At 42.3% G+C, this 70,000-nt stretch overlaps 2 protein-coding genes across 4 annotated transcripts; both read right to left on the bottom strand.

The window, feature by feature from the left end:
* Nucleotides 1-21,895: 21,895 nt before the first annotated feature.
* On the bottom strand, nt 21,896-51,570 carry mgab (MAX dimerization protein MGA b). 3 transcript variants are annotated; one of them, XM_084082443.1, is made up of 21 exons: nt 51,489-51,570; nt 43,216-44,451; nt 41,518-42,073; nt 39,328-39,412; nt 39,106-39,204; nt 38,507-38,632; nt 37,591-37,704; nt 36,913-37,387; nt 36,295-36,538; nt 35,871-36,096; nt 34,652-34,830; nt 34,062-34,335; nt 33,563-33,795; nt 32,141-32,419; nt 30,367-30,922; nt 29,010-29,710; nt 28,477-28,617; nt 26,693-26,839; nt 25,908-26,019; nt 25,137-25,673; nt 21,896-25,024 (listed from the first exon to the last, which is right to left on the bottom strand). In XM_084082443.1, exons 2-21 carry the CDS (start codon nt 44,346-44,348, stop codon nt 23,187-23,189), a joined length of 8,055 nt encoding a protein of 2,684 aa, XP_083938569.1. In that variant the 5' UTR covers nt 44,349-44,451; nt 51,489-51,570; the 3' UTR covers nt 21,896-23,186. The 3 variants fall into 3 exon arrangements, with proteins under 3 accessions (XP_083938569.1, XP_083938568.1, XP_083938567.1); XM_084082442.1 differs by having other exon boundaries at nt 51,434-51,523; XM_084082441.1 differs by lacking the exon at nt 51,489-51,570 and adding an exon at nt 50,428-50,633.
* Nucleotides 51,571-64,834: 13,264 nt separating this feature from the next.
* ora6 (olfactory receptor class A related 6) lies at nt 64,835-65,773 on the bottom strand (the record flags this gene model as incomplete). The annotated part of the gene is made up of 1 exon (XM_084082064.1): nt 64,835-65,773. The coding sequence occupies one exon, from the start codon at nt 65,771-65,773 to the stop codon at nt 64,835-64,837; it is 939 nt and encodes a 312-aa protein (XP_083938190.1).
* Nucleotides 65,774-70,000: the final 4,227 nt, after the last annotated feature.

Genomic DNA, 70,000 nt, shown 5'->3' with positions numbered 1-70,000 from the left:
GACGGGGCAAGTGTAGTAAGCTTTCAGAATGTGCAGTATACATGTTGTTCTGAGTTTTGCAAAGCGTATCATCATGGCAATGGCCTGAATCATGCTCTTACAGTTCTTGTTATAACTTTTGGAACTGTTTCAAAGCAGAACATAGACCAATAACCAAGAAGCAAATCTACAAATGGAGCCTTTTGAACCTACATTATCAGATTGAGGATTTATGTAACCTCTAGCCTGAATACCTGTTTAATGGGACATACCACTAGATAGAAAGCCTGTGCACAAGATCCCCTCCTTGTCCTTACACTTTAGTTCAGTTTCAAACAGCAGGGATCTTTGTCAGGTCATGTCAAAGTTCACCTTTATGTTAACAATCCACATCAATGTCATAATAACACCTGGTATGTTCTGTCCCAAAAAGGCTGAGAACCACTGGATTAATACATCTCACTGAGCCTAGTATTCACTGGTGGCTCGCTTTACAGCTGCACTATGTAACTTTCCTCTTCTACCCCGGATTTGAACCAGGTTTGGTTCAAATCTCAATGGTACATTTTTACCATTGAGCTAATAGAGCATGCCTGCTTGCTCAGGGGATGAATTGAATCTTGACCATCAGGTCAAAATCCGTGTCAGATCCTGTGTCTAGGTGAGACATGACCTTTGACACAATCTAAATGTCTCAATAGAAGAGCAGGGAGACAAAATATAACCACCCCAATTGTATTAACATACTCTACTATACAGATTGGACAACATTACATTTTATTCATTAAAAGAAAGTCACATAGTGCCGCTTTAACACAATGACCTCAGAATTGTGACATCCTCATTTCAAATCTAGATTTGTGTTACTTACGTGAAGAAATATCTAACTGATGTCTAAATGTCTGTCTGAGATGTGTTCTTACCCTGGTGGAAGTATGGATGTAGATGCTCTTGTCTGCTCCACAGCTGATCATTTTGACCTGGTTGTCAGTGGCTGAAGAATGAGAAAAATACAGCAAATATTATATTTAACAATATTGTACTGTGTCAGCTGTAACTGTTTTCTGTATTGTGTTTCACACTTTCACAAGTGTTATACGAATAAGGTTTTACATATTTAATATTATTATTATAACTTGTATTATTGTCTTATTATTATTAATGTTATTATCAACCACTTATGCCCTTTATACTTATAGCCGATCTTCAAGCTCACAATGTGTTGAAATGCAACGCATTGTGAACTTGTAGATCTGCAATTTTCACTATTTTGGAAAATAATTGGGGAGAAAAACACATATTCCGAAGAAATTGAAAAGAAAAAGAAAGAAATTGCCCCCCAAAAATGGACGCCAGGGCTAATGTGGTTGAGAAGCGACAGCTCTGTGAGTGTTCTTTCATAGTGTCTTGTGTGTCTCACCAGCAAAGCGGATGGCTGTTATAGATGAAGAGTGTTCATCCAGTGTCTGTAACAGAGCGTAGTCATTCTCAGCATCCAGGACGTGGACCAGCCTGTCCCTGCCAGCCGTGGCCAGCAGCTTCACACCTGAGGAGACCAGAGGACACGTCATTCTACATATACCGACTCAGAAAAGCGCTATATAAATTGTTTTTATTATTATATTATTATTATTACCATCTCCATGTTCATATACACACACACAATATTTAGAACCAATAACCAACATAGGATTATGAAACAATGGTCCTCTGGTACAAACTTGTAAAAGCAGATGCAACACATTGTGAGCTTGTAGATCTGCTATTTTCTTATTACCGGTATCTTTCATTCAACGTAATCGAGGCAAAAGTTTGAAATAATCATGATATTGATTTGAAGTCATATCGCCCAGCCCTAGAGCACGCACACGCGCACGCACACGCGCACGCACGCACGCACGCACGCACGCACGCACGCACGCACACACACACACACACACACACACACACACACACACACACACACACACACCTGTTTCTGGTTTACTGTACTCCAGGCACAGTATTTCCGCATCATGGGCGTGTACTCTGAGAACCTCCTCCATGGTGCGGAGGTCATGAATCCTATAAAACACACACATACCACCATTAAATTCACATGTTTCTTCGTATATGATGTATAGTACCACCACCACCACCTCTTATCTCATATTTGACACAAATACGAGTTACTGTATATGTTGTCCTTTTAACTACTACTACTACTACTACCACTAATAATAATAATAATAATGTAAGAAACCATATTTATACAGAGCTTTTGTTTCGCTGTAAAGAAAATAAATCAACAATTTATCCTACCTCAGGATACCGTTGCGGTCCCCAGACGCCAGGTGTTTGCCGTCTGGGCTCACACAGATGGTCCTGATACCCGCCCTGTTCTCGGACGTCTGTCCATCCACCGCCTTCTCTGTGCTCACGCGCGCGGGGCTGCTGGAGCCCTGCAGGGCGGCGGCGGCAGAGTGTCCGTCCTTGTGGATGATGTTCAGAAGGTCCTGGAGAGCAGCAACGACAATTCAGAGAAGGGCATGAGGTTCACGCAAGCAATTTGTTTTGGCGTGAGAGCAGAGATGCTCAATATAAAATCCTAACAATAACCAGGGGACTACCAACGACATACATGGATATCAGGACTCGCATACATGGAATATGGGCGACACCAAGATCTTTATTAGCATTTTTATTGTATTTGTGGAAGAAATTATTTTTTTATTTGTATTTTTTATGTTGGGCGCATGGCCCAAAGCACTATCCAATAAATACATTAGCCTACTGCTAAGTTCTATCTAACCCCCCAAAGAGCTCAAAGGCGAAAAGCCCCCAAGAGCAACAATCTCACACGTCTTATACTTCTCCACACAGAGAGAGAGAGAGAGAGAGGAGGATCGGGGAATGGAAATTCCACTGCTATTCATGTGTTGATATGCATCCCTAGATGGTAATATTCTACACCATGTCCAAGCTTCGTCTCTCTCTCAGCTAGGGGGTCCCTGGCCTGAAAAACGTTGAAGACCCCTGTTCTACACATCTATTACAGTAATTATTACACCAGTAGACAGGCCTGCAAATAGGAAGTAATGGATGGCTGTCCGTGTACAACCACAATAGCAGCAGGGAAGTCTGTGAAGGCCCTATGCAAGTGGAGGGACAGTAGTTTGTACATTAAAGGTCTCATATAGCGCCGGTTCTCAACCTGGTGGGCCACGAGGGTTTTGCAAGTGGGCCCCCAAATAATTAGCAAAACACTAAGATTATAATGATAATTTAACATTTAATATTAAGTGATGCCAATAAATAAGATGTTAATTCCACTGATCAAAGGTGGAACACAATCGATTGATTGATCGTCAATCGTGCTCTGAAAATGCACGTGGGCCACCCATCTGACCACTTGGCTGCCGTGGGCTGGGCCGTGAATACTTTCAAGATTGCTCTCAGTTGCTCTGCTTGCGTGACGCAGATGACAATTACACAGCTAGAGGAGAGCATCAATGTGACCACACACACACACACACACACACACACACACACACACACACACACACACACAGACACACACAATGACGTAGTCAACCTTCAGCTGTGTGTTTGTGCAATGAGTGTACCCTAATGCTACAGTCCACTGTACCGTTACGAACAGTACCCTTTATATTATTATATTAGCATTATAATACAGCTGGTAGCTCATTCATCAAAAGTCTATCTGCTTTCAGAGGAGAAATGAGCTGTGTTCGGGGAAAAACACACACACACACACACGCATGCACGCACACACACACACACACGCACGCACGCACGCACGCACACACACACGCACGCACACACACACACACACGTACACTAATACACATAGGACACCAAACTCACGTCACTGATGATGCTGCTGTGTGTGTGAATGTGACTTTGCCCCTGACCCTCCATGGTCCAAAGCCTGATGGTGTTGTCAGCCGAGCAGCTGAAGAACAGTCCACCATCTGACTCCCCGGGAACCTCTGGGCACATCTGAGGAACGTTGAAGGAGAGAGAAATGTTGAAATGTTGAAAGACGTAGGGAACACACAAGAATCGTTCAGTTTAATACAGCGGCTATTTTGTTCTTACTTATTACCAGAATAATGCCCGCCAATAACACCAATAACAACATGACTGAAATAGGGACGCCAGGTTGATAGTGGTTACGGTATCAGAAGACTGGGGGAAGAGCAGAATGAGAAAGAAAACGTTTATGAGATGAAAGTACTCGTGTGTGTGTTTATACCTGCAGGTCCCAGACACTGGCACTGTGGAAGAGGGCAGAGTGCACCGTCGCCGCCTTGTGGACATCTCGCACGTCCCACACATACAGGCTGTGGTCGCTGTACACACAGCTCAGCCAATGGCTGGCCGGGTCATAGGTCACCGCAACCGTGTCTGGGTAACGGGCGGCCGTCTGGCCAGAAGACAGGTGGCTGATGGGACATGGGATAGAGCCGTTAGTGTTTGAAGAATGATTGTGGAGGGACAGCACAGTTCAGAGAATCCAATCCGTTTCTACATTTTGACATTGTATTCTTTTCATTGCACCTTGTTTATTTTGTGTGTATGTCTGTTTGTTTTTGGAAATAGGGAAGCACTCCAAGTCATTGAACTGAAAATGTATATCTTTATCCTGTGCTTCACAATGACACAAAACAGAAAAAGCTCTCTCCTCACCTGGCTGGATTGGTGGTGGCCGTAAAGCTGGTGCCCAGGGTGTCTCGGAGTGGCAGCATGCCGCCGGGGGTCTTGGCCGCTACATCGGTACCTAGGGTGTGTGGGGGTGGCAGCGTGCAGACAAAGCGCAGCTCGGCAGTGCTGAAGACACGCACGGTCCCGTCAGCACAGCCACAGAACACCAGCTCCTCACAGACAGCCAGGGACTGGGCCACGCTGGTCTACATGCACAGTGAAATAATCAGTGTTAAGATGAAGTCATACTGGGTAACATGCATTTTATTAAGTCTTTTTGGCATAGCTCTGTTGTCATTACTGCGTGTCTGTACGGACGTACCTTAAATATCGTCGCTGTCGGGCAGAAACCTCTTATCTCCACATTTTAACTTTTCGTGTTTTTTCATAAATGAATGCCCTACTTGATCATTCTACAGCGTCACACGTAAGTATCAAAAGTAGCAGATCTGCTAGCTTGAAACGTTTTGAGCTTTAAAACTAACAGTTACTGAATACTAACAGTTTTGGACATATGAGGTTTCCACCCGACAGAGACGCTATGGTATTATTAACATTTATATACATAAATAAATACATTTATGGTACATTTACAGTGCGTCCCGTGTTCAAGTGGTTAAATCAGTCAATCATAATAGCCTACTAATGAAAATGAAGGAAAGAAATTATAATAAAAACTAGTAGGTGGGTCCAAACCCTGCCCTGTTCTTTAACTGCTTTATAAGCCAGCATATGGTCCTGTCAGTAATGATATATAGGTTACAGTCAGAATCTAGAGGTGCCCTCATTGCAACCCTCCCAAACACATCTTGTTCTGTGCCGCTAATCCCAGTTTGATCCAGACACAAACGGCAGCACCAGGACACACACACGCACATCGCACACGCACACACACACACACACACACACACACACACACACACACACACACACACACGCACACACACGCACACACACAAGCCTCTAGTTAGAACTCAGCATCCATGATGAATGTAAAAATAAATTGTAAAAACATCCACAATAGGTAACAAAAAATAATGCTATGAATTCATTATTCTACTCATTAAACAAACACCATCGTCTGGGTTCGTTGCTTTGTCCCTATTGGTTGAAGAACGATTGTGGAGGGACAGCACAGTTCAGAGAATGTCTGTCAGTCAGTCAGTGACTCACCCGTAGGTCCACCCACTTGTCCAGTGTCCTCCTGCAGTTGAACACGCACAGCAGCCCGGAGGAAGTGATGCAGAAGGTGGAGTCAGCCGTGGAGCCCCGCCCACAGGCCACATCACAGAAGAAGTTGTTCTTCAGCTCGCCCAGCAGCCCTGCATGGCCCATTAGAGGCACTGGAGTACTGCTCTGCACACACACAACACACCAGAAGGGTTGCCAACCGTCCCTTGAAATACACAATCGTCCCTTATTTGGAAACTAAAAAGACGTGTCCCTTATTGAATTGACGAGGGACACACACTTTTTTCCTTATTTTGGGGAATCAGTCAATGACACACATCTTACAAGTTGAAACAGCTCATATACATTACATATACTTTAATACAGGTTGACAACCTGATATGAGGTTGTTAACCACTTAAACTCTAGACTTGGTAAACTATCAAAACTACTTCGACTGCTTTTTGTTTTTCTGTCAACATCAGATCTCTTCGGCAAAAATGGTCAATCTACAAGTCATGTGTGTGTGTGTGTGTGTGTGTGTGTGTGTGTGTGTGTGTGTGTGTGTGTGGGTGGGTGAATGTAATGCACAATTATTGTAAAGTGCCTTGGATAAAGGCGCTATATAAATGCACCATTTACCACGCGTTGTGTGCTTGTAGCTCAGCTATTTTTGGCTAACGCCCGTTAGTTTTCAACAGAAGATCATGTTCAAATGTCATCTACAAGTAAATCCGTATGTAAGGCAGAGTTTTAGTAGAATCACCTTGACGGTCTTGCAGTGGTCCAGGTACCAGAACTTGACGTGTCTGTTCCCCGCTGTCACCAGGTAGGAGCTATCTTGAGAGAATGCCACAGCCGTCACCTTACTGGACACCTTGTTGGCAGCCACGACCACATCTCTCTGCAACATGGACAAGAAGAAAGCTGGTGTTTACAGAATATTTTATGTTGCGTGAGATCAAATACATTTTTGGTAGGATGAACGCAAAAGAATATTCTTGAAAATTAAACAACCATTATTATATCACCTGCGCCCGAATGGCATCACTATCATGTTTGTGCAACATTTCATGTCATCATGTTAATCTCTATTCTTACATAGAGTATGTGAGTATCTCTCTATTTGAAATTGTGAAAAGGTGTTCTAAACCCAGCCTTAGTCTGCTCTTTTTTCCCTCTACACCTATAGCCTCTTTGCCAAAAATAGCCGATCTACAAGCTCTCAACGCCTCGCAGCGCGAGGCGTTGAGAGCTTGTAGATCTGCTATTTTCGGCTAATGTTCCCCTCAGAAAAGGAATTCTAGGGTTCAACTGGTTAATGTAAAAAAAACTAAATCCTATCACATAAAGATTTGTCGGACCCCCTATAGTAGCTCTGAGGACCCCCTAGGGGTCCCGGACCCCCTGTTGAAGACCCCTGATCCAATGTCTTATAACCCAACCATTCCTCCACAGGCATTAGCCCTGGAAAGCAAAGGATTCCCATTGGCTGATGTACCTTCCACGCCCACACGTAGACCATCATGTCATGCTGGTTCCCAACGCTGACGATGGACTTGCCGTCGGGGGAGAAGCACACGCAGGAGATGCCGTACTTGTGTCTCTGGAGCTCCGCCACCTGCCTGCACTCCGCCACGTCCCACACGCGCACCGCCGGAAGATGGCCGCTCTGGAGGCACACAGAATGGAAGACCAGGGTGAATGGGACGGTCAAAGGGAGAGAATTGAAGGAGACAGGTTTCTATTTTTGCTTTTAGTCAGAGAGGACAGAGTAGAGAGACAGAGGGTGTTGAGCGTATGGGTAGAGAGGAAAGGACATGCTGGAATCGAACCGGGGACAGTGGGATTATGCGGTTGATGCAATATCCGGTCATCTAATGTTACCAGCTAACTTCTAACTTTTTGTGTTTTTTTGGTCGAGCAGTTTTGGACATAATGAGGTTTCCAATCGACAGAGACGATATGTTATTATGTATGTAATTAATCTTATAAACCAAACACTATTTTTGCTGTCTCTTATTCTTTATTTTAAAATGCCTTTAAATGAGAAAAGAAAAAACAATGTATTTGTTGTAAATGGGTTCAACTTAGTATGCCATGTTATATTAATAACATTTTCTGTGCTAATGTCATGTAACGATCAGTAACCTGTCACTGCACATCCTCTGCGTTCATTTAAATTTAATTCAAAATTTAAATCAAAATTTAAATCCGAATTTAAATCCGAATTTAAATCAAAATTTAAATCAAAATTTAAATCAAAATTTAAATCAAAATTTAAATCCAAATTTAAATCTGAAAGTGTGCAAATGGACCCGAAAGGTTCCATTTCTACATTCTTTGTACACTCCTTTTCACAGTGTACGCGCGTGTGGCCTTGTTCTCGTATGAACACTGCACTCTCTGGCCTTTGCTTGCAGTTTATAGTGCTTGACCTGCTCACATCATTCCCCTTCAGGGATCAAAAGGTCAACCGAGAAGCTATTTGTGCAAAAAAAAAAAAACTAATAATGATGGCATGACCTTGCAACAGTCAAGGCACATCTGGCCGACGGGACAGCCAGCCTGAAGGGGGCCGAACATGAATGACCTTCAACTAAAGACTGGAAAACATAAGAGTGACATAACACATAGTGTGGTGTGGATGTAGATAAGAATCCTTTTCATTCGTGACAGACAGACAGACAGACAGACAGACAGACAGACAGACAGACAGACAGACAGACAGACAGACAGACAGAGAAAGAAAGAAAGAAAGAAAGAAAGAAAGAAAGAGAAAGATAGATGAAAAAGGGTACAAGCATGCATGTCATCAACCCATCCATCATGATGTGTGTTAGCTGTTGGTGTTTTATCTGATGAATCATCGTAGATCATTGATCACTGATGATGACATATTGTTATCTGATCATCCACTCATAGGGGTCAGGAACTCTTACATATCAATAGATGATTAATCAATGCCTCCAAACCAACAGAAAGAGCCTGTGAATAAAACGTGGTCGTCCCAGAGCTTTGATCACATCGTAGACGACAATAGGTAACACAAGTGGAACAAAACTACCTCTGATGAGAAGTGAGACTGATGAGACATTGTATTACTATTTGGTTTGGACTGATGGCCTACAATCTTACATCTGATGGTTTTCAAGTGTATATGCAGGTACTTTCAACCTGACTGGGATCTCTATTTTTGGCATGTCAGGTGAAACGTTTAAAAGAATTTCAGAATAATAAAAAAAAAAAGAAATTCAACAAGCTTGTAGATCAGCTATTTTCCGCAAAGAGATTTGGTGCAGAGGGGGGGGGGGAGCGCACCAAGTACAGTGCCAACTCAGGTACATTTTTTTACTAAGTACAGAAGGTCTAAGTGGTTAAGGGTTTAAGGTCAGTGTAGACCATTGATTTTCAAAGTGGGGTCCGGGGACCCCCAGGGGTCCTTGGAGGGGTTCCAAGGGGTCCCCAGCTAAATTTGTTACCATGTCTATTTAAAAATAGCAGACATACAAGCTCACAGCGCAGCACTTTGTGCCGCGCTGCGAGCTTGTACATCTGCTATTTTTGACAATGTTGAATTTTTGAACACAAAATCTTCTCTTCTGGGGGTCCCTGGCACAAAAAAATGGGGGTCCTCGGCATGAAAAAGTTTGAGAACCTCTGGTGTAGGCTACAGTTTTGTGCTATGCAGCATTGGCTTACTCTTACATCATAGCAGCATGCCACGGTCTACGAGGTATTTGGCGTTTGGAACTTTGGTCCTTGCTGTCATGGTAACCAGCTCGCTATCATCCACTTAGAGTGAGAAGTCTTTAATCGGCTCCGATTGGCTGGGGAGGATTAGACTATAGCTTGCCGCATTGAGTAACATGACTGCATAGCAAGACTGCAAACCCTTCAAGCGAGGTGACAACATATGTTTACATGGTGGAAGCTCTAATTCAAGGACTAAATCACTAACCCTTACACAGCAGATGTAATATATCTGTTGCTGTGTTTTTTCATGAATTAATGCCCTACTTCATACTACACCAAAAGAAGCAGATCCACAAGCTTGTTTTGAGCTTGTAGATCTGCTACCTTACTTATGTTTCCACCCGACAGAGACGATATAATAAGTTATATGTAATATACCTTGCCATCCTACGGGCGTGTCGGCGGTGCTTAGAAGGAAAACAAGTGCTTCCCTTAACTTGTTCTGCTGCGGATACACTGGATCACCATAGAAACAAATAACGCACCTGAGACTGATATAAGCTGATCTAAGGAGGAGGTTATAGTCTGTTTTATCACGGAAACCAGCCAATCAGAGTCAAGGATTGGGACTATCCGTTTTAGAAAATGCATTCTGCTACACTGCCACCGAAATGTGGAATGACCCACCAAAAGACGTACAGTAAAGGTTCTCAACTCCCCACCCAAACTCAAAACTAACATAAAACAATTCCTGTCCTCAAAATACAAGTGACCATAGTTTAACTAATTGAACACTTGATAGCAGAATCCTCTGACCCCTGCCCCCAGCCCCACCCCTACACCCAGATAAACACTGCTGCTTGTTAACCTTAAAGTAAAAATCACTTAAATTCTATTATACTTTGTTGACTGTGGTCCCCCTGGGCTCTATCCTTGGCCCCTTCATATCCCCTGGATACAGAACTGGAGACAGTTTAAATAACACTTAACTCACTAAAGAAAAGTTAGGGATTGCAACTTTAACAAAGTCATAACAATATGGCTTATTTTTACCCCCCCCCCACACACACACACACACACACACACACACAAAATATATATACTGGGATCTGGGTCAGATCCCAGCTAGATCAGACAGCATGACGAGAGAACAAAAGGAACGAGAGACTGGTATCTAGAACTTACCTCCCCTGTGACCAAGTATTTGCCATCTGGAGAGAAGGACAGAGCTGTGATGGACTTCCTATGATGGACAGAGAGGGAGATAAATAATGAGAAAATAATATATTATTTTCTCAGATCTGAACCCTCAGATCTGCAAACAGTTTCCTCCTCCAGGTCCCCAGTACCAAGCTCCACGCCATGGGGGAGCGGGCCTTCTGCTCGGCTGCACCGTGCCTGTGGAACAGCCTTCCAAGCGATTTAAGGGCACCACAGACCCTGGACTCTTTTAAAACGGGCCTAAAAACCTATTTATTTAGGAAGGCCTTTTCGTGTTAAATTGTAGTGTCGCTACTGTCAGCAATATTCTTTCATGCTTGACATTTGTTAACCTTGCTTTTAACCTTCTATGATTGATGATATGTTTAACTATGTAGCACTCTGAGATTCCCTGTGAATGAAAAGTGCAATACAAAGAAAATACGATTTTTATCAAATATCCAACATCTGGGATATGTTTTGGCTGGACCTTTCCACTATCTATGATGATCAATAAGGACTGTAATGTTTATACCTCATCTTACGATGGTGTCACAATGCTTTTCTTAAAATCTTATATTATTTTTATCGTTATTGCTATATTTCTAACTGCGTAACAGTAAATGATGCACGTCTTGTTTCATGATAAGATGAATTCCAAATACTGCTCACACATGATCTGATACAGGGGTATTCCTTATATTCAAAATGTTACTTTTATACTTATATTAATTGCTTTTTTTATTTACATTTAATACTTTCTTTTCTCTTGTCTGCTGTATGTAATTTTTCTTCTGTGTCTTTGAGCAATAATGCACCAAATCTAATTCCTTGTATGTGAAAAATACTGAAATGCTGCCCTCTCATGAATGAGGGTGAATTACAAGTTCAGGGAAACAATACTGTTCATATCAGATCGTTTCTGTCGGGTGGAAACCTGTCCAAAACTGTTACTTTTCAGGATTTAAATTCAAAAATAGCAAAATAGCAGATCTACAAGCTCAAAACGCATGGCTTTGCACTGGGTTTCGAGCTCGCAGTGAAACTTTTGAAAAACACAAAAAGTTCAAATATGGAGATAAGGGGTTTCTGCCCGACAGCAACGATATCCCATTAATATTACAGAGTTTGTTGTGTAGAGATGACTCACGTTGAAGAGTTGATGATATGACGCTGTGTGCTCGTCTCTGGGCTCAGCAGGACCACCACACAACTAAACAAGGAAACATAGACAAACAAACAGAATCCATCAGTTATGAGGCTTGGAATTACATGATACTTCATTACAATATTACACTGCAATGCTTTGATCTGTATTAAATATTTGAAAATATTTTCAAAGCTTGGTATTGAGGTCACGGCTGTGGCTGATGGAAAACGTCATTGCCAAGACAAAATGTGCTTTTGTGTTGATGTGACAGATGAGCCATGTGACGACAAAAAACACATACACTTGTTTGTGGTCACACGAATCACACAAATCAATAGATGTATGAACTGGAACATTCAATTTAAAGTGATGAATGTAACTGTTTGGTTTCATCACACTTGTGGTATCGCACATGCACCGGCACTGTACGGTGTTTAGAAACACAACACAACACAACACAACACAGTGCAACAAAAATACACAACACAATACAATACAGTCCAACATAACAACATAAAAAAACACAATACAGAACCCAACAACATGAGTTGGTAAAATCACACATTCACTCACTCACTCACTCACATTCCATTCTTATTCATTCAGTCATTCTCATTCATAGATAAATTGACTGACTGACTAATTCATTCAAATGATTCAGTCATCTGTTTTTGGTCTACGCATTCATTCCCCTATCATAGTGGTTATTCATGTCATTTCCTGCTATCAGTTGTTGCTCATATTTTATGTTATATTATCCAGCTGTGCACGCACACGCGCGCACACACACACACACACACACACACACACACACACACACACACACACACACACACACACACACACACACACACACACACACACACACACACACACACACACACACACACACACACACACACACAGTAATGTGCATATTCACTGTTTCAATTTCACTGTTGATAGTCTGAACATACTCTATATCCATTCATATATTGACTGGCAATAGATGTACATTCACTCACGCCCCGTGCACACCAATGATGCAACCAAACCGTTGCAATACGTTGCAAACAGAAATTGCAGCGGTCTGAACTGCCCGTTTGCAGGTCGGTGCAGTTTGGGCGATTCTGTTGCAAGTTGCAACTCGTTGCATCGCAAATCAGGTGGACAGGGGTTTACTTTCACCTCTCCCGTGTTTCATCCTGCTATGACACCTGAATTTCCCCCCAGAGATCAATAAACGTTTATTTTATTGATCATCACACACACACACACACACGCACGCACGCACGCACGCACGCACGCACGCACGCACGCACGCACGCACGCACGCACACACAAACACACACACTACCGAACAAATACAAGCCGTAGCCATGTCATAAACCACTTTAATTGTGTTGTTGTTCAGGTTCACACGTTGACCTGCTTAGTGTTATGTAATACAGAAATACAAAGGAGGCTCACTGTTAAGCTGAAACTTCCTGTTTGTTATGAACCCTGTGTTATGTAGCCTATAAACACGTGGCGCGGCATCTCAACAACCACAAGACTCTGAGAAACACCAGCCCAGTGTGTCGCTGAAACAACCACGGAACATTGTGTTCTAAGGATGGCACCAAATGAAAATTTCATGTGACGATTCGATTACTGTGGCCAAAATAACTGCGACATTATCGCGATAATCAAAAATATGCTTAAAACTCTTACAATGTCACTTTTGTTAACCACTTTGAACCCCAGCATTGCTATTCTGGGGGGTAACGTTCACCAAAAATAGCCGATCTACAAGCTTGTATATGCAGCTTGACAAAAGCGAATTGATCCCAGTGTATGACCGAATACAATTGCCTATTTCAATAGATGCTAGTTATGCAGAGATGTACTGTACAGTAATGTTGGTTACTTGCTCAGTATGCTGTTTACTTGTCCACAGCTGCTGTGTTATTTAACTAGTATCTTGTTAAGACAGATGCTAGGATTGATGTTTACCTGCTATCCTAGTAACACTGTAGTAGCACTGAATTGTTTTCTTGGCTGCTTACCCTGTCATTGGTTGACGATTCATGCTATTTACTCTGATCTTGCACTTTATAAATCGCTCTGTATATGAAGTTTAAATTTAGCAGTTGTTTTCTTCTGTGCCCTCCACACTAGTTTAAAATAAAATGCAATAAAATGGGACATTGACAGAGCAGCAACTGGTTATGTAGAGTTGTGCATATGAACACACTATAAAACATCACATGATGCTCACCTACACCTACAGACAGATATCACTCACACAGACATGCACACACAGATATCACAGACATAGATCACACACATGTGCACACACCCCCCCCCCCCCCCCCCCCCCCCCCCCCCCACACACACACACACACACACACAGATATCACACATGTACCACACATGTACAGTATGACAGTCTGCTGTCATAGATTTGCAAATGTATGTGCCAAGAGTGTGTGTGATAAAGAGGTGACAGCCAGGCATGGACTGATAAATCAAAGCTCAAAGGATTTGGAGATAAAGGTTTCAGTGGGTGTCATTTATCAAGAGGAAACGGTATATACAGTAGATGGGTTTTTAGCGGTGCCAACCGCTCCATACATGACTTTGTCCGTGTGTCCGTTTGAGCCTGGGATGAATGAGCACGGGATTTTAAACAGCTATAACTCCAGTTTGCAGCATGCCACCAACTCCACATTTGGTATGTGGACTTAGACCACCAATAGGCACGAGCATGCATTGATGAAGTTATCAAAGAGGGGTCCAGGGACCCCCAGCGCCCGTATGAGCACGGGATGAGCACGGGATTTTAAACAGCTATAACTCCAGTTTGCAGCATGCCACCAAGTCCACATTTGGTATGTGGACTTAGACCACCAATAGGGACCAGCATGAATTGCTGAAGCCCCGCCCCCTCTGTCTTCCCATTGGCTGGCCTTCAAACAGCCATAACTCAAGTTAATGCTACGGAGTACACATTTTGTACATGCACTAAAACCAGCAATAGGGGCGAACTGTAATTACTTAAGCCCCGCCCCCTCTGTCTGCCCATTGGCTGGGATTTAAACAGCCATCATTCCAGTTTGCAGCATGCTACCAAGTACAAATTTGGTAAGTGGACTCCAATAGGGACGAACTGAAATGAGTTAAGCCCCGCCCCAAAGGCACCGCTTCCTTCACACAGGGTGTGATTTTTGTTTCATGCACCACATTGACACATTCTCTCTCTCTCTCTCTTACCCTGCAGGATATGCCACCAGGCCAGAGCAGGGGTCACAGGTCAGGGTACTGTTCCCTGCAGTAGTAAGACCCAGGACCTTCTCCAATGTCACCTGTGGGGAGACAGACACACAATAATGGCACCGCCATGTTTTATTTAGAGCACCGATTCTCAATCTTTTTCATGTCAAGGACCCCGAAAATGATAGGTATTTGGCTGCGGACCCCCATCTGAAAATGTTTTGTGCCAGGGACCCCCAGAAGAGAAGATTTTTGTAAACAACTTCAAAATAATTCAAAATTATCCAATACTTTCAAGATCTTTTTAAAAAATAATTCAAAAACAGCAGATGTAAAAGCTCGCATCACGGCACGAAGTGACGCGCTGTGAGCTTGCATCTGCCATTTCTTTAATAGCCAACGTATAAGATATGGATAAAGTGGTTAAAATGATCATGATGTTGTATTAACACATTTTGCTGGGGACCCCCTGGAACCCACTCATTGTTCCCTGGGGGTCCCTGTATAAAATATGGATAAAGTGGTTGAAATGATCGTGATGCTGTATTAACACATTTTGCTGGGGACCCTCTGGACCCCCCCAATGACCCTTTGAGAACCACTGTAATAACTCTATAATGTGTTGATTATCAAGTGTCACACCAGCCATGTTGAGAAACCAATTTTCTAAGAGATTAACGATTAAAAGAGACTCATCAACTACAGTAAAACAAAAAACTACACAACCCAAAAACATCCCAATTCATCTTGCAACATCAATAATTAGTTTCATGTATTTGCGTTATAGAATGTTTAATTTTCATGTCTCTTGAGGAAGGTCCAGAGAGGGACCGAAACGTCTGTCAATGCTTGAATAAAATTGATGCTGCTGAGCAAGAGCAGCGTGCAGGATTTTTGTTCATGATTTCTGATGTGATTGTTACTGTCCAACACACCTGCATCTGAACTAAGTGGATGTGCGAATGAATATCTCCTTTGCAAAGACAAACACGTAAACTGTATGAAATTAGAATACTAACCCATCGCCAACAGCGGTATACAGAAATCAGACTGGACAAAGGTTTTGGCAAGTCACAGTCAGTCTGGGTTAAAACAAGGTAGCAAGTATAGGCCAGTAGATGTTTTATAGTTCTATAGTGATTTAAAAATGTTAAAGGTAGTGATATTTTTGGGTATTTTTTATTTTTTTTGTTAAAAAGGTTTAAGTACTATATTCTGATAGTAATCATTGCTACAGAGTGTGCGTTCGGTCACAGGGGTCTCTCCAGCTCGTTAGTAAACAGAATAAAGTACATTTTCAGGTAGGTGACAAAATTTAAGCCAATCAGGAGAAAGCACTGAAAATGCATTTTCTGTTTAATAAAGAGCTGGAGAGACATGGAGACTCCTTTTACTGAACAAACAAACACACTATAGCAATGAGTACCAGTATCAGAATATAGAGCTATTTAACGCTTATTTTAAAGGTAGGGAAGTGATATTTTTTGGTTAAAACAAAAGGTATTTTGTTAAAAGGTTCAAATACTATATTGTGATAGTAATCATTGCTATAGAGTGTTTGTTCAGTAACAGGAGTCTCCCTGTCTCTCCAGCTCTTTAATAAACAGAAAATACATTTTTCGGTAGGTGTCAAAATCTCAGCCAATCAGGAGAAAGTACCCATTTTTAAGCTTAATTTGTATAGTGTTCCAGTTCCAATTTTGCATGCTCATTTCTTAGTGTCATCACTTCCAATTTCACTTGTTTAATCTGTATCCTGATTGAGTTCTCTGTCCTGGTTGGATAAACTTGGAAATGAAACTGAAACTGAAACGAAAATGCATTTTCTGTTTAATAAAGAGCTGGAGAGACAAGGAGACTCCTTTTACTGAACAAACACTCTATATCAATGAGTACTATAGAGCAGAATATAGAGCTATTTAACACTTATTTTAACCAAAGCAAATCACTTACCCTACCTTTAACCGAAGGAAATCACTTACCCTACCTTTAATTATTTAGTAGACTAGTGTCTTGAGTGTAATGTAGCCATTAATATCTTTGGATACATTTAAGGTGACAATATTGTGTCTGTGTTTTCATAATAGACATGTCTTTTTTTTAAATTAATGTTCATGAATAAATGTTTGTCCTTGCTGAACTATGATGTATTTTCCTTTGTCTTATCCCATTGTGTGGAATGGTTAATACTACTCACCTTTCTAGCCAGAGACTTCTTGAGCTTGGCAGATGGAGAACGCAGTAAGGTTAGTTTTCTGATGCACCGTCTGATAGTTGAGTCATCGCCGGTCATTTTGCCTTGGCTCTGTGTGAAGGCACACTGAGAAATAAAACCTTTACTCTCAGACCAAAGCAGCTCAGTGTCTGGACTTGTTACAGACTGCAGTACCTTACTCAAATCCAGGTTTACAAACTTGCGCTTAAATCCTCATTCCGAGGCATGTGTACTTTAAATCCCCTGAGTGTTGTTGGGTATAAAAGAACCATGTAGAAGGATTAAACCTTTCAGCTCCTTCTAGCTTTTAGAGCTGTTGTGTGTGTGTGTGAGAGAGAATGTGTTTCTCTAACTTATATACTGCATGGCCTGTAGCTTTACTACACTGTGCCTTAAGAGCCCTCGTGGCGTTTTAGATGAATGACAGTCGTTTAAGGTTATCTGAGTACGTTAGCTGCTTCCTGATTAAACCAATGATTACATTAGTCGTTATTTGCATTGAACTGATGAAGCAGGATTAGCATATATGAGAGAGAGAGAGAGAGAGAGAGAGAGAGAGAGAGAGAGAGAGAGGATTAAATTGTGAGATTTATTTTTTTAAATTAGAGACCTAGAAATACATACATACAGCAGGCCTATATCAGATCTCAAACCTTTTCATGTCAAGGACCCACAAATGAATATGTATTTGGACACGGACCAGGACCGCTAGGCCCTATCTGAAATGATTTGGTACCAGGGAGGGACCCCCATACAAGACCTGTGTTGTTAAAATGTTTCAAAAAATATTACAGTTACATTTTCAAGATTCCTTTAAAATAGCCGATCTACAAGCTCTCAATGTGCGGAGAGCTGGTAGATTGGCTATTTTCTAACAGTCAATGGGTGTAAAGTGGTTAAACTTTATGCTACATTAACTCATTTTGCTGGGGACCCCCCTCCTCTTCCAAGGACCCCTGGGGGTCTACTTTGAGAACCACTACATCAGACTACATTGTTTAGTACCTTACCCGTTTTCTTTCTGAAGTAGCCTGTATAGCTCATTGTGAAGTTCACCACCTGGTAGTAGAGTGAAACAGAGATTTAAAAACCTGTTCAGTCTGTCCAAGAGGTATTCAGCACATTTCACTATTTTCTGATATTAACAGCGGTGGAAAAAGTACTAACATGTTTTACTTAAATAAAAGTATCACTTCTGCAATGTAGAAATACTCTGTTACAAGTAAAAGTCCCGGAATTCAAAATATACTTGAGTAAAAGTACAAAAGTATTGGAATCAAAATGTACTTAAAAGTACCAAAAGTAGGAAGTACTCATTATGCAGAATGTCCCATTTCACAAGTTCAAAATGTATGCAAATCTTTTGAAAATAGCAGATCTACAAGCTCTCAATGTGTCGCATTGCAACACATTCTGAGCTTGTAGATCGGCTATTTTCAAATGGCCTTAGTGTATATAGGGCTGAAGTGGGTAATGTGTGTTTTGTAATAATAACCCAAATCTACCAAATAACTAACTTAAGTGTTCAAATAATTGTAGCGAAGTAAAAGTACAATATTTGCCTCTGATATGTAGTGGGGTAGAAGTAAAGTACTGAAAATTGGAAATACTCCAGTAAAGTATCAAATACCTCCAAATTGTACTTAAGTACAGTACTTGAGTAAATATACTTAGTTACTTTACACTGGATATTAAAATGCAAACAAAGTAGCCTCTAACTACTAGGATACCATTAACATCAGCATCTGTAAACATCATGCATCATTCTAAACAATCTAGAAACCCATTCGGTTAAAAAAAAATAAAGAGTGTAACACAAGCTCCTTTTTTGTGTAGAAACAGGAACTCGGGTTGGCTCCTCCCCTTTCTTAGTCCACTTCCTCCCGGGTGCTTCTGCGTTCATTCCTACAATCCTACTAACGACAACACAACAACACTACATGTTTAGGACAGTGGTGCTGACAGATTCTTGTCTTGAGAGATTATCATCTAAATATAGTCTCGCGAGCCAGACTGTTGCCTCCCACAAATGTCAATGGAGATTGTGGAATAGTTGTCTGGCTACGCGAGACACCCGATATAATATCTAAACATTTCTGGTCAAACAAACAGAATGTCGGCCGGCCTGGGCCGTATTATATAGCATGACGGACCAGGCTAGCCACGCGCCGACTCCGCCGAGGACACTTCTTTTTTTTGCACTGGCAGATTCGTCTGGTCGCAGGCTAGGCCCAGGCATCCTAGGCCAGTGGTTCTCAAACTTTCTCATGTCAAGGACCCCCAAATTGACACTTATTAGCCCGCGGACCCCCATTTAAAAAGATATGCCAAGGACCCCCATAAGAGAAGATTTTTACGGCTCTATATCAGTGATTTTCAACCATTTTAATTTCTTGGACCCCGGCCTAGTTTGACATGCATTAGGCTACGGACCCCCATTTAATGCCATTGCTATCCCTTGGACTGCAATTTATATTGTAAAATCGATGTCAAATGGAAACAAATGGACCCGTCAGGGTCCATTTGTTTCCATTTGTACACTCTCTGAGTTACAGACCCATAAGGGTCCATTTGGTTACTAAATACCATTTAGCTGGGGACCCCCTGGAACTCCCTTTGAGAACCAACGCCCTAGGCCTAGGTTGCAATGCCAGCTTGACAGCGCATCGCGGGTTCGACTCCCGTTTCCGACGACCTTTGCTGCTTGTCACCTCCCATCTCTCTCCCCATTTCGTGTCAACCTACTTTCACTACCCCTCTCTAAAATGTTTGAAAAAACAAACAGAGTGTCTATCTATTTAAATAACGTGCAATGCGTATTGCATGCAGTGGTGGAGGTGGAGGAAGTACACATGTTTTACTTGAGTAAAAAAGTACAAAAGTATTGTCATCAAAATGTTCAAACATGTATAAACAATATTTTGAAAATAGCAGATCTACCAGCTCACAACACGTCGTTGAGGGATAAAGTGGTTGATGCATGTTTTGTAAAAATCTAACTCAACAAAGTAACTAGTAACTCAATTTTTCAAATAATTGTAGTGGAGTAAAAAGTACAATATTTGCCTCAGGTCTCTGCCTCTGAGATGTAATGGAGTAGAGGTAAAAGCAGAAAAACTGAAAATTGGAAATACTCCAGTAAAGTAAAAGTACCCCAAAATTGTAATTGCGTAAATTTAGTTAGTTACTTTACACCGCTGGAGCGTAACATCTCAACAAGAAGTTACAGGCCGGGGTGAGGTAGAGTGTGAAGAGATGACGGTTGGCAGTTTGATAGCGCTGTTGTTCTCGGTATCAATGTGGGGAAGTATCTCTTTGAACCTCAGTTGACTGCTAGCTAACTATGGTGTTGGACTGTATGTAAATCGCGTTTACCATCAATCGTTCAGTGGAGTGGTCTGAAATAATAGCTAGTGTTAAGCCCATTGATTTACCATCGAAGAAACCTTAAAAATCGTAATCCTCTCATATAAATATGTATACATATAAATATATATATATATATATATATATATATATATATATATATATATATATATATATATGCTATACACATTTTTTCTCATTCAGTAATATCAAAAATCTACAGAACTGCAACAGATGGTAATCATCACAGGGCAGTATAGCCTACGTCACTGGTTCTTAACATGTGGGTCGGGACCCCCATTTGATTTTGGGGGGTGTCCCCAGATGACAGTTTGGGGAGTGACAATTTGAGGACGTTTAAGACCTTTTTAATAGCTCAAAAAAGAAAGAATACCATAATTGCATCAAAAGTAGCCTAATCAACAAACTGGTGAAACATTGGCCAAATTGTCAAATAAAATAAGAGGCAAAAACGCCTTGCATTGCCAGCTATTTTCACAATATTTATCTGTGGAACCGAGTCAAACTAAATGTAATGCCTCAACTCCTACAATTCCAAGTGCTTGTCCGGGTGGGGGGTCCCTAGTTCAATTATGATTATTTTGGGGGGTCGCGGCCTGAAAAGGTTGAGAATCACTGGCCAACGTCATCAACTGCTTCTTTCCACCGGATGTCAGACTGTAGGTGGTTCTCAAACTTTTTCATGACATGGACCCACAAAATGTATATATGTATTTGTCCACAGACCATACATATTTTTAAAAATGTTGCCAACATAAAATAGGATTAAAGAAGTTAATTAATTTAGCTGGGGACTCCCTTCAAGTGCTTAACCTTGTTCATGTAGGCTAGTTTTAAATCATTCAGGGGATAAAAATCGAAACAAAATATTTGTTTCAGGCCACTGGTAGGTGAAATAGGTCCTTTGGAGAATCAGGTTGAATCACCGTTTGCTCAGAGGTGTCCTCACAATAAAAAATTATAACCACAGTTTTGTTGTTTATATAGCCGTTTTGAAGAGTTCTTTCATGGGTTAAAAAAACAACAACAGTAGGCCTATAATATTTATGAAATATTTTAACTTGACACTGGTCAAATTTGACCTGACCACAATAGATCTGTATGACAAAGTGAACTTAAAAAAAGGAAGAAGGCTGATGTCTGAAATGTGCCACAAATGCATTTATTCATTTTCAAGGCCACTCATATTTTTGTTGTTTGGGAGAAAATAAAATAAAATTATGAAGGGTGAAGGGATATTTACAGACTCTTTTTACACACTTGTCATCTTTGATTCCTTGAGTGAGACGATGTGAAATCAAATATTAAACATGAGTACATTTATTTGCATACTTTCACTCAACCAATAAGCTCATCTAACCATTATCATGAGCAGATTTTATTACATATAGGGAACAGAATACACATTAATGAGAGAATGTATGCTATGGGTTGTCTACCAAATATATAAAGTGCAGCAACAAATGAACACCACAAATTAAATGACAAAAGCAATTACCAGCTTCCCAGTAAAAAAAAAGGGGGAAACTGATGAACAGATATTTTACAGTGTTTGTGACACAAAGCACCATCCAACCCTTATTCAAGAGACAATCTGAGACCTCAACAGAAAGGTCTAAATACAACATTGCAGATAACATGGTTTTCAATTCAAATCCACATTCTCTTTTGTGTGAGACGAGGCAATGATAAATTACTTCAACAAAAAACATCAACAGAATATAGATTTATATGCCAGTGGCAAAGGAAAAAAGGACTACATTTGGACAAAAGAACAAATTAACCCACCAGTCGTTTTGCCCCAATATGGGGCTCAGAGAAGCAACCTCCTCCTTCACCTTTTATACATTCATAATAAATCGAGTTAAAACTCATTCAAAGACTTCATTGTTGAAAGGAACGCCTTTCTGCACAGTGTGATGAAAAAGGGCATACTGAGGTTTGTTAACATGCACTGAAACTAATCATAATCAACTACTTTTAGTGGCAGGATGGAGTCTCGATAGTTCTCAGGTCCTTTGGATTTCCCAGCAGGCACATTTGGTGAGGCTTTCATTGAACCCGACTTCTGTTCGTAATCATAGCCAACTGACCCCCTTGAGTAAGTTAATAACATTATTAGGGATAATGTTAGAGATACCACTAGACGGCCATAGTGGCATGAGGTTTCACTGTGACATATTGTGTTAACCATACATATGTTTCAAAATATATATATATTTTTTGACAAACTTGACAAAAAACACATTTAAACATATTCTGGATCCTGGAAATATATGTTTAAGGAGTGTCCAAAATATATGTGTTGCCTATTTTTGTGTATTTTGAAACATGCCAACATACAGTATACGTTTTGCTGCATAGGGAGATTGAAGGGTCATTATGCATTGGTTCATCCTAAGCATATCTAGCAGTAGTTCATATAGTGACAGTAAGCAGGTGTGAGCTCTAGACCTCCCCCTCTTCCAGTTCCTTTTCCATGTCAAGCCAGGACCTTTTCTTAGCACTGGGGAAGTCCTTTCCTAAAGCACCTCGAGTCATATGCCGTGTGGGGTTGACAGTGGCAGGGCTGTCTTTAGGCTTAGAAACAGGAGTGTTTTTACTGCACGTTGACTCTGCAGGGCTTTGCTCAGCTCGACCAACCTTAGTTGGACTGCTTGCCATTTGCCCAACAGGTGTACCTCTACCCCTACCAGGTGTACCTCTACCCCTACCTCTACCCCTACCTCTACCCCGACCAGGTGTGCCTACACTCCGAGTGACTCTACTTGGACTGACAGGGCTGGGTGAATCCACACGGGGCCTCTTGCGGGGCCTCCCTACACCCCGTTTGACTGGTGCCGGGCTTTTGGGTGCTTCACTGACCTTTTCGAGGCTGTCCTCAGTACTCCCGGGTTGTTCCTCAGTACTCCCGCGTTGGTCCGCTGTACTTTCGGGTTGTTCAGCAGTACTAACCGGTTCTTCCACAGTACTCCCAGGTTCTTCCACAGTACTCCCATGTTGTTCTGCAGTACTGCCTGGCGTGGTACTACCCGTTTGTTCTGCAGCACTCCCTGTATGTTCTGCAGTACTGCCTGGATGGTCCGCGGTACTACCTGGTTGTTCCTCATTACTCCCTGGCTGGTTTGCTGTACTTTGAGTGTTTATGGTAGGTTTACTTTGAGTGTTTGTGGTAAGTTTTGTGAAACGGGTTCCCCCATTTGGAATGACGCGAATGACGCGGATTGGCGGCCCACCGACGGGGGCAGCCAAGGGATTCTTCCGAGGCCTACCTGGGCCGCGGCGGGCTACGGAAGATGATGGCTCAGGAACTTCAATATAAAGTTCTGCTTCTTGCTTTTCAAGAGTTGCACTTTGGGAAACATCGGGCTTGAAACACAATGAGGCAGTTTGTCCAATTTTGCTGACAACCAGCAATCTGCCACCGTTCACCATTTTGTCGACGGGCTGTAGGGGCACCGATGACGAGAAGATGGATTTGTTGAGACGGGCGATCTCGACCAGAGGCCGTTTCATGGGCAATTTTGTCCTGTCCAACAATCCCCAGGAGGAGAATATCTTCTCCTGCTGGGGATTGGACACCACATTCTCTGTGGAGAATATCTTCTCCTGGGGATTGGACACCACATTCTCTGCAGAGAATATCTTCTCCTGGGGATTGGACACCACATTCTCTGCAGAGAATATCTTCTCCTGGGGATTGGACACCACATTCTCTGCCTTCACTGGGCCTGTACTGTCTAAATTCTGCTCTTCCTCCAAGCTGGCGATCTCGACCAGAGGCCGTTTCATGGGCAATCTTGTCCTGTCCAACAAACCCCAGGTGGAGAATATCTTCTTCTCCTGGGGATTGGACACCACATTCTCTGCGGAGAATATCTTCTCCTCGGGATTGGACACCACATTCTCTGCCTTCACTGGGCCTGTACTGTCTAAATTCTGCTCTTCCTCCAAGCTGTCCGATGGCTGCTCGGAACATGGTTTTTCTTGGTCTGCAGATAAGTTGAGTTCAGAAGGCACCAAGTTTCTTGATGCAATGAGCGCTTTCTCCTGCTCCTCTGCGTTCAGCACAGGGCTACTTGAGGCAATTAGCGATATCCCACGCACCTCTGCATTCAGCACCAAGTTACTTGATGCAGTGAGAACTTTCTCCCGCTTCTCGTCATTCAGCGCCATCATACGTGCAGCCTTGAGCGCTTTCTCCTGCTCCTCTACCCGCTCTTTCTCCCGCTCTTCTGCATTCTTGTTTAATCCCATCAGCATCAGTGTATAGTATCCTTCGGAAGCTGTGAGAAGACACACATACGTACAAGTATTAAGTCAGAGGGAATCCAAATCAGGGAAATCTGAGGGAACAAATATAAACTAATAGATTTATCCCATCTTATTACAACTCACCTGGTCTCAGAGATGAGGGAAGTATGATCCTGCCAGTCTTTGAGCGAATCAGAGGAAGAGCAATTGTCTTCCCAGCTGCTTGAGGGGCGGATTCCGACGGACAGGATGAAGAGACACTGGGTTTATCTACAGAGTTGGCCACACTGAGAGAGACACTGGGTTTATCGCCAGAGTTGGATTTGGTTGCATCTTTAGGTGCAGGGACTAGCACTAGGGTGCGGATGGGCACGGTGCCTTTGGGTGCTTGAAGCTGGGCATCAGTCTGGCCGTTCAGTGAGGTGAGTGTTTGAGGCTGGTACTTCAGTTGGAACTGAGGGACTGCAGGGACCTGGCCTGGAGGGCGAGCTGTGGATCCTTCAGGCTGAGGCTGGGACTCGGAGCAACGCCAAGAAGACTCGAGCTTCGGCGGAAGCATCGGCAGGTACGTAGACGTTTCAGGCTCCTCTTGCGACCCCGAACCCGCTCTCTGAACATCCAATAATTTCTTCTTTTCATAGATCTGTTTCAGCTTTGTCTTGATCAACACCTCCGGCTTACCTGCAGAGATGAGGTTCAATGTAAGACAGACTTCACCAGATTCAAGTACTGCAACAGGGTTGGGTGAAATAGGATGAAATCTGGCCAACTGTCTAGAATAATGTTTATCTGTATGTCCCCCATATGTATATCATATAATTCATTATCACTAGATATTCATTTTGCAAGCATGCACCTAAGTATAGAGAGCAAAAGTATAGTGTGAAACAGGACAAATGAAACAGAATTTTATACCAGACAAGCGGGAAAGCTCCTTTATGTAGATAGACTGCATCTCCGTCAACATCTTCTTGTTCTCCTCCAGATTTTTTGAAGTCTCCACTAGAGTACGGATCTCAGTCAGAGCCTGAAACATAGTGGATAGATAGTGACCCACATGGTGATCATCAATTCAAACAGATCCAAGCGGCCTTGAGCTTTGAGTTATAATAAGCAGCATCGTTCATGCATAGAATGAAAAGTGCATTACAATTATTTGCGGGTCACTGCAAACCTCCTAACGGGATACTATACTGTTTTTGTTATACACGTTTACGTGTCATGCTATTAAAAAGTACCATAGATCATGATGGCAACACCGTGACCTGTGCATGAGTCAGCAGATGTTTTTGCACTGCACTGCAACAACCTATAGCACTATTCTTGTAACTAGCAAACCGTTTAACTCAATCACATTAACCCTGGTGTCCTTATTTTGTGCACGCCGTTATAGTGGAAATTCTGCAAAAAAAGCCTAGGCCTATATGCTTAATTCTTACACATCACAGCAGTATTGTACAGTGAAAAGAGCAGAGCTACAAGCTCAGAACGCATCGTGATGCGGTGGGTTGTGAGCTTGTAGATCGGCTATTTTCGTGACGTGTGAGGCCGAAATGGTTGCTAGTTGCTAGTTGCTAGTAACCTGGTGGCTCATGGATGAAGTGTGTATCATGCATGGGTCTTTGCGTGGCTAATGGCAACATCTTTCCTTAGTAAGTAATCTACTGAGCATGGCTGGCCGTTCAGGGGTTGTGTCTTACCTGAGAGAGGAGATGTAACTTGGGGACGCGCGGGTCACTGCGGAGGAGGGTCTGCAGCCTGGTGAACAGGTCTCTGTGCTCTGAGCGCCTCCGTCTCTCAATCAAATTGTGGCAATTCCGTTTATGTAATTCCTCACCGTCATATTGCTGGGGAGGACAGAAGAATGTTGAACCATTAATCCCAGATCGGTGGTCCCGAATAGAGCAGACAATGGAGACTGCCCACAAAATACCAAATTTAAAACAATCACAAATCTGCGATAGGAGGATTGTGTGTGTGTGTGTGTGTGTGTGTGTGTGTGTGTGTGTGTGTGTGTGTGTGTGTGTGTGTGTGTGTGTGTGTGTGTGTGTGTGTGTGTGTGTGTGTGTGTGTACAACAGACTACTTGACTTTCACACTGAAATAGTAAATGGGATTGTTACACATCATGCTCTCCATTTGTAAATTGCATATCTTAACAGTTTTGGAACAAACAGTACAAATCAGATGCTTGTGGCAAGTGCTAGTCAATTGGTCTTACCACTTAAGCCCTATTTTATATTTGCTGTTGCGTGAAAATAGTTGATCTACAAGCGCAAAACACACAATGTGACATATTTTTGGAAATGTTTAAAATATTTTAATTGCCCAATATAGGGGTGCAAGTGGTTTAAAGGAGGAGTTCACCCAAAAAACGACTTATTTTCTATCAATTACACACCCCATGAAGCCTTGATTTCATGGATTTATTTTTGTTTTTGTGGCATTCCTTTTTTTTTTTTTTTTTTTTTTTTTTGATAATTTTTATCCCACGACTTTTTGTAACCCACATTTTTTCACCCAGTGCCAATTGCCTATGTAATCCTGGGCACTACCTACCCTCTGCCAGCCTAGGGAGAGCCCAAGCTGAAGCTCATGCCTCCTTCAATGCATGAGGAGCAAGCAGGCCGCTTCTTATCACCCGACAGGGGGGAGTTTCCCTGGTTGGACATAGCGCGTGGAAGGAACACGTTATTCCAACCAGTTCCCATCTCCTCCATCAGGCGCCCCGGCTGACCAGGGGGAGGCAGTATAGTGACCAGGATTACTACATGTTTTTGTGAGGGTATTAACTACCCTAGGAGACACGGGGAGAACATGCAAACTCCACACAGAGTAGGCCCTTTCGCCAACCCCACCTAGGGTATGGGCGCCGATGACGTGGAGGAGAGAACACGCCCCCAGCGCCCACAGCGTCCCTGGCGGGAATCGAACCCAGGACCTTCTAGCTGTGAGGCGACAGCGCTACCGACTGCGCCACCGTGCCCCCGTTTTTGTGGCATTCCTAAGCCAATAATTTGATGACGGGTGTATTTCCAGTAGGAGACACAAATAATCTACTTTGTGTCTCCTACCGGATACATTAGCCGGTAGGAGACGGGAATCAAATTATTAGCTTAGGAATGCGACAAAAACAAAAAAGAATCCATGGATTCAAGGCTTCATAGGGTGTGCAATTGATAGAAAATAAGTCCTTTTTTGGGTGAACTCCTCCTTTAAAGTAACAATTTAGATTCCAGCTGAATTTTTCTGAAAGTTACAGTTTAATTGTGCTTGTAGTTCTAAAACCCTGACAGCACATCCTTCCCATTGTTAATAATGACACTGCAGCATTTGATTCTTTATGAATGGTTCCTGGCTGTTGCCGTCTTAGTGTGCTGGTTTAATTGTGACTGCTGCATAAGAAAGACAATACAGAAATATACAGAGATTAGAGGTTGTGACATGCAAGCAGCCACCAGGGAACACAGAGACAAAGACCCTACCTTATTATTATTATTTTTCTGTCCGTTTGATGATCCAGAATCCTCAGCAGACTCCCTCCTCAATATGGCCCTGGCAGAAGCCCTCATTTCAGAGACAATTTGATCGGTATCTTGCACGGTTTCAATGTCTACCGAGTCATCCTGGAGAAAACAGAAGTATGTAGCTCTGAGTTTTAGAAATATAATCATGTCTACAACATTGTGATTAAACAGTGGCATGAACTCATCTAGGTTAGGCATGTCACAGCAATAGTTAACATAATATTTAGTATTGCTATAGAACTCTGTGTGTAGTTTAACATTTTTAAAAAGGTGCAGGTTCACGTCAATATGTCCAGATTGCAAACCAAGAGAGCATATTTTTTAAAGAGGTGCCGGTTCACATCAATATGTGCACATTGCAAACCAAGAGAGCATAGACACCGTGGAACCACTGTGAAAAGCTGTTGATAACTTAGAGATGGTGTCTTTATGTGTGTAAGGAGCTGAAGAGGGGTGGTGGTGATTTAAAATGCAATCACACGTTTTCTTACATTACACTCGTAGTCAGAAGAATCAGAAGAGATGTACTCTGAAGGATCGTCTGGCTCTCTCTTCACACCTGTATTCCAATTATCCGTCTCAATGGTGGGCTCTGTCTTCACCCGTCTATTCCATTTATCCCTCTCAACGCGGTCCATTATTTCCTTCATCGCTTTACTGCTCTTATACTTCTCAGCTTCGTCACTTTCATCCGACGGCATCGTCTCTTCGCAATTCAGCTGTGGGGAGGAGCCGGCCTCACCGGATCTGATGCTCGCTATCACCTTGTTTCGGATGAGGACGCCGTCTGAGACCAAACCAGGTTTGTCAACGCGTGGATTGGCTGCGGCGGAATCGGAAACAACTCTTTCTTTCAATTGTTGGAGTTTAGCAGCCTCAATAACCTTGGCGTTTGCAGTGGCCTCCTGTTGTGCGCGTTGCACGTCTTCAGGCTTAGGGAGCTGGATGAGAGTGAAGCCCCCGGGTAGGGTGACTCCCTGTGAGGGGGTCGCCTGGCTCTGGTCAGCCGGTGGAGGGCAGATCCTGAAGGAATATGTCCCGCTCTGTCCCAGGAAGCTGGGCGATTTGAGCGACGGGGAGACTGTCAGGGAGATGGGCGAGGAGGAGGCGTTGTTGCCGGAGGGCATGAGAGCGCCGTGGCGGTTACTGATGAAAGTTACCATGGGAGTGGGAGTGGGAGTAGGCTTGTTGACTGGAGATGAGAAACGAGACGGCATGTTAGAGGTTAATAATATACACACTAAATATATTATATCATTTAGATTAGCCAATTATTTTGACACCTTATTTCTCCCTAATTTTGCCATTATGCCTCGATTTGATTAACCCATTAAGGCCTGAGGTTCCGATTCTAGAAACTTTTTCTAAATCCCAACAGTATTCTGAAAAACGTATGTTTCTATATCAGTGGTTCTCAAACTTTTTCATGTCAAGGACCCTCAAAATGATATGTATTTGACCGCGGACCCCCCATCTCAAAATATTTTGTTCCAGGGACCCCAGAAGCAAAGATTTTAGTTCAAAATGTTCGCTTTAAAATAATATATATTCAAAGATTTGCACACATTCACGATTTTTCATAAATAGCAGATCTACAAGCTCATAGCGCGGCACTCGGTGCCGCGCTATGAGCTTGTATATCTGCTATTTTTAAATAGCCAAAGTGTAAAATAATGCTTTTTGGCTCAAATCAAAAAGTGACACAGATGCGTTCCAGGTCTTAATGGGTTAATACAAAAAAGTAATTGAAAGGATAATCGCTAAGAAAAGAATCGATAGTTGCAGTCCTAAATCAAATCAATCAAAATGACACAATCAAGCGGTCACACAAAACAATAGTGTTCTAACCGTTATATGGTCCCCTTGGTCCTCTCTGCAGCTTGGGCTTGACTGCTGCCTCCTGCAGCGGAGGAGGAGGAGGAGGAGGGTGAAGAGGTGCAACCTGGTCTGTAAGCTTTACAAACTGAGTAAGGCCCACCAGTGGGGTGGGCTTTCTAAGGATTGCTGGTGGTCTTGGATAAATGGTGGGATTTTTCCCAAAGTAAGTTAGTGGTTTTGGACAAATGGCGGGCTTTATACCAAGGTAAGTTTGTGGTTTTGGCCAAATGGCAGGCATTTTGCGGAGGTCAGATTGTGGTTTTGGACAAATGGCAGGCTTTTTGCTGAGGTCAGGTTGTGGTTTTGGACAAATGGCGTGAAGCTTTTTGCTGAGTTCAGATTCTGGCTTTGGACAACTGGCGGGCTTTTTGCCGAGGTCAGCTTCTCGTTTCTGACTGCTTTTCGACGGAAGCTTGGTTGCGGTGCGTAGCCGTCCCGTTACGTAGGCTGCCAGCCGATTGGCTGGGTGCAGAGATCCCATAACACCCAGCAGCAGCCGCGCCTGATTGTAGCTTTTGTGGTTCACCTGTTGCAAAGGCAGAGAGAGAGAGATGTGTTATACGTTTTAGTTCCTGAACACCTGACGTTTTCACTCTATAATGTTATGCTTCTCTGTTTCACTATGGTATGAATCCCTCAAGCAATTTTATATGCATTCTAACCCACATGTTCACAGATAAAATCAAGTAAAACTGTTGTTTTCCATGACATGCAGAGAATATTGGCATAAAGTATTTCTCCTTCATAAAATAATTGATTGGTCAACTACATTCCTGCAACACACCCTGTGATTATACAGTATATTCAGCCTAAATCAACTTCACCACAGGCACTCCGCCCTCAGGTATTAATTGAACATACCAAAAGCCTGTCGTCACAACCCAACCCACCCATAATGCCGTTTGACTGTGCTGAGATTCTAAAAGCCCCACTAGTGGCCCCTAGGGGCCATGCTACTCCCCACACCTACTGATCATGGTTCACAGCAAATGACATGGCAACCCATCCATTAGGTTTAAGGATATGTACGTATTTGACTATCGTCATTTTCTATTGGAATTAATGAACACTAAAGCAGCTCCACTGAAAAGGTACATGGACAGACTCCTGATTACAGCAGTTGACATTGGATAATTTAACTTTAGATGCACTGCATTGATTTCTTTTTTATTACATGCAATACCGGCTAAGAAAACATTCGGTGCCATTCTGAACACTGGCAAATGGCTCTCTAACGTACGATACCCAGAATTCACTTCAAAGCCTCGACTTGGTTAGCTCTAGAGCAGGGGTCTTCAACGTTTTCAGGCCAAGGACCCCCTAGCTGAGTGAGAGATGAAGCAGGGACCCCCTCTATATTGTATAAAATTGTGTTTCAGATGAAACTTTTTTCATTTACTTTTAGTCTGCTCTTTTTTCGCTCTACACCCAGCCTCTTTGCTAAAAAATAGCGCCTCGCGCTGTAGATCTGCTATTTTTGGGCTAAAGTTTTCCTCAGAAAAAGGGATGCTAGGGTTCAAGTGGTTAAGATAAAAAAAATCATTTCACACAAAGATTTGGCAGACCCCCTGTAGTAACTCTGAGGACCCCCTAGGGGTCCCGGACCCCCTGTTGAAGACCCTTGGTCTAGAGGCCATCAGAAATGATAAAACAAAATTAATATAATAATAGGGCTTATTAATTGTCATTGACCAACTCATCATTACTGCTGTTGAGAACTAAGTGGTATTACTAACTGACTGACCTTTACGAGTCCCACTGGTTCCTTGCCGGCGCGTCTCTTCCTGGCTTTGAGATGGCCAGCAGGCAGCACCCCACTCAGGAAGGGAGTGACTCCCACCCGAATCTCTGGCTTTCCGGGGGGCATCTCCTCCTCCACGGGCTCTCGCTCTTCCTCAGAGCTGTTGTTGTCAGTCGCCTCGTCCCACCCCCACTCCTCCGACTCAACCTCCACCGGCTCAGCCTCCACCTCCGCAGCCTTCACCGGCTCAACCTTCTTCTTCTTCGGCTTGCTGATGCGGACCTAATGAAGGGTGGCAGAGTGGAAGAGATCGTGAAACACCAGAGATGGAGAGTCACATTGGTTTTGCAGTAATAATAATTAATTATACTTAATTGGAAGAACTGAATGCAAAAAGCCCCCACACATAGTCTCCATCGTGCGATATAAAAGCTTTTTTTGTGCAGACATAAGGACACACTACCAAAACATTCCCAGCAAGCACAATGACGTTATGATGACGCCCGGTCATCACCCCGGTGACGTTCAGGACTAGGCCAGATCACAGCCCATATGGGGATGATCTTTACGTCATTTACAGGACGTCATCACCGGCACATCATATGGACATTTGGACAGCAATTTTGGGTGATGAGAATGTGTTTAGATGACGTCCTGGAAGTGACGTTTTTGTGGTCAGGATTAATTTTGGTTGAAATCAGGTGATATTCTGGGCCAGATCTGACTTGTCTTGGTTTGACTTGATCTAGCCCCAATCGAGACGTCACTGATTGGTCCGGGTCCTGACTGTGCTTGCTGGGTTGCTTTTGTGCCCAACATTACACGTGAAGTAGTTTGTGGGCGGTCTTTGCATCCAATCGACTTCCATTACCAGAAAACCCAGCCTATGCGTGTGACATCATCGTACCCAGACGTTATGCGGGGACCCCTACTGAGTGGCAAAAAAATACTTTCTGGCCTTGACAGTCCATACATCCAAACAGAAAGGTCCTATCTGATTGTTTTAAACAATGTTAAACTCACCAACATGGCAGCTGTACGGAAAGCTTGAATTATCCTCTATCTGCAAAGTTTTTGTTTCATAAAAATCCACCGTAGACAGGTTCTGAGCTACTTTTTGTCAATAAATTCTGTGCATGTGATTATTTTTCTAAGTATCAGAGTTTGGAAGCGCATGTTTTCAGCAACCCAACGTCCTGCTGCCTCCTGCATTATGTGCAATTTAGAAACAGGTGGTAAGCATGACCGTTGAGTGATTTCCAACGAGCGTTCCCAATGCTCCATGCTGTTCAATGTTTTGCCACTCAGTCTAGATGAGGGGGGTGTGTCCCGGTGGAAAAGTGACATGTGCATACTCTCTATTAGAAAGGCTAATTCAACTCTTGAATTGTGCTCCTCCTCTGCCTGGCGGGGACAACTCCATACCTTGTAGGTCATGGTGGTCCAGCTGTGGTTTCGTTTGGTGATTCTTTCCATCAGGCGGATGCGGTAAGGTCCAATGGAGAATTCAGGCGGGAAGTTGTTCTGCGTCATGCGACTGCACAGATCTCTCAGTACAACTTGGCGGTCCGCGGCCCACTGGCATTTTGACTGCACCTCCAACAGCCGCTTGATTTTTGGAGGCCCTTTGGTGGAGTCCTTCGGCAACGGCCGTGCTGCTGGAAGAGGTAAAGGGATGGATTCATGAACAGAAACATACGCAACAGACTCAACTCAGCTTTTATTTATAAAGCACATTTACATTTACAATGACCAAGTGTCAACCAAAGTGCCATTCAAGGTCAGATTAAAGACAAGCATAGAGTTTAAAAGAAAATTTGCAAACGCTTCGCTATGCTTCTCCGTTATTCAATTATAATAATCGCTAAGGACATAAGCCCTAAAAGAAAGTAACTAATAAAAAAATCCTCAAGTGTTTCTTTACCTGCAGTCTTCATCTTCAGCACGGTGGTGGGGACTTTCTGGGTGAGGACATTCTTGGTGGGGACATTCTTGGCGGGGACATTCTGGGTGGGGACATTCTGGGTGGGGACATTCTTGCTGCTAGGGGGAACCGGGCATGCTGGCGTAGTGGACTTGGGGGACTCGGGTAGGTTGGGCTCAGCAGGAGCAGGGTTGTTGGTGAACTCTCTCACACGGGCGCAAGTCATCATGCGCTCAAAGTACTTATAAACGGGATCTTTATCTTCCTCCCTTATCTGCAAAGAGAGTTTGAGAGACCTGTCATTTCTCGATCAGAGTTAAACACGTTCAAGCTGGCGTCCCTATTTCGGGCATGTTGTAATACGTTCGGAAATATTTTCGAAAAGTATAAAATAGGGCATAAGTGGTTAAAAGTTACTAAATGTGAATAAAGGAGCATGAATAAATGTCATCACAACTGCTCTTCCAATTTATAATTCAATAAATGTATAGAATTGAAAACAGCAATAAAAGAAAAGATAACTATTTACATAGATTTCATAATAAGTTCAGGCTTTGAAAACGTTTTTTAGACTATGAACTGTGCAATACCGGATCGCTGAGCCGAGGGACGTATCGCTTTATGACAGGTAGAATCCGAGGGGCCGGATCGAGATCGATGGCGCGCTTGGGTGAGAAGACGGGTTCTGGGTCCTCTTCAGCAGAGCGTTGATCCCACAGTACCTCAGAATGAGAGCCTGGGTCGGGCTGGGCATCCATGTTACGGACCACTGGGGATGGACACAAGCATTTCATTATTGACCCCTTTCAACTTATTTTGGGGCATTCATTTTCATACAAACATTAAAAAATTGCAAAAATAGAAAATCTACAAGCTCACAACACATTGCATGGGCGCGTTGCATGTAGATCAGCTATTTCTGCACAACACTGTCGTACAACGACGCATAAAAAAGGTTGTATGAGATTAATTGTTGGATCATCGAAGGTTGTGGTCAACACAAGATATGCAGGGAATTGTAACCAAAATGAGGGAGTATTTATTAGGAATGATTGGGATAGGGTGAGCCGATAGCCAAGTGGTTAGAGTGCATTACCACATGAGCACTAAATGCCGGTTCGATACCATTTGCCTTATGTCATTCCCCTACTCTCTCTGTACTTTCTGTCTCTTTCAACACTATCAAATACAGGCTTCTTACACCCTGTGTAACTCTCTCCCAATGGAGATTCACCATGCTCCAAGCCTCCAACACTGAAGTCTTTTAAGGCTGCCTTGAAAAGACACCCATTCTCTCAGGCTTATGGAAAATAGTTGTGTGTTTTGTTTGGTTGTGTGTTTTGTTTGCTGGTTGTTCATTGTTTATGAATCATGATGTAAAGCGTCCTTGGTTTCATGAAAAGCGCTACATAAATTCAAGCTATTATTATTATCATTACAAATGGCAAGAAAAATTAAAATAAAAAAACAAGAAAAAAAAGAATGGCTAGTATTAAAACAAAACTTTAAATCGTGAAAATAAATGAATACATAGCAAATGTGGTAAAGCTAATTGTGCCATGTTATCAACCTGTCCCTCGTTGCACATTTGATTGCTGTATTATGCTTTATTATATATTTCGCCAAAGATAGCATCTACAAGTTCACAACGGGTTGCCAACGTGACGCGTTGTGACCTTGTAGAACGGCCAATTTCGGCAGAGAGATCTGGTGCAGATCGAAAAAAAGAGCACACCAAGTACAGAGCAACTCAAGTCTTGTTTTACCAAGAATAGAGGACGGGTTAATCAAACATAAACCCAGACTTACTGTAAACGTTCGCATCCTCCTCCTCCTCCTCGTTGACCCGCTTGATGAACTTGCCCTTGAAGCAGGCACAGCCAAACATGCAGTCCGGCCGTCGGCAGTGAAGTGGTCCCCTGTTTTCTCTCCTGAGACTGGAACACACACAGCCCAGTGTGCAGAACTCCTGCCCACACTCTGGCCCACTGGGCTTCTGGTACTCTGGGACATCCTCTTTGTGGTAGTGATCCATCTGGTTGGTACGAAAGGGGGGGGGGGGGGGCAAGGTCAGTCAAAACAGTACACAACGAGTGTGTGTGTGTGTGTGTGTGTGTGTAAATGGCAAAAGCCAAAGCACAAGATAGTCTGAGATATTCCAAGTCATTGTCCAGGAGTCAGCCCAAGACAAACATCAGGGTTAAAACAAACAACAAGTGGACGTTGCCGTTACCTGAGCCGTCAGTATAACGGACAGAGCTATGGAAACCCTCTGTGGGGTCAGGTGTGTTCTTCTGAGACCCTGGTTGAAGGCTCCCGTCTCCATTTCCAGAAGTTTGACCTGGGCCTTTAATGGTCTGAAAGGTGTCGGCCCCATGATGTAGCCAGCACTTGACCACATGCTCGGCACTGGTTTCAGGCCGGTTACTGGAGGGGAACGGTCCTGCACTGGTTTCTGGCTGGTTCCCGGAGGGCAACTACACAGACAAGTGAAAAGAAGGAAGATTCAGATTACTGTTCGGTGCAGGAGAAGGCAGAGGGAGCAGGGGAACACCGTGGGTTGCAGCTGAACATATACATGGCTGCTATTTTGCTCTTACTTCATATTCGGGCGGTGGGCATCGCCCGAGTATGAAGTAAGAGCAAAATGGTCGCAATGTGAATACCGGTAGGTTCAATGTGGTTTATTTATGTGCTGAAGGAAATTAACAGAAACTGGGACTAGGGTGGCTGTTGATACAAGACAAAAATAAATACATTTACACTGAAAAGTAGAATCTTCTTTAGAAATTAAAGTTATTTCCCCAAAACAATTGAGACCTGTGAAGAAAGGACGTCCCATGCCAATTACCTCAGTGAAGGAGGACTGGCTTCTTGAATAACTTTAGGCCGACGGCCCCTCTTCACAGCAGGCTTTTGCGCCGGGGTGTTGTCAGTCTCCGAAACCGCCGACCCCCAGGTGGGTTTCACCGCCAAACCCCAGGTGGGTTTCGGAGCGATAGGTCTGTGTTTGGTCTTCGCCGCCACGTCAGGGGCGGAGGTTACGGGGCTAACGAGGGCAGAATACAGGAGGGGTTTGAAAGAGAGAGGGCAGGGACGGATGGTCCGGGGCCACCACACCTTTGGCTTTGGTGTGGTGTTTTGATGCTTCCTCAGCACACTGTCCAGGGTCTTCACGTAACTGGTGCTGGAGGAGGGCAGCCGATACGACACTTCTTCAGAGTTAGTGGAGAAGGCAGCGGCACGCTCGCTGATCTGCTGAGCTTCACTCTCCAAATACTCATCCAGCATGTTGCTGCAGAAGGCAGACAGGTCCTTCTGTGACCCTATTGGAAACAGAGAGAGAGTGGGATAAGGCGATTATTATTTACTGACCAAAACGTCACAGTAAGAATCATTTAGCTCAATGCCTAAGTCGTTTAGATTTTAATAAGGCTTTTTTTAAATAGGAATACGCATGCTAATCCTATAACTTGACAAAAGGGAAAAATCAATCAACAAGAAGAGGATGAGAGAGGGCAACTCTTACTGTCACGTTTAGGAGCAGATGATTCGTTCCCCTTAATGAACTTGTCTCGCCATCCTTTTATCTTTGTCAGGTCACTGGTCTTTCCTGTCCGCGAGACAAAAGACAATCCCCCAGCTGTGGAGGAAACATATGCCGTTAACGCTCAGTGAACGGCTGCGATTCTAACACTTCAGCCCCCCACTTCAGTCGATTTGAACAAACCCCACTTCACAATGGCTGCATACGCTGCTTCACAATATCATTGTTAAGTGCCGCTAAACTCGCACTATTCAACTGGGGCAAGAGACCATTCTGAATTGTCTTGCTTTTCTTTTTCCTTTTTTCATCTGCATGGCTGACTAGTAGAGCACTACATTCATTGAGCTTCAGGAGTCTCATTGAAGTATTTGCTCATTAAAAGCTCACTGGCTGCATTCATTACAGCTGAAAATGTGAAAGAAAAAAACATTTCTACCGCTGTTCCAAAATAAATAAAATACCAAAGGTTTCTTACAAGTAAAATAGCAGTTAACGATATTATTGGCCTATTTTCCCTTGGGCCAGCGGTTTATGGTTCCGCATAAATTAGTGTGGAAATAATTGCGCAGTGAGGCATCCAACCTCCGTTAACACCACGCGTTAATTTGCACTCTGTTGGTGTAATTACTGGGATAATACCATTTGATTGACACAAATGTAAAACAGAGTCTCTTTCATCTAATATAACTGTAATAACAGCAACGTGCTGAAAGGACAACATGGCTGGTACATATTCTGCCCATATCTTGTGTCAGCAGCACTGTCAGTGCTGTAATTACCGGGGCTTAATGCATTTGACTGACGGACAAATTGGTGTTCGCTAGGGATGGGACTATGCGATCGACGATATTGTCGCTAGTCCCTGGTGTTCGCAAACCATTCCAAAAAGCAAACGTACCGATGGGAGTGGGATCAGTAGTACCGTGCTGTTCTGGGAGGACTGGAGGTGGCAGGGGGAGACGAACGCCCAGGTATTGCAGGTCGATGACCATGGTCTGGTCCAAGAGGCTCAGCTTCAGGCCCACTAGAGATTGGACAAACACACTGGTCAAAGGAGGTAAGAAAGCAGCATCTTACACTAATGTGATAAACCATACGGATGGGAGATATAGGTTTGTGTGCGTATGTGTGCATTATGACAGAAATTCTCAAACTTTTTCATTTCAAGGACCCCCAGTTTGATATGCATTAGGCCACAGACCCCCCATTTGATATATATATTTTTTTTTTTGTGGGTAAAATCCTCAGTGTTAATCTGAGAGTGTGCAAATGGAACCAAATGGACCCATTTGGTTCCATTTGTACACTCTCAGAGTTACAGAGACGTAAGGGTCCTTTTGGACACCCCTGGTGGTCCAGACGTCAGACATATTAGCACTCGTGCTATAACACTCAAACAATGCATCTGGTTTGTCCAATGTAATTTGTGATGTCCGTGTCAAATAAAACAAACATAACATAACGGTGAGAAACAGTGCATGGTGAGACGCCACTCACCCTCCTGCAGGACAGGATGGATGACCTGTCTGTGCTTCAGAACCCTGAGGTCCTGCTGCAAAGCCTCCTGCAGAGGACATATCTTGTCTTCGTCACTCCCTGGAACACACACACACACATCCTCTTTATTAGAAACTTTATTGTGCCGTTTACCCTCCTCCATTAACATTGAAATATATATTTTTTTTAATTAAGTAGTGATTAGATATCTACTTGACTCACCAGTACGCTGAGGGGTGAGAGACACTGGTGACACTGGTAATGAGCTACTGGTTGACATACTGCCAACATGAATCCCCAAAGCTTCCTGTTGAATGATATAAGAAAACACAATGTTGCATTATACATGCATGGCGACTATTGAAACAAACTTATGCAGTCACCGAGCGGCTAAATCGGGGAAACGTGTACCTGCCAGTCAAGAATTCACTGTTCCGGGATACTGTGTTTTGTTTATTTTATCAAAGTTAAAAAACGTTTAATTAGCAGCATCTCATAGCATTGCGTTTGCTATAGCGTGCGGTCAGCAAAGTTGGACTTCCCCCGTTAACCCCATCTCGGTCATAAAACCTGCAGGTGAACAGCTGACTTTACTACTGACTGACTGACTGACGTAGCGCCAACACCATGTGACCAACACCATGTGACCTCTTTGTGAATGGCGTGACCAATGATTCAATTCAAAACCATAACAACCCATTAAGCCATCTATACCTGTCACCAACAATAAATTTAACCCCTACTTTATATTTCATCTGTTTTGCGTGGTGAAAATAGACGATCTACAAGCACATCCAGGGATTCAAGCAAAAAAAAATCTCACAACTGAAAACTGATTTGTGACAACAGCGTGAAAGGAGTCCTCCACACTAGCGCGGCGTTTCCTAAACAATGAGCACAATATGTAGAATTATGGTGCTTTATCATTCTAAACCTATGCTTTTGCTGTTCTACACAAAGACAACCATTTGAGGAAATTGCAGATCGAGGCTTTAACCTTTGCTTTTATGAAATATCCGAGACCATTAGGGTTTTTATGGAAGATGCACTTTAATCCATGCATGTTGCATAGTGCATGGATCAGCTTTCACACTGCGCTAAAAGGCGACAAGTTTTGCTTTCCACATGCCCAAAATAGGGACACCAGGTTGAAAGTGTTTAAAAAATAAACTTTTACCAGAATAAGGGGGGGGGGGGGGTGTTCTGGTTCACAGAAGCAAAGTCTAACAATAACAAGAAAATAACAATGTTATCACAAGGAAAGGAGAGATTACCTATCTGGCTTGTATTTTAGATAATCTTTCCAGTGAGAAAATGCCATCAAAAGCCATCAAGAAAGTCAACAAAAGAATACGATTTTTGGGCAGGATCTCCTGGGTCAGTAGGAACACACTGGAGCATTCATCTAATGTTTTTTTTTTTCTTTTCTGCTTTTTTTTGCCTTTGCCTTTATTGATAGGATAGTAAGTTGACAGGAAATGGGGAGAGAGATGGGGAGTGACATGCAGCAAAGGCCGTCGGGATCGGGACTCGAAACTGTGACGCGCTGTCAGGCTACTTTTGGCCTCAAAACTACAGACCTCTCAAAACAAACTACTCAGACTACTACTAGACCTCACACCTAGGACTCACCTAATCCCTGCTCATTACGCTAGGGTGGGATGGCTCAAGGTAGAGGACAGAGTACAGCAACTTGCAATGGGCCTGTATTTTCAAGATACTCGCGGGACCAATGCCCAGATTCGGCACAAACATGGGGATGAATTAATTCTACTGTTATGCCACCAGAATGTGGAATGCCTTACCACCAGCCATCCAAATGTGCGACTCCCTACCCTCCTTCAAAACCGCCATAAAAGAGCACCTGTCTGCAATTTTCAACTGGACCTAGACAAGTCTTCTAGCTTGTCACCAGAAATTACCCCCCCCCCCCCCTCCACTTCTGTAAATATACATTTATTGCTTCTAGTATTGACGATTTATTGTATAGTATTGTATGTCTTTATATGTCTTGATGAATCGAATACATAGGACCACAATGGAAACAAGCCCCCAGGGCTTTTTGTGTTATCCTTTTAGCATTATTGTATAACTGTACCACTGAACTTTTTGCAAACTGTTAAGTGTTCAATCAATCAATCAATCAATCAATCAATCAATCAAAACATGTTATTTGGCATGAATTATTAAGCCCTAGGCCTAGAGCAGTGGTTTTCAAAGTGGCGTCCACAGACCCCCAGGGGTCCCCAGCTACATTTGTTAATATAGCATCAAAACACAAATCTTGTATGGGGGTCCCTGGCACAAAACACATATCCATTTGGGGCAAAACTGTAAAAAAAATAATAATAATAATAATAAACCGTTAAAATAACCATCTCTGTCGAATAATGGCTGTAGTTAATCATTTACCTTGCTGGTGAATGACACAAACAGTAGCCCCTCCACGTCGTCTAGTTCTGGTTGTGTAGGGTACGGCCGCAGCTGGCTGGCGGCTGCAGCGGGCTTGACGGCTGCAGCGGGCTTGGCTACCGCAGGTTTGGCTTTCCCCCACCCCCTTGGTCCGTGGTAGGTCCCCCATCGCCGGTAAGCCCTCTTCCGTCTCTTGGGGCGTTCGGGGGATTCGGGCGACAACTCAGGGGTGCTGGTGGGCTTAGGAGCTATCCTGGTGTACCGTCTCTTGGGGCGTTCGAAGAGAAGTGGCCCCCCACACTGGACCGGTTCCAGAGGAAAGGGCCGATGGGGTGTTGATGTCAGCGGGGGGTCCGCACTGAGCTGTTCAGGAACAGGGGTCAGCTGGGCTCTCAGGTACTGGAGACAGTCGGTGTCATCACTGTGGTCAACATCTATATCAGGATCGCTCTCCTCAGACACTCTACTCTTCTTGGCTTGCGTTTCAGCCTCTTCCTCCTCCTCCTCCTCTTCCTCACCAGAGAATGAAGCAGAGCTGGCATGCTTCATCTGCACACTGTGGAACAGAGGATGACAAACACAATGAAATGGAAATCCAGCCGATGAATCGATTCTGAACACAAGCAGCGCAGTAGAATCCTGAGTGTACAAATGGGCCCAAAATGGTTCAAGTTAACATATTTGTGGAAATTAACTCTTAAGATTTTACAGTGAAGTCATTAGCTTGGATTGTGCAGAATGTTAGTGCTGTGAGTTTTTCTTTAACTGTAGCGTACCTATTCTGGGGAGAACATTCAGTGAACATAGCTGAATTGTTTTTTTTCCCTACTGTTTATGTTTTGACATCTGAGTGTCCGGGACGTAAATGAAACACACGCATGTGCGCGTCCGTGTCCGTGTGAACTGTTCGAGTGAAACCGAATGGAACCGACAGTGCAGCCGACAAAAATGGAACAAGCCGCCATTGTTTTCTGTGGGCAGTTTTTACCTTTGGTTTTAAAACGCTCTCAAACTTCTTTTTTTGAGGCACGGAATTTACTTTTAAGATATCGTTTGGATAGAATTTAGTTGTTTAACTTCATATATGTGGTCACTTTATCATGACAGAGCCTATTAAAAAATAAAAATTCAGAGAACCGGCAGGGGCGGGCAGTGACACGTATGTATCCGAATAAAGCAACCTATTTTCGGCATGGCCCCTTCTAAAGTCCCCCTGCGTCATATTGGCTGGAGATGGGGAAAAGGAGCTGCACATTGGCTGAAGGGGGTTGAACTGCTGATTGGCTGAAGGGGTTGTCAGTCAACGGTACTAACAGTTTGACGACATTTTTTTTCTTTTTTTGATCTCTGAACTTGCCTAGAATCCCTTTAAGCAATATTTCATATCATATGTCCTATAACCTATGTTGTGTAAAAATAGTGAAAATCGCCGATCTACAAGCCCTCAACGTGTTGCAATGAGTTTATAGAACTGCCATTATTGCTATACTATATAGATTTTTTCACTTATTTTATTTATCGATTAAATCGATTAGTTTGATTAACTGCTGCACCCCTAATTGTAAAATAATGTACAATGTACACATCCATATCTTATGCACAAGTCTCTTGATATTTGTACAGTAGGATAAGACACACCATGTGAGCAAACAAGAAGTCAGCTAATCAAATATGAACCCACAAAGCATTCCCACATACCCATGATGCTCTTCACTTCCAGCACCGGGGCTGAAGGTTGTCAGATCTAGGGACTGGTCATCCTCTCTGCCCACGGGGAGAGCCTCTGACGTGGGCTTGCTGAGGCCAAATGATTGCATGGCCTCCCGGAAGCCCTTGGCGAATGGATTATGACTAATTTTCAGCTGCGTGATCCTGAGGTTTTGATAGGTCGTCACAGAGTAGAACTCTGTCTGTGGAAAGGTGAAGGTCAGGCTCTCTGGTCCTTGGATGACAGGTTGGTCGACTGTGGGACCCGTCCCTTCGGGGACGGGTATCACGTGCAGCCTGGGAATGTAGCGTTGCATAGAATTTAGGATTATGTGTCCGGCGTCCGCGTCGCCAGGGCTGTTGGTCAGTTTGAGCTTGTGGAAGGACACCAGGCCGCTCATCCACTGTGCCCCCGTGCCGGGAGAGTTGTGGTGACCAAAAGCCCGGACTAAACTGTTACTGTTGGCAAGGTTCTCAGACAGTCCGGCGGCCTCCCAATGCCATTTCTTGCCAGTAAAGCGATGGCGGAACTGGTCGACCGGGGATATGGACAAGACTAGGGAGTAGTGGCGTGTGGGCTCCAAGCCAGACAGGCGGTATCGGCAGCAGGGGAACATGCGGCGGCCTTGCTTGGTGACGATCATCTCAGTCCCGCAGCGGTAAAACTCCTTCCATATCCTGTCGTTATCCAGAGTCACAGAGATTCCTTTGAAGGCTAAAGTAGAGGACAGGCTGTTCTCCGACACAGCAACCGGTGCCTCTGTGTTTTCAGACCCGGTAGACTGAGGCTCCGATGGCACGGTCTCCGCATTAACCTGGTTCATCTCCACACTCGCTAGGGAGTCTGAAGCTGACGCCATGTCCATGGTAGTAGGGCTGGTGTCTATAACCCCATTGGTGAGCGTTGGCATGGTTGTGGCAGGTTTGGCCGGGCTAGCTTCAGCAGGCGACAACAGAGGCGGGCTACAGCTGCGATTGGCCATGGACGCAGCTTGGTTCTCAATCGCATTTTCACTGGAGGCGGTGGGCTTCAAGGCGACTGGCAGGGGGACAGAGACTGAGGGGGGGACCACTTCCAGGGGATTCTCTGCCATGTCCTCTACAGACACACCCCCGCAGTCCATCTGTGGGCGTGAATGTACAGCGTCCACTGTGGAGGTTCAGGATCTCCGCTACGATCGCCTTCTCTCCCTCTGCTAACTCTGCTCCTTCCACTTCATTTACAATCTGAGAAAGAAGTGGTGAGAAAGATTTATCTAAAGTGCTCAATTTCTGGTGGCTTACATGTGATTTCGTTTTTCCTGAAAGTTTAGTGTTACAAATATACAAAATATAAACCATAAAGTAATTCCAGTCTAAGATTATTGCCAGCTGTCAAATTAAAACATTAACTTGCATTATCAAACTATACTGTTACTCGCAAGAAGACGATTACGTAGAACTGAGTAATCACAGCCTGATGCTTTGTATCCATTTTCATTTTAAATAGACACAATGTTTAAACAATGAATGTACATCCATTATCCACCTCACACAGCAAAAAAAAGATAATTGACATTTCTCTTAATTCGTAATTCCAACATCATCTAATTCCCCAACAGCGACCTGCGTGCTTAATGCTTCCTGTCACCAATTCTCACGTGGTGCTCTCTCCTTTTATTTTATTACATCTACATTTAAAAGGCATGGTTTGGACCAGCTTCAATGGCCTTTTGAACCCCATTCTGGCCAAACCATAGTTTCAACTTTGAAAAAGCCATAGATCAACTTTGTGGTGCAAATGACTTGGCTTAACTTTGACAGCCCTGGCAGCTGATATGAAAAGATTGCTATCAATACACGGCTTTACTGGAGATCCATCCAGTCACATTCAAGATATATTATATATCTATATTATATAGATATATTAATCTTATAGTAGGGCACTGATAAAGAACAGCAATGAAGGATAGTGTTTTCTGATAGAAGAAAAACTCTTCTGATCACACCTAACAGGTGGGTTGTGTGTGTGTGTGTGTGTGTGTGTGTGTGTGTGTGTGTGTGTGTATATATATATATATATATTTCTTCTCAACATTGTAACTGAGATGTTGTGTCTTTGATGATAATTATCAGTGTAATGAAATGAAATGTTGTAATAACACATTATGAATGACATACTTCTGTATTGGGCATTCTTCCCCACTTGTCTCCATTTTTGTCCTTGCACAAATGACCTTGTCTTGATTAAATATCTGGCTTTTTTTTTTTACTGCAACAAGCTTGAACTAAGCATAGCCATGTCGAAGGTATGATTGGCCTGATGTTATTCTTTTGTTCTGTGGGGCCTTCTATATAATTGTGTTTATTATTACACGTGTGTGTGTGTGTGTGTGTGTGTGTGTGTGTGTGTGTGTGTGTGTGTGTGTGTGTGTGTGTGTGTGTGTGTGTGTGTGTGTGTGTGTGTGTGTGTGTGTGTGTGTGTTAAGTGTGCGTGTGTTACGTGTGCGCACACACACGTAATTGTTCTTATGTATGTAATATAACTTGTGTGTTTTATGATGCACTGGTATGACCAAAGTGTATGTATTTACAGTAAAACTGCATCTCTGTATGTATTATAATTATAACTAAGTCTGAAGAAGAGCATTCACTTGTAACATCACTGGTGTGGATGTACCAATAAGTTGCACATAAGGGAGCTACAGTGTGCAGACATCCTTTCATGTTCTCATTGCGTCTTCTATTTGTCAAACACCTGCTTTAAATGGTATTTGGATATGCATGACTACTATGCATCGTTTGTGACGCACACCGAGCCCATCCTACTATGCACTGGAAGTGAGACGCTAAATCAAATTTGGGACTACAGCAGGGTCACTGTGGAAGGAAAAAAATGTGGCAGGTGTGCAAAGTTTCCATTTTTAGATTTAGAAGCAAAACAGAAAATGGCACAAACAAATCCGCAAAATAGAAAATGGCACAAACAAAACAGAAAATAAAGTGCACCCGTTTTATTCCCACTATCAAGAGTCCAGAGCTCTAAAGAAGACAAAGTGTCAATCAGTTCAAACCGCTTTGGTCCGATTGGGTGTATGGAAAAAGCACAGCATCTATAGGGCTTGCTAACGGAGCCGAGACTCTGCTTGTTATGTTTGTATCTGCGCCCTACAAATGATGGTTACACTAGGCGACCACTAATATGGCCTGCCCTACACCCAGGCCAGGGCCAGCATTGTTTTAACTTAATAAACTAATTAAGAAGGGGAAGAGCTAATGGAACTTATTTGCACAGTTTGAGTCATTTTATTTTATATTTAATATTTGGTATGCCTGAGATTTGTCACAGGACCAGAATAAAATGTTCAGGAGGCTTTCGGAAACATTGTCCCTCTATAAATATGCAATGGTTGTAAAACAGATTGCATATTAGTTTGCAATATATTGCGATGTTATGCATAAAACTGATGTCGTTTAGCTGCAGTTCACAAAATGTATTCATACAATATGTCCATCTATATGTGGTCTCAATATGAATTAGGTGTGTCACGATACGCCTAATCCATGATTCGATTTTCGATTCGATTTTCGATACGATATATATTTTTAAAACGTCCTTTTTTTCAGCTTTGAGGGCTATATGATTATTAATTTAGGCTATTGTCTTGATTTGTAAAGAAAAACACATGTTTCTCAATAAGTCCCTTTTATTTGAATAATATCAAATGAGAATAACAAAAATGTTATTTGGCTACGTGCTCTTAAACTTCTTAAAAGTATGTTCACATTGTTTGAACAGGTAAGAGCTTTAACAAACAAGAAATGTGAATAATAAGCTACGCCAGGGGGTCTTCAACAGGGGGTCCGGGACCCCTAGGGGGTCTGCCAAATCTTTGTGTGATATGATTTATTTTTTTACCTTAACCCCATCCCTTTTCTGAGGTGAACTTTAGCCAAAAATATTTTTGGCAAAGAGGTATAGGTGTAGAGGGGCAAAGAGATGACCAAGTAAACAAAAAAAGTTTCATCTGAAGCGCAATTTTATACAATATAGAGGGGGCCCCTGCTTCATCTCTCTCTCAACTAGGCCCTAGGGTCCTTGGGCTGAAAACGTTGAAGACCCCTGAGCTAAGCCATACGCGTGTGGAGCATAATCGACAAACAGTAGCCGTTTTGTCAACAACGCGTCGGGTGCCATCATAATTTACTGGGAAGCCAAAATATTGCCAGACTTTTGACTTAAAGGAAGCGGGAGGGTTTTCCAATTCTTCCGTTTGTGTATTATCATCATTACCATCGCTGGCTTCAGCAGTGGCCATGGTGAAATGTAAAGTACAGACGCAACGTTACAGTTGTCTCTCTCTGTCTCCTCCAAACTCCTCTGTGGTGTGTGTGGGTTTGTCCTGTCGTCTTTTTTTTCCTCCCCCGTCGTAAGCACGCATGCGCGATGCACGGAAAAACAATAACAACGGCTAGAGCATGGCTTGCGGACGTGCAATCGGATGTGCGCATGCGCGGGAGTATTTTTTTACCCCTTGAATCGCGATACGGCTTTTGTTTTCGATACACTGTATCGAACGTCATTTTCTGTACATTTTCGGTAAGTATCGAGTATCGTGACACCCTTAATATGAATGTACAGGAACGGTAACCAAGATGAATAGTCATTATGTAAAAGGCCACATCCAATAATCACAAACGATTTTCACACACTGACTAAACTACACTGACATCACTAGCTACCCTTCCACAGCTCTAATGTCCAACAGATACTCAGCCAGTGTGTTTAGTGTAGCACCAACTCTGAGGCAACACAGAGCACAGCTGAGCGCTAGTACTGCAGGTGTCCATGTTTGTCTGCTGCTGACATGTGAACGAACATCAGTGACTGACAACCTTTTCTTGAGAACAACCAAGGAAATTCGGTGACCAAGGGGAACATAGCTGCTGTTATTTCTCCTTACAGTCCTTGTGAACAAACTAATACTTGACTCTGGAATCGGTTACATGACAGCCGACCTGGCAATTGGGGAGAAATTGATTGGTTGCAATGGTGCCATTTGTATATTTAAATGTTCCTTGACATAGCCCTAAATGGTGGTATGACCCTCATAAACAGGCACACTTTAAAGTCCTGATAGTTCATTCAACCCAGAGTGTACAAACGTACACACCATATGAAGAACTCTCTGGTGGAGTTATAACCATGTCAATGATAAGTCATGTCCTCACTAGTCACAAAAACAACACAAGATGGCAATAATATGAGGGTCATTTTGAAATCGTGGATCAAACACCCTCCCACCTAACAGGGCTTGACATTAATGGTTGCCTGGTTGCCCTTGGCAACCAGACTGAGTCAATTGGCAACCATTTTGTGACCTCTAGTTGCCCATTGTGGCAACCACCTGTTCAGTATTCTTTATGTGTTAATACATAACCATAGGCCGTATGGACAGCGTCACACCAATGGTTTCTACAGACCGTAAATGAAGCCTATTTTGCAGCGATTGTAAATCCGCCATCTTTCTATATCCGGTCGATATTCAGTCCGAAATGCGGCCGGAAATTAATGCTATTGGCTGAAACCGCAGCAAGGGCGGGTCTTCACTCAGTAGGACCAGTAGAAACCCTAGAAACATACCCTACTTTATCATTCATTTTAAAATAAATGGGACCATAGTTTACCAACATGCATATCATGGTGATTGAAATAAGACTTTAAACTAGCGACTGGAAGCATTTAGTATTTATGACAATGTTTATTAAGGTAATAAAATCAAGTGTAAAGTTCGTCCAAAAACCCATCCGCTTGAATTGAACCTAATTGCTTCTGCAACCAGCAGGGGTGAAACAGCGAGACTACAGGCCATTCATATGAACTGTCACACTTCCTATACCTTCCGGATGCAGCCCTTGTACATAACAGATAAAAACCTACAAAACTTGAAAATCTTAAAAGAAAACATTTTACTTGGTTGTGTCTGTATAAAGTTACTACTGCATTAAACATTCACTTTCCACGCACGTGAAGCCAGGCTGTTGCAAAAGAAAAACCTGCCTGATATTGGTAATGGTTGAGAGTTTCATGGGGTATGAGGGCATGTAAATGCTAATTGATTCATTCATTAATTAAAAAGAAATCTGCATGTCTTCCATTGATAATACCACCAGGGATAGCTGGTTGTCTCCATCGATGTTTGTAAATACATTGAGAGGGAGTTATTTGTGTATAAAGGTTTGTCCATCGATGTTTGTAAATACATTGAGGGAGTTATTTATTTATGTTGTATAAAAGGTTTGTCCATCGATGTTTGTAAATACATTGAAAGGGAGTCATTTATATATTTATGTATAAAGTTTGGATTAGCCCCTCTCGAGGTTAAATATAGTGCTATATGTTATGATGCTGCAATTTATATTGTGAAAATTTAAAAAGCAGAGCGCACCATCAAAAGGAACATAGCATTTATAAACCACAAAATAAGAGTACATTTGCACACAAGAATTATACCACTGCAACTGAAGAAAGTAAATATAACAAAAAAATGTTATATAGAATTCCATTTAAAAAAATCCAGTGCCGTCACTTTATAGCACCCATTTAATCCAATCTGTGGTCAAGAAATGTAACATTACACTCCCACATCCACAAGGTAAATCTACCTGTCTGTCCCACCTCTTTCATGCCAGTGGGGGATGATGAGTGCAAATGGCCATTGACAGACCACTGACTGCAGACTGAGGCACGGACCTAACCCGAATCGTATACAAACAATGAATACACATGACAATCACACACACAGAAGCTGCACTAATTAAACCCTCCAAAAAATCCATCACTTGTCCTGTGCAGCCTAACCCAACCAGCCTATACAGACAGGGTCGTCGAAATTCAACCTATGCTGTAATGCTGCTCTCGTGTGCCTCTGGTGAACAACTGATGAATGATTGTCACACCGGGGCCGTCTGTGACCCAACAAAAAAAGGTGTTAATGCGACTCGTGCATGCACTGCTCACTGTGTGATCAACACTAATTCCAGCCGGCTATTTCACTCTTAAAATAAATGCCATCGATGGCATCCAAGTTGTTTGACAACACCTCTGGATCTCCACAACACACACCGTGTGTCCTGTGTGAGGCCCCACCACCACCACCAGGCACCACAACACCACTCAGCAAGTTGGGGGAAAAAGTTGCTCTTTCAAAATAACACCCTTACCTTTTCTATGCCGTGCCGAATGCAGTTGCAGTGCTCGACGATCGCGGTTTATTTAGGATCGGGGATAATAAACTCATCCAATAACTGTTGCGCGTCCTCGTCGTGCGTGGCTCGATCGTCGCGACACAACAGAAAGGCCCTGGCTGATCGGAGGATTCTTCGAGCGTAAACATTAATTCTCTAATGGAGGCCGGAGCCACGCCAGTCGTCGCTCGATGCGAGAGAGAGGAGGCAGCGAGAGGCGAGCATGTGCACCAGTGTTGCCAGGTTTCGCGAGAGGAACAAGCAACCCGGGTCTATGAAGACAAGCCCAAAAGAAGCGAGCCCTTTAAAACATACGTTGGATTTGGAAATAGCCGATCTACGAGTTCACAACTCGTTGCAATGCGACGCGTTGTGAACTTGTAGATCTGCTATTTTCCCCAAAAAATCTTTAAGACAATTTGAAAGACGTGGAATATTTTTGGAAACATTTTAACAACACACATCTTGTATAGGAGGGTCCCTGGCTGGCATAGCATATTTTCAGATGGGGGTCCGCATATTAATGGTACATATTAATTTGGGGGTCCTCCACATGAAAATGTTGGGAGAAACACTAGTTTAAACAACATTTAGGAAACAAGCCCAAATACGCAACAACTACACTTTAGAAACAAGCCCAAAAAATAAACGCAACCCGCAAGTAACTAACCAATAATATACAAGCAACTTTACAGGAAAAACAAGCCCAAAGTCGCTTATAATTAGCGGACATGGCAACCCTGCATGTGCACGAGACCGGAGCAACCACCAGGGCGACCCGAAGAGCGCGTGCACGCGACAACCAACCAGCCCTTTTCAATGGCGCGTGATTCCCGGGAAAAGCGCGAGGAAACGCGGGAGAGTCACAGTCCATCCCGCGAGCATTTTTTTTCTCCCCACACCTCCTCCTTCTCCCCCCACCTCCTCCTCCGGGGTGTCTCGTGCAATACATAAATAAATAACACACAAAAAAACTTCACACCTCTCTTATAAGTCCGTGTAGAAAATATTAGCCAGACTTCTTCCCTCTTTCTTACTTTCTGATCCTCAGTGAGGAGCTCCTCTGTTCTGTTGTGTTTCTTCTGTCTTGTGTGTGTGTGTAGTGTGTGCACTTCTTCTTCTACTGCTCTTGTTCCACCTTTTCGATCATCCACGTTCTTTCTCTCACCCCCTCTGAACCGCACACACGCGCGTGACACACACACACAAACACACATCCTCAGCGTGACGTAATAACGCCATGGCTGCAGCCAATGTGCACGCTCCTCTCCTTTACCGGTCACTTTTTCATGGTGCATTCGGGATTCGGCTCGATACCAGTGTTGCCAAGTCAGCTTATTTACCGCAACTTTTGGCTTGTTTTTTTCTAACCTGCATGACTCGCAGGTTTCGTTTTTTTTTCTAACAAGCCAGCATGTCTTTGATGTATATACTATAATTCCCTGTAGTTTTGGGGAGGCACATTGAGTGACAGAATCGGTCTGGTGTGTACTTATTAAGCCCCTGGCTCAAGTATGTGTGTAATGTTATAATAAATAACCAAAACATAAATTATTATAGACCTACATAGTAATTATAATGATACATGCATCTAATCTTTTTTTAATAGAAATATATGGCCATATTTTGAGCTTGTTTTGGCTTGTTTTCTGAGGTGCGATGTGGCTTATTTCTCTAGCAAGATTTGGCTTGTTTTTGGAGTTGGATTGGCGTATTTCTCTCACGAGACTTGGCAACACTGGTCGATACCCCTCCTCGTCCTCCTAACTACTAGCTACATGACAATAACACCGACCTCCATATATATAATAATATATATAATAAATACATACAAAGTTCTGTTGCTCTTATAATGTGTAGGGCGGTCGGTGCGGGGTGCACGTGGTGCACAATAGTCCGCGTGCGCACACACACGCAGTTTTAATTCCATAATGCTTATCAATAAACCAGCTGCTCATCAATATGGCTCCTGTGACCCCATCAACGTCCGTTTGAGTCATGATTCGGCACAATGTGATACAACCGACGTATGGCTGAATTATCGACACATTCATTATTTAATAAACTTAAACTCACATAAACTGGTGTTAAGGCAAATAAAAGTGTTTTAGTGGAGACTACAAAGCGATTTAATATATATTTTAATTTAAAAAATATATATCTGTTGTCAAAGGGCAGCCTACTACGAACACCAAAACACTCGCCCCAAAACACAGTCGCCCCGGAGCAAATTCGGCGGTATTCACCTGGTATTCCTAAACGTAACCTCAGAGTAAACTATGCCTAAACCTAACATGATTATTCCTAAACGTAAGCTCTGTAAACTATGCCTGCCTAAAACCTAACCTTATTCCTAAACGTAACCTTAACGGTGCCAAAAGCGAAACCTATTTCTAAACTTAACCTCAGTAAAACTATGGCTAACCCTAAACGTATTTCTAACCTTATCCTCAGTAAAAAAAACTATGGCTAACCCTAAACATATTTCTAACCTTATCCACAGTAAAACAAATACAAGAATACAAGAACCGCTGGTCCGCGAAGAAAATGGGGGCGAGCGTGTGTTATTAGGTGAGGCTTCCGGTTACCAGTAAGCTACTACTACTGGCTACTGTTTCATAGATCTGACTTTATTTAATTATTATATGACACATAAATGACATCAATCAATCCAAAATATTTTCGCCACCAGCCCCAGAACCTAGTCCTGCTGTCGACTGTCACACAGTAAGACTCTAAAAGTTAATTTAATGGCAAAAAATGACTAGTCATTCCCAGGAATAGTCATTTTTAGTGGGGATGTTGCTGTCCACAGGGTGATACCTATAGTGCTAAGGCAAGGCCAGTTTATAGGCTTATAATCAACACCCACTGTAGTTATTATAATTCACCAGTGGTGGAAAAAGTGCTCCATTTTTATTACTAAAAGTATCAATCGGCTATTTTCAAATGGCCAAAATGTACATAGGGCTGAAGTGGTTAATGTATGTTTTGTAATAATAATCTAAATCTATAAAGTAAATTGTAACTAAAGTTGTAGTGGAGTAAAAGTATAACATTTGCCTCAGAGATCAGATGTAGTGGAGTAGAAGTAAAAGTACTGATAATTGGATATACTCCACTAAAGTAAAAATACCTCAAAATTGTATAGTATAGAGTAAATGTACTTAGTTACTTTACACCACTGTAATTCGCTTATTTAAATGTGTCCAAACAGCCTACAGTTCAATGCAAAAAAGGGATGAGACCAAGGCACTCTTGTGGAAAAGTTAAGAAGCCTTTTCCACAAGAGTTCTCATCCCTTTTTTGCATCAATTCTGTCACCCAGTTGTACCAAAGAGCACTTTGTTTGAGATTTCTACTCTAGCCTACAGTTCAAGTCGGATGGTTACGACTTACGAGAGACCAGATCAACATAATAATTCTAATATTATTGACTGCCAGAGCTCTACTGGGCTACATCAGTGGTTCCCAAATTGTTAAGCTCAAGACCCGAAAGAGAAATCAGACGTTTGCCGCAGGACCCAAACTACTGAAAATAGCAGATCTACAAGCACACAACTCGACATGTTGTGACACTACTTAATAAAAGTATTTTCCCCCTCTAATTAATGGCATTTCTTTTAATGGAAATATCTATTTTAAAAAAAACGTTTGAATTCGTTTTTAACTAATGAAAAATGTAGACGTTTTGGGGAATCATTTGAAAATATTTTGAAAAAAATAATTAAAAACAAAATGTGGAGACAAAAAAATAAAGGGGTATACTGGTCCACGACCCACATATGGGTCCCGACCCACTGTTTGGGAACCAATGTCCTAAAATGGACTTTGTATGGAGATGAGGGCCTGTCAACAACAACAACACCGCCTGTCTCCACCAGTCAGAGTGTGTTTACCCTTTTTGTAACACACGCAGTCACGTGCTCAGTGTTGATTTGTCTATTTGTAATTGTAACTCCAAGAGTTTACGAATATAACCAAACGAACCCCCGAAATGGTCCATTTGGTTACGTGATTCGTACACTTTTGGAGTCAACTTAACATTATAAGGGCTTTACTGTGCGGAATCACCTCCAGCGTTGCCATATTTTGTGAGAGAAATAAGCAACCATCTAGCAAAACAAGCCCAAAAGAAGCAACTAGGCCACATGAGCACTTTAAACCTAATATGCATAGCGATGCGTTGTGAGCTTGTAGATCTGCTATTTTCAAAAACTCTCGCAATAAAATGTGGAATATTTGGAATGGTTTTTTTAAACATTCTAACAACACAAATGCTCCCTGGGCACAAAACATATTCATGAAAATATTTGAGAGCCAATGGTTTACATAATACATTTTTAAAAATCGAAGCACGCCTAAATAAGCAAGTACACTTAAGAAACAACCCCCAAAAACCGCAACCACCAATTTTGTTAACAAGAAACTTTACAGAAAAATAAGCCCACATTCGCTTATAATAGGACGACATGGCAACTCTGATCACCTCCGCCAGCAGAGAAAATGGCCACCGTCTCAGTTTCTACAGTTTGTTATGAGTTGAAGATCAGGGGCGTTGGACTTCACTTCAACAATAGACCCTGTTGACTTCCCACTTAGTTTTGGCCGAGCAACAACAAAATAAAAATAAATAAAAAATGAGACTAGCTCAAATAATTAACTGATGTTACATATACGTAGATTCAAAATAAATACGATACCACGAGAAGCGTGTTCCAACGTCAGCCATTCATTCGCCTCGTTGATTTGCGTGGTTGATGAATGAACGACGATCAAGTCGCAGATTGTTGATATGCTACGTAAATAAACACGCCACACAACTTTAACGCACACAATTACAAATAGTTACGGTGTAAAGCAAATAGTAAACTATAATCTCCAGATTCGCACCGAAACTGATCGAAAATAACTAAGCGCCAAGTTGCGGCGTTCGCCGTCGGCCGCTGACTCGATCCACGCAGGACGCAGGATGTGAATCGTGATTAAAGTGGCCGAACCCGTTTCCACGTGGACAAATCAGCACGGTTCATTCCATGTTCAATGGACGCCTTGTGTTATTTATTTACGTGGTTGGGTGGATCTTGAACGTTTGAAACATATTTCCAATGCGTGACTTTATACAGCTCCAATCCTTAACAGAGATTGCAAAATAGGCAAATATTGTTAGAGGTGCAGTCCGAACATTTTAGTCGTGCGAACGAAGGTGTAGATTGCCAAAAATAATTGATCTACAATCTAACAACACCTCTCAGTAGCTTGTTGTAGTCTACATGATCAGTTTTTTTGGGCGACTGAGCACATGGTGTAATCGTAGGCGTAGCAACGGATTAATACTAAATTATGGGCTTCACAATGACGTTGCACCGCAGGCTAACCCTGTTTGGTTTTCGCTCATGGTTGCCATCGTTGCGATATCAAGGTGGAGTCACATTATTGTATTCATAAATGCATTCGTATCTTTAACTTTAAAGGTAGGCACTGAAAGAGGCACATAGGGGCAATTGTATAAATTATATAAAATGTAGACATATAGACCCATACACTTGCTATCTATCTAGTTTGGTGGTGGAGCAATCAATCTAAGAGTTTTACATTTATTTATAAGGTAGATTTATTAAAGGTGATTTTTTTTGGGGGGGTTAAAATTAGTGTCAAATAGCTCTATATTTTGATACTTGCTACTGTTTGTTCAGTAACAGTCTCCATGTCTCTCCATCTCTTTTTTTAAACAGAAAGTGCATTTTCAGGTCCAATCAGGATAGAGAACACGGACAAGATACAGATTAAAGTGAAATTGGAAGTGATGACACAAAGAAATGAGCAGACAAGATTGGAACTGGAACATTATAAAAAAAATAAGCTGATAATGACTTAATGGGTACACTCTCCTGATTGGCTGACATTTTGTCACCTACCTGAAAATGTATTTTCTGTTTATTACAGAACTGGAGGGACAGGGAGACCCCTGCTACTGAACATAGCTCTATAGCAATGATTACTATCAGAATATATAGTGCTTAACCTTTTAACAAAAAACTTTAGTTTTATCCAAAAAATATCACTTAACCTACCTTTAAATAAGGTGATCATCTATTCTACCCAGTCCCCATGTGGCTTGGATTTGTGTCATATTACTTTATCATACTAACTGCGGTTGAATTGGCGACTTAACTAAATTTAAACTAATCACATTTAAACGTATAGGTCACTTTGATTAAGATGTGGCTCATGCATGGCATTGATGGCTGTTTTTCAAGGGCATCTCAAAGTTTAATGGGCCCTTCTTATGTCCCATGGACTGGGACAGCTTAATTAAAAATGTAGCCCACAGCACAAATGTAAATAGAAGGGCAATTATTTCTCTAATAGAAAGTCCTTGGCATTATGCCATTTAAAACATAGTGATTTAAAAAAATATATATATATATATTGCTCCAAGATTTGTGCTTGTGTTGCTCTTCTTGGCACACGAAGAAAGTGTACCAACGCAAGCGATTTTCTTTTTATATTTTGGACTGCTGTGTAGTGTGTGTAGTGCTGCAATGTAGTGTACTTCCTTGAGCAAGACTGAACCCCCAAACTGTGCCGTGCTGGCTGCCTCTGCCAGATGCAGCAGTGGTGTAGTTTATTGTAGTGGGTGATGATTCCCTCCCAGCTTTGTATACACCTGTCCCGGATCGACAAGTTCTGACAACCCCAAAAGCACCCCCATACACTCATGAATGGCCTATTAATACAATAATAATCATCATAATAATAATAATAATAATAATATCTATATCCCTACAGTAGACACTTATCACAAAGGCTTTGGGCAGCTAGTTTTTATTTTAATTTTGTTGTACAGCATCCTTGGGTCTCTTGAAAGGTGCTAAAGTTATTATTATTATTATTATTATTATTAATATTATTATTATTATTATTATGCATCCACACAACTGAGAGCATTCTGTATGACTGTATGTGTTAACAACAATACCCAATTTATAATAAGCAACACAAGACTTTAACCGGCAAATAGAATTACAGCTGGGGAGATTTTGAACAGATTTTGGACTCTTTTAATGTTAATCACCATCTAACTTGGAGCTACTTTTAGCCTGAGCTAGTTAGGTGCTATTTTTAGCCTTAAGGTTAGAGCTAGTTAGGGGCTACTTTTAGCCTTAGATGTTTTAGAAATACGGCTCCTGGAGCACACGTTTATCAGCTGGCAATTTTCAATGCAAAGCATGGATTACAATTTATGAGTGCAAATATTACAGAAAGCGGCTTATCTGTTTTAATAGCAGTATTTAACAGCGATCATTCTGTCACAATTCATTTATTCATTACAGAATATTGCGAACTTGTCTGTGTTTGTGACTGTTTCCCAGGTGGCCTCTCAACCCATTCGCCTACGGCCACCCAGCAGTTCCTTGTAGTAACTGCAGTTCCTTATAGGAACTGCTGGTTCCTTGTAGGAACTGCTGTATGCATTGACTGGTGTGAGCTTTGCATTTGACTATGAATGGTAGTGTGAATGGATGGGGGAGAGGGGATGCTTTTTCCCCCTGCAAAACGTATTTTATTGCCATTGCAATTTACAATGACAGATTACAGCTTAGGTATTTAGCAGATGCTCTTATCCTGAGTGATCTACAAGTGAAAAAGCAGAGTAAATAGCATGAACCATAGTCAACAAACAACAGGGTAAATAATCACATAGGCCTATCTGGAGTGCAAATTGAACAATGTAGTGCTTCAAAGAAACTAGGATACCAGGTAAACAGCATCTGTCTAAACATCATGCTATATATTTCAAAACAAAATCACTGAAAGTAAGTTGCCACAAAACTATATTAATATGTATGACTGCACATTTTTAAGTGTTTATACGGAAACCCTGGAGTTTTAGTGGGTATATGGCATTTTTATTCCTGCAACGTAGACTACACCAATACACCATGCACTGATCTGCAGGCGAATGAGTGAATATAAAGCTTACAATTTTAAAGCGCTTTGAGAAAATGTGCTTTTATAAATGCAGCAGCAAAAACAATAGGATTCGCATTATGATTGTTTGGTGTTGTTGTATTAAACTGATAGACAGAGTTGGATGTGCATGCTGTACTTCATGGCACCATATACATAAAACATGACCCTCACTTGTCAAAAAAAAGCTTTTCATCTGTGTATGACTCTTTTTACAGAGGTGAAGGGGACTAGCCAACAGGGTTTGTCTGTATCTCTGTCTGTCTCGTTTTTGTCACCACAAAAGTAGACCAATCACAGCTCGGATCACACTGCCACCTGCATACAGCAAACCAGACAGCTGAGCTCACGCTGCTACGCCAATCAGCTCACAGTATGTGCATGCAGTGAACGACACACCGGAGCTCACGCTGCTATGTGCATACAGTGAGCCACACAGCTCAGCTCAGGCTGATATGCCAATCACAGTTCACCTCACGGTCTCACACTGCTGTGTGCGTACAGTGAACCACACATCGGAGCTCACACTGCTACACACATACAGTGAGCCACACAGCTCTGAGCTCACGCCGCTATGCCAATCACAGCTTGGCTGGCACTGTGCACGTGCATATACAGTGAACCACTCATCTCAGCTCATGCTGCCATGTGCATACAGCAAACCACACAACTCAGCTGACACTGCTACATGCGTGCAGAAAACCAGACAACTTGGTTCACACTGCTACAGTACATAGCGAACCAAACAACTTGGCTTACACTGCTACTACGTGCATACAGCGAACCAAACAACTTGGTTCACACTGCTACATGCATACAGCGAACCAAACAACTTGGTTCACACTGCTACATGCATACAGCGAACCAAACAACTTGGCTTACAATGCTATGTGCAAACAGCAGAGCACAAGGCCAAGCTCCTTATAGGCAATGTTATCTTCGTGACTAGGCATTGTTCAAGAATCAGATATCATATCACTGTAGCCGAGTGGCAGTGCTAAAGGATTAAGGAAATCAATTCTCCCAGTCCCACTACCGTAAGACTGAAGAAATGTTTTCAATTGACATTTTAAGATGTAGAAAATTCTATGTAGGGGGCTGCAGACAGTTGGATGACTGCTAATTAATTTACTGCATTTTCATGTGAAGTCATGCCTAGTCTAGTTTATAAATAATAAAACTATGTCTAGTTGTATATACCATTTTGTTCAAGCCAATGCAAAAATATACTTGTGTAAAGATGAGAAAATATATATATATATATATATATTTCATACTAATAGTTTACTTATTTAGTAAAACCATATCAATCCCAACCCAATACACCTAGCCTCCCATGTGCTTTCCCACCCAGGTCTCCCACCATGTCCAGGTGTAACAACTTAACCACATGACTTAACCACAAAAAAAAAAGAAAATCAAAATTACTTCAGGAATCTGATCAACAAGCTCACAACAATGTCACAGCGTGATGGGTTGTGAGCTTGTTGATTATCTTTTTTGTCAAAACATTTAATATATTTGTATTCTTAAAAGAAATTGCCTATATATGACATGCCCAAAATTGGGATACTAGGGTTGAAGTGGTTAATACACAAAAAAAAGAAGAAGAAAAAGTCATATGAGTAAAACATGAATACAAAACCTAAAACCACAGTTACTAGTACCAGGGTGGTGGTGGCCAATGTCAACCCCACACCCAGTGACTGACTCACTGGAGCCAGGTGCTTTAGGAAAGGACGTCCCCAGTGCTAAGAAAAGGTCCTGGATTGACATGGAAAAGGAACTGGAAGATGAACCAGAACCACCATAAATGCACAAAACAGGCAACACATATACTTTGGACACTCCTACACAAGAGAAAAATATTGAGTGGCCGAAATCATGTTTAAAAATATATTTCCCAGCATCCGTATAAAACGTTTAATTTTGTTGTAGGCTATACAGCTTGAAACATGTTTAGAGAGCGAGAGAGAGAGAGACAGCAGTGTGTGTGCACAGCCGCCATCGTCGATTTTGGGGCAACCAATAGATAGGCTGCTAGCCTATTACACACACGCACGCACGCGCGCGCACTCTCTCTCTCTCACTCACTCACACACACACACACACACACACACACACACACACACACACACACAAAGTGTGTGACTCACACACTAGACTAGCAGTCCGAACATTGAATCCTCATAATGGGTTGATGAAGCACGCGGCCACGCGCGATATATGAACCACGTGACGTGTGGTGTTTCTGACTCCTCATTGACGCAACTCTGTCTATCAGTGGCTCACAGTGACACACACACACACACACACACACACACAACTGAAATCGCACGCTACTATGGCATGGCAGTGGTTGGTATCTATATCTCTTACATTAGCATTGTCCTTTGTCCTTAATAATGCTATTAACTTACTCAAGGCAAGGGCGAACCTTCTGGTCAGTTGGCTATGATCAGTTGTGGAAAGAGTGCTCACATTTTTTACTTAAGTAAAAGTATCAATACTGCAATGTAGAAATACTCCGGAATTATAGTCCGGAATTGAAAATGTACTTAAAGTACAAAAGTATTGGTATCAAAATGTACTTAAAAGTACCAAAAGTAGAAACTACTCATTATGCAGAATGTCCCATTTCGCAAGTTTAAAATGTATACAAATCTTTTGAAAATAGCAGATCCACAATGGCATTGAGACGCATTGTGAGCTTGTAGATCGGCTATTTTCAAATGGCCGAAATATCAGAGCTGAAGTGGTTAATGTATGTTTAGTAATAATAATCAAAATCTATAGGCTAGTAACTAACTAAAGTTGTCAAATAATTGTAGTGGAGAAAATGTATAATATTCGCCTTCCGACTTTTTGGGCGAACTGCGAAATGGGCGAAATGACTGGTATTCTTTGCCTCTGAGATGTAGCCTAGGAGTAGAAGTAAAAGTACTGAAAATTGGAAATACTCCAGTAAAGTAAAAAATACCTCAAAATTGTACTAAGTGCAGTACTTGAGTAAATGTACTTATAGTTACTTTACACCACTGATGATTGTGAACTGAAGTCAACTTCATTTGAAAGCCTCACCAAATGTGCCTGCTGGGAAATCCAAAGCATTCGTAGCCTAGATGGATCTAAATGATATAGACTAGGAATTATTTAGACTAGAAACTAGAGTTTTAACGCAGTTTAATGGCTACCTGGTAAAACAGTCAACAGTCACCCTTCAACAATGTCGTTGGTTGCTGACAAAGCAACCAATCACGGTCTAGGACTGTCCCTGTGGGCTATGGGATCTATTCTAGTCTCACGCGCTTGAGGGGGTTTATTTTTCGTCGTACGACGGAGCCGCGCGTGCGCCGAAAATCACAGATGTACAAGCTATATTTATGGTGCGTGAGCAGCGTGACACCGCCGCACGACGGAATATAAATCAAGCTCTAGCATCAGCCTGCATGTATGTATGTGTGACTATGTGTGTGTGTGTGTGTGTGTGTGTGTGTGTGTGTGTGTGTGTGTGTGTGTGTGTGTGTGTGTGTGTGTGTGTGTGTGTGTGTGTGTGTGTGTGTGTGTGTGTGTATAGATATATCATTTGAAAAATACCAGTCTTTCAGAAACACAGTTGCAGTGTGTATGACATCCATGTGCAGATCAGATTTTATAGCCCAGGCCAGGGTTCCCAAACTTTTTAGCTCCAAGACCCAAAAGAGAAAGGTCATGTCTCCACAGTAATGAAAGTTTAGATGAAAGTTTAGATCTACAAGCTTTAGATCTACAAGCTCACAACAATGCAACGCATTGTGAGCTTCTAGATCTGTATTCTTAATCTTAAAAGTTTCTACATGAAATTCTTTTGAAAAAAACGATTTGTTTTTAATTCATGAACAATGTTACATTTTTTGGGGCAATTTTTGAAAATCAAAATAATTGTAATTAAAAACAAAGGAAATGTAGGAAATGGAACATAAAAGGATATTTACTCGCAACCCATACAAAAAAGGGTCCGCGACCCACAAATGGGTCCCAACCCAGTGTTTGGGAACCCCTGTTATTAGCCTACATGCCCTGTAGGAGGTATAGCCAAGACTATACTGTGAGAATCCAAGATAACTTATAGGCTATGTGGTGAGATTCACCAGGTGGCATTCGGTCAAAATGATTGATTAATGGATGTCAGTGAGAATAGAATCAGAAGAACCCATCTCCACCCTCCCTCCCCATTTCTATGATTATTTGTGACTTATTATAAGTACAGAATTGATAATTATTTGACTCTAGCTTACTGTTTGTGGTGTCCCAGAGGCAGCCATGGCCAAGGTGGAAAGTTTTCTTAGTTTAGTTCTGAATTTAGTTCTGACTAGCACCACCCTATACACCCTATACCCTATGTATCTATATGAGCTTCTTGCTATCCCCTCAACACCTCTAGGCCACTTATAGATCCTCTAACCAGATGCACTTTGTGGTCCCAAGAAAGTAAAAAGTATACCCAAACATTATTAACCCTTTCCTTTCAGGTCTGCCCCGTCTCTGGACAGTTTAAATCAAAACACACCTTTTCTCCCTGTCCTTTGAACCATTTCAAATGGTTCGCCATTTCATGCACGCCCCCTTTATCATCTTCTGATGCTGTTTTTATTTGTACACTCTTGTACACTCTTTATTTGTGTTAAAACTGGATTTGACTTTGTGAGTATGCGTGACACCATGATATCATCTCCATACTTAAGGAGAAAATCAATCTTCATTCAACTCACTGGAACATTCTTTTAAAAAAATCTTCAAGAAAGGCATATGGGGAGATCCTTGTTATATGATTATTAGCTTTTTTTCCCTATGTTATTGGCAGCATGCCAGTGTATAGTACATTTCAGCCCTAATCAGCAATGAATGACGGTAACATATAGTGACTGCATGACGGTGTGTCAGTAAACTCCTATAGGATTATCAGAGCCCAGCCGCTCCAACCATGGACTGTTTCAGCTGCTACTGTTTGGCAAATGGTACTGCAGCCTCAAGGCCCGGACCAGCAGACTCCGGGATAGCTTTTTCCACCTGGGAACCAGGCTTATGAACAATAGACACTAAAATTACACGCACTCGGAGGCAGCTGTGCACACACACACACACACACACACACACACACACACACACACACACACACACACACACACACACACACACACACACACACACACACACACACACACACACACACACACACACACACAGCACCTTACACACACCTCACATTATTATATTCTTTAATCACATTCAACACACACAGGTCCCTTTATATTTACAATATAATTGTACACACAAAAAACACAAACATACACACACATATATGGATAAATGTACATAAATGCTTGCACGCACGCACACATACTGTTTATATATGTGTATGTGTGTACACGCACACACACACGCACACCACATACGCACGCACGCACGCACGCACGCACGCACGCACGCACGCACGCATGCACGCAGGCAGGCACGCAGGCACACATTTAGTGGTAGGATTCATGCATGCAACACCTAATTAGCCACCTCATAGTGTGCAATTGTTATTGTATTATATTTTAGTTTAGTTTAGTTTTTTTTATTTACTCTTTTTGTATTACTATTGTGACCTTATTGCAATGTTGTGCTATTTTGTCTGGTTGCAGCAATGTTGAGGAGCCTAAACCGAAGGATTTTACCATTGTATATAGTACATACAGTGTAAGGCATCTGTATACAGTATTTTATGTTCTCTATAACACATGTTTCAGCTGGGCACAGTACTCTTATATGTTTCTCTTTTTTTATTTGACTTGAGCATGTCATTGTAACTATTTACATGATAGCTTCATTTATAGCATGTCATTTAAAAAATATATATATTATGGATGTGAACAAAATCAGTTTAATAATATTGGATATTTAATAGTGAGGAATGCTAGTTTAAACTATCCTTGAGCATCTGGTAATGGCTGATAATGTCAAAACAATTTCACACAACACAAGGCAATAATATTACCATGATTGATATTATTACTGTAGGCTACATCTTCATCACAGACGAATTACAACAAAAGCAACAATGCGTTTAGCTTTTTTTCTTTCTAGAATATGATATTGCTGGAATGTATGAAGCTATATGCCACCCAGAGGTGATAACGTGTCTGTCTGTCTATCCCTGCGTGTAAATAATTTGACAGTCTCATCAATCACAAAGAGCAGACATAAACAGTATTGACACAGATCTGTCAAAAGTGATTTGTTCATGAATTATTTCTGCTTTATCAGAAGGTTGGGGGGGGGGGGGGGGGGGGGTGGAATTCAAGGCACAAAGTAAAATAAATAAATAATAATAATAATCTTTAACTTCCCTCTGAGAGAATGGAAAGGGCTGGAGAAAGGGTTCTAATTACTTCTTTGCAAAGTTCTTGAAAGAGAAGAGGTTATTTCCTATCCCGTACACATAGGGACTAATGGCTGTATATAATATAGCGAGGCAGAACTCTACTTCGTAGTATCCATCAAAGTCCTCGGAGTCAAGAGCCAGATGAAGGACCATGTAGGCAGTCCAGCTTGTCTGGAACAATGCCATCGCTGACAGGACAGACACTGTGCTCCGCTGCATCTTAGAGTCCTTGCCCTTCTTGGTCCACAGCTGTGACGCTGTGCCACTTTCTGCTGGTTTTACCTTGTTCCTCTGTCCCAGCAGAACCTTGACGATGAGGCAGCCTGTAAACGTGACGATTAACACAGGCAGCAGGTTGCAGACCAGGATGAAAATGTATTTGTATAAGCGGTTGAGTAGTGGACAATTCCCTCTGTGACACTCGAAGAAGTCAGGGGGGCATTTGCTGCTGGAGTTAGCTGTGTGGTTGTCCTTCTCCATGTGGCCGTCCAGGTCCGTGGTGTAAGTGGGGATGCTAATTAACAAAGAAAGAACCACACAAAGACCGCTCACCAGCCAGGCTGACCTGATGTTGTCCAGGAAGACTGGACTGTTGCCCCTCTTGTCAGCATCTCTCAGCTTCTGATAACGGAAGATGCTGATGAGCACAGTGAAGATGATGCTGCCTATCTCGCCAAACATCGTCAGGAACTTCATTGTCCGACACTCCCATTTGCTGATGTGGGATTCTGTTTCTTCAAGGAGTGTGATAATATCATAGATATCTACGATAACGATCTCCTCCAAGTTGGACATAGCCAGCCCCAAGAGGAACACCTCAAAGGACTTGAGCCGGGAGAGTCTGTTCTGAATGAGGACGAGGATGAGAATCGTATTACCGATAATTCCTAGGATCGAGAAGAAGACTCGGAAGCTCAGGAGCTCAATTGTGAACGAGGCCATCGCTGGGATGTATTCTGGAGCACACTAAATATGTGTACCTTGTCTAAGACAGAGCTGTCACTTTCCATACGTAAGATTGTACGAAGAACTGTAGATAAATGAGAGCTTGCTATGTGCTGATTCTCCACCCTACTTTTCTGCATGAGTGACCTGATCCGACCCTGTTGTCATGTCCTCAAAGGTGGCAAGAATTCAGACCGGTGATTGGCTGTGGTCTTTGGGGAAAGGAAAACAGAGGATGCTGGAAAGGTTGAGGCCCAGGAGTCATTAAATTTGTACCTCTGAGCTTTTTCAAGGGCACCAATTTGAGACACACACAGACTCTGGTTCACAACTTATGACACATCTTGTTCCATGGGCTCAACCACTTTCAACCTGGCGTCCCTGCATTGAGCATGTTATTACAGGCGAGTGTTCCGAACTCTTCCAAAAATCATCCCAAATGTCCAAAAATTGCAAAAAGAAAGCTGATTTACAAGCTCGGCTATTTTGGTTTAAAAAAAAGTGGAGCCTCATCTGAAAAGATTTTGTGCCAGGGACCCCTATACAAGATTTGAAAATATTTCATTTTTCAACATGTCACGATGGGACGTGTTGTGAGCATGTAGATCTGCTTTTTTCAGTCTACAGTAGGCCTACTGTATATAGGGTTAAAGTGGTTAAAGGCTCATACGCTCTGCAAATAATGTAGCTAAGAGCTAGACCAGCAGTGACTTTAAAGTTCTGAGAGCAAATTTCAAATTGATTATAAGATGTACAGGGAGGCAAAAATATGGATGATGTGATTGTAGTTCTAGTATTAAAGAGATCATTTAAAATCAGTGATGAACTTCAATTGCCGTTTAGAGAGCACAAAGAGTGTGTGCTTTACCTAAAAGAATAGAATTTAGTACATGTTCAATGCACAAGGCAACATGGTCTTCCCACTGGATACAAGAAAACAGTGTGACTTAATATAGCAATGATGGTTAAAATTGAAAGGTCTGTATTTAGGCCTACATGTGATTTGAATGAAAATACAATTACACATGTTTATGAAAAATAAACAAATGAATGTGCATGACTAGAGCAAGTGGACAGTCAGATTACGTTGATGAGATGTACTTTTATGCACATATAATGTGTGTGTTTGCATGCATATTTGCATGCATGTTTGCATGCTGTTGAGAAAAAGGGAGCGAGTGAGAGAGAGTGGGAGAGAGAGAGAGAGAGAGAGAGAAAGAGAGAGACAGAAAGAGAGAGAGAGAGAGAGGTACCGCAGTCCCTCAGCCATGCTGTTGGTGGAGTTCATGTCCTGTCTTGTCTCCATGGCTCTTCTCATCAAAATGGAGAGAGACACACACCGTGCTGTTAGCGGGCCCATGTGAACCGACCAACCCCTGCATCATGATTCAGCTTAATTGTGAATCCCTTAGTGTGTGTGTGTGTGTGTGTGTGTGTGTGTGTGTGTGTGTGTGTGTGTGTGTGTGTGTGTGTGTGTGTGTGTGTGTGCGTGTGCGTGTGCGTGTGCGTGTGCGCGTGTGCGCGCGTGCGCGCGTGTGTGTGTGTGTGTGTGCGTGTGTGTGTGATTTAACAAGCTTTTTGGAAAGCATTAAGCTAGTAAGTAAGGGATTGTTAAATTAAGTGCAGTGTTTCAAGCCTGGACATTTAATATCTGCATAGAAATGTTATGTTAGTGTTAGGGAATTTCTACATTAGGTGATATGCAATTCATATTGTACATTGTGTGTTTGAGTAAATACTCAGACATATGTTTATTGGTCAGACAGACTTAAGACTAGTTAGTAGATTGCTTCATCACTGTTTACTTGAATGGCTATATTAAGAGTATATGCAATATGATTACACACATGATATCTGAAAGGGTCACACAGTTACTGGACACTTTTGTGTACTGGTCCGTTTGCTTAGATTAGACCTATAAACTAATGTTGTAATATGTACTTCGTGTTGAATAAATAGGGAACATGCAGACTGGTCTGTCATCTTAGCTCAAAGTGCCTTGCCCCTTGAGAGATTCCACCACATTAGTTCATTTCACAATCTGAAAATGATCAGGCACATTAGATCATGTTTTCTTTTCTTTTTTGTCATTTTTATTGTGTATGCTAGGTAATACAAGTAATCATATATTTTTGAATAATCACAGGAAATCTGATGACACTGATATGATTTGTTGAGGTAAAGCATGGCCAGTAAATCGAAACAGAATAATTAATTGCACTATTACTTTATCCAGGAGGACTATATATTGTATTTTGAACACAGGAATGTCCACATTTCCAACTAGTTCTAAAATGACCATTACAAACAGAACTGTTTGGTCTAGGAACATGGAAAAGTAATCATCAACTGTCATCCTATTTACTTTCAAATCTCAGATTACGTTCCATATTGTCTATGTTGGGTGGAAACCTCATGTTACTTTTCCGGATTCAAATTCAAAAATAGCAAAAGTAGCAGATCTACAAGCTCAAAACGCACCATTTCGCACCGCGTTTCGAGCTTGTGGATCTGCTACTTTTGATACTTTGTGTGACGCTGTATGATCAAATAGTGCGTTAATTTAAGAAAAAACACAAAAAGTTTAAGTGTTATTTTATACTTTGTCAAACAACAGTGTCGTACAATAATAGCCGATCTACAAGCTCACAACGTTTCACATCGCGACACCTTGTGAGCTTGTAAATTGGCTATTTTCACACAAAAAAAAAAGAATTACATGCCCAAAATAGGAATAGATTGTTAGTCAATTATTTTATGGAATTACAGATTATGTTCTACAGTATAATCGATTAAATCGATTAATACGATTGACTGAATGAAGAAACAGGCCTCTGTGTGTTCTTTATGTCTGGCTCTGTGCCATTCTCTCCTCTGTCTCTCTTTTGACCTAAACAGGAGAACTGGGCACTTCACTGGACACCACACATAGTCCATGTTTCTGCAGCTGGGAGGGTGGAGGTACACTCCACTAAGCTCCCACATGTGATCATGTGACATCATCACAGTGTACTGGCAACACGTTAAACACAGAAATAAATAACTTAATTTTTAACCACTTAAACTCCAGCATCCGTATTGTGGGGAAAGCTTTTGCTGAAAATAGCAGATCGACAAGCTTACACGGAGTAATAGAAAACAGAAAATACGCAAGCATAGAGCCCTGAGGGACTCCGCTCAACCATATGGGGTTTGAGTGGTTGAGCTGAATCCCATCGTTCTGTTGTGAGAACCTGTGGAAACCTTGACATCATAAGACTTACCAACGGAACATCTCCAGCCTTACACTCTGGAGACAAGGGCTAGGCTTGAATCTAGTGTAGGACATAGAACGTTTGGATTGCAACTTTGCAATTGTCTGTCTGTCTGTCTGTCTGTCTGTCTCTCTGTCTGTCTGTCTGTCTGTCTGTCTGTCTGTCTGTCTGGCACACTGGCTGCAAATGTGACCAACAGAGGGTGCCGAAAACACCTAATCAAACAAACAAACATCCCAAATGAAATTCCAATTTAGGCATTTAGCTGATGTTTGTATCCAGAGTGACTTACCAGTGCAAAATCAGAGTAAGCATGAACAAGCAACAGGGTCAATAGTAATGCATTACCAGTTCTCAAACATTTTCATGTCAAGGGCCCCAAAATGTCCACAGATCCCCATTTGGAAAGAAAATATAAGCTCTAAAAGCTCACAACGCATTGCATTGTTGTGAGAAAAAAACTATTGACCAGGGGGTTTCAAGGACCCCTGGAACCTCCTTGAGAGCCCCTGTAGGTCCTCGGACCCCACATTGAGAACTGGCGCCCTAATAGTCAACAAACAACAGTCACATAATGCAGAGAGAACACTGTAGTGCCTCGAAGAAACTAGGATGCCAGCCAGGCAAACACCTCTATGTTTCCTTGTTCAGGAAGGAGTTCCAACAAAGTACTGTAGAATCTCAAACATTTGTATTGCTTGGGGACAGATAAGATGTAGAGCAAAATGAAAGACAAAGAGGGGAAATATGAGCATACATATTCCAAATAAGGTATTTAAAATGACTGTTTTGGCCAGCTGGTAACACTGGCAACACAAAATTCCACCTACTAATATTCAGTTTAATTTTCATTTAATTTCAGTTACAATTTAGGCATTTAGCAGATGCTCTTATCCAGAGCGGCTTACAAGCAAATGGTACTTGGTGCATTTAGCACCTTTATCCAACGTGCATTACACTCACCCATTCA

This window comes from Gymnoscopelus microlampas (assembly GCF_963454915.1).
Source record: "Gymnoscopelus microlampas genome assembly, chromosome: 16".
In the NCBI taxonomy this organism is placed as follows: domain Eukaryota; kingdom Metazoa; phylum Chordata; class Actinopteri; order Myctophiformes; family Myctophidae; genus Gymnoscopelus; species Gymnoscopelus microlampas.
This window is presented reverse-complemented; position numbering and strand designations above follow the sequence as displayed.

Coding starts and splice junctions, on each gene's coding strand:
- mgab (XM_084082443.1), bottom strand. CDS start 44,348: ATGGACTGCGGGGGTGTGTCTGTAGAGGACATGGCAGAGAATCCCCTG. Junction 37,388..37,590: donor ATCTGCTCCTAAACGTGACA/GTAAGAGTTGCC, acceptor TGTTTCCAATAG/GGTCACAGAAGGACCTGTCT. Junction 29,711..30,366: donor ACCAAGGGGACCATATAACG/GTTAGAACACTA, acceptor TCTCATCTCCAG/TCAACAAGCCTACTCCCACT.